The sequence below is a fragment of the Megascapheus bottae genome, unplaced genomic scaffold (assembly GCF_031878675.1).
Source record: "Megascapheus bottae isolate mThoBot1 unplaced genomic scaffold, mThoBot2.hap1 HAP1_SCAFFOLD_37, whole genome shotgun sequence".
Lineage (NCBI taxonomy): Eukaryota > Metazoa > Chordata > Mammalia > Rodentia > Geomyidae > Megascapheus > Megascapheus bottae.
Genome location: NW_028327804.1, coordinates 4164144 through 4235970, shown reverse-complemented (window position 1 = coordinate 4235970; position 71827 = coordinate 4164144). Strand labels below are relative to the sequence as shown.

General features: G+C 43.2%; 1 protein-coding gene and 3 pseudogenes across 2 annotated transcripts; 2 read left to right on the top strand and 2 right to left on the bottom strand.

The window, feature by feature from the left end:
* The first annotated feature begins 6219 nt into the window (after nucleotides 1–6219).
* On the top strand, nucleotides 6220–7591 carry LOC150039181 (deubiquitinase DESI2 pseudogene; annotated as a pseudogene). The gene is made up of 2 exons (XR_016534492.1): nucleotides 6220–7077; nucleotides 7395–7591. The product of XR_016534492.1 is annotated as a deubiquitinase DESI2 pseudogene (transcript).
* Nucleotides 7592–14273: 6682 nt separating this feature from the next.
* Nucleotides 14274–22822, bottom strand: LOC150039180 (ral guanine nucleotide dissociation stimulator-like). The gene is made up of 7 exons (XM_090327977.1): nucleotides 22589–22822; nucleotides 21034–21089; nucleotides 20808–20936; nucleotides 19868–20061; nucleotides 19130–19221; nucleotides 17303–17422; nucleotides 14274–14327 (listed from the first exon to the last, which is right to left on the bottom strand). The coding sequence occupies exons 1-7, from the start codon at nucleotides 22820–22822 to the stop codon at nucleotides 14274–14276; spliced, it is 879 nt and encodes a 292-aa protein (XP_090184103.1).
* Nucleotides 22823–24190: 1368 nt separating this feature from the next.
* On the bottom strand, nucleotides 24191–29630 carry LOC150039179 (malignant fibrous histiocytoma-amplified sequence 1 homolog pseudogene; annotated as a pseudogene).
* Nucleotides 29631–37937: 8307 nt separating this feature from the next.
* LOC150039178 (2-methoxy-6-polyprenyl-1,4-benzoquinol methylase, mitochondrial pseudogene) lies at nucleotides 37938–43604 on the top strand (annotated as a pseudogene).
* The last annotated feature ends 28223 nt before the right edge of the window (nucleotides 43605–71827 follow it).

Here is a 71827-nt window from a genome sequence, read left to right as displayed (position 1 = left end):
CAAATTTGATTCCTAGATTAATTTTGTCTTTTCCTTTATTGGCGTTGTTCTGTATGGGATTGCTAAAGCGCTACATCCCATGAATATTATATAAACTAGATTTTAGTAGTTCTGCAAGGTCAAGTTTAGCCTTCTAGCTAGGTGCCAGAATCTCAGGCTTGTCTAAGCTACTCAGGAGACAGATATCCAAAGCACAACATGTCAGGGATAACCCAAACAACAACAAAACTCCACTAGATTCCATTTCCATGATAACCAGTAGAAAGCAGGGCTACCCAGGCACTGTTGAGTCAGGGTTGTAATCTTAGCTACTCAGGAGACTGAGGTCTGAGGATTACAGTCCAAAACCTGCACAGACAGAAAATTCTATGAGACTCTTATCACCCATTAACCAACCAAATATTGGAAACTGAGGTATGAATCAAGTAGTAGAGCTTTAGCCTGAGGGGAAAAAAAGCCAATTGAGAACTTGAGTGAGGCCCTGAGTTCAAGCCTTAGTATTGGCACAACAACCATAAACCAACAAATGAAACCAGGGCTGGGAGTTGTAGCTCAAGTGGTAGAGAGCCAGCCTAGCAAGTCTAGCAGTCTCAAAGCCCTGAATTCATTCCTCCTACTAATACTGGGGTTGGAGGGTGGTGGAGGGGAAGAAAAAGAAGCCAAAGCCCAAACAAACTTTCAGTGACTTTGTTAGCATACCAGTCTGAATTACCCTAAGCAGGAAAGCAAATTCCTTCTTCCCCACTTGGCTTTTCCAAGCCCCATTAGTCTTTGGAAGCCTGCTTGGATGGTGGGGCTGTCCCCAGAGCTTTCCAGCTGTGTCATGCCACAGCTTTAATCTCACCACATCTGGCTGCTTTAATCTCAGAATACGCCCAGGCCTCCAGGCCCGTTAGGATCTGAGGCACCTGCACTGGCCTTTTCCCAGTCCTCTCCAAAGGGCACTCACCATTCAGGAGGCCTCACATCCTGGCAGGGCCTGGCTCTTACACATGCCAGGGTCTTTCCCCTCAGTTTGACCTCCCTGTGTGTCACACTCTACCATGGTCTTCCTGCTTTCATTATCACTGGAAAAAACGTCGGATTAATCAGCATTTTTCCTTGCATCTGGCTAAAGAATTCAGGCAGGATGGAAACTACGCAGTGAAAGTTCACCAGGAAAGAAATACACTTTCAGGAGATTGAAAGCAAGCCATGTCAGGGTGTGAATGAGGGTTATTTTTACCCCAATATAACTTTTACTCACCTGAAAGTGGCTAAAGTCCATCTGCAGGCCCAGCACAGTGGGCAGAGTCACTGTCCCAAGATGAGGGAGGTTTAGGGAATTGCATTTGACTTTTTGGGCTTGGTTTTGTGGCTTAAATCGTGTTAATTAAATCTGTTGTTTTAAGAATTTTTGCTTGAGTAACCATTAAGCTGGAAAGAAGCTTGCCAATTAACAATCCTTAGGTGGGTGGAGGGCTAAAAAATCCATCTCATGACAGAACTGCTGGGCTACTTTGGCTGGATAGAAATTGCAGACTATAGTTTTCTCTCTGAAAGCTTGGGGGTACCATCGCCCCCCGACCTGCCTGCATTGCGCCATCATTCATGTCTAACTGTTACTTATCATTCTTGCATTTCTCTTATTGGTCCATGCCTCTGCAACCTGCAATCACTTGGAGTGGCTTTGGTTCAGTGGGCCCGCTGAACTCTGATTCTTCTCCTAGATTGTAAGCTCAAACAAGCTAGACTCAGAACAAAATCTTAATTTCAAAATCTAAGCTAGTGCTCCTCATATAGAAAGTGCTTTGCCAATTTCTTTTAAGTGTTAATTTTTTTTGTGCCAGTCTTGGAGCATGAACTCAGGGGTTGGGTGCTGTCCTTAATCTTTTTTTTATTGCGATTAATAGAAGGGTTACATTATATTCACCAGATAGAAGGTACATAACTTCACAAACATTGATACCCTTTCTTACTTTCTTATGACATGGTCCCCATTTCCCTCTCACCCTCCCCCCGCTTATCTTGATTTCCCCCCTTCCTATCCAATTTCAAATAACCAATTAAGTATATGTAAAGTATATCAGATAACAAGGTGAAATATTGTAACAATATGAGATAACCAAGGGATGGCAAAATAGATAAGAAATAACATAGTACATTAAGGACAACAGTCACTCATTGTATGGCTTTTGTTTCCTTCTCCTGGAGATCCTTACTTTTAGTGTCATACTCTTTGGCATAATGTCTCTAGATTTTTTTCTATTTTAAATCTCTGCTAGGAGAGCCCAAAGTTTCTACTGATTATGACAAATGAGGGAGACTATTGGGCCTATGTTCCTTGGAGTCTGGCTTACTTCACTTAATATGATTTTTTCTAAGTCTTTCCATTTCCTTACAAATGAGGCGATGTCTTTCTTTCTGACAGCAACAGAGATTTCCATTGTGTATAAATACCACATCTTGTTGATCCACTCATCAACTGAGGGACATCTACCTTGGTTCCATGTCTTTGCTATGGTAAATAGTGTTGCAATGAACATCGTTGTGCTAGTCATCTCTCATGGAACAGGAGAATGGGGTTGTAAATGCTAATGAAGCTAGAGGACAACTAAGCAGTAGGCCACCTGCCTCATCTAGATGATTCATTGCATTGCAGCAAGGTAAATAAGTACCTGTAAGTAAGTACTGAAGCTCCTGGGATTTCTGCACCTGCCTCTGCCTTCTGCTGGCTTGCAGCACAGTGTCCTCTCACTGCCCTCACGTTAAGTGTTAGACTACACTGGTTCCTTGCAAGTCAATGCTTGGAGCACCTGAGATCCTGATCAGAGGCCACTGGTGACCAATACCTGTTCTGCAAGGGATGAAGTGATTCCTGGCTTCATTTTACTGTTTGTGGGTCTCCAGTAAAGTGGAACGGCTGAGAAGCAGGCCATGGGACAGCTGACCTGAGGTGTTGCCAGCACCAAGTGACAGTTTTCTAGAGAGGATAGTGGTAATGCTTCATCTGGAAAGTTCTCAGCTGAATTTTAGCTGAATAGATGCCAAAGGCCAGACAGTTGCTGGATGTCCTCTGGGGAAAGGGCAGCCAGTAAAATTATGAAGATGAGACAGGGCATGAATGAGCACAAACAAGAGTAAGCAATTTCCACGAAGTCAGGGGGATGCCAGGAGAATGGAAAAAATGGTGTTGGGGGCAGCAGTTATGGAACTGAGTCTCAGAGGCTTTCCTCACCCTTGGCTGGCTTCGAACTGCAGTCCTCATATCACAGCTTCCTGATTAGCTAGGATTACATGTGTGAGCCACTGGTGCCTGCCTTACTTTGTATTGTCTATTAAATGCTTTAAGTGGCTTTTCTCATGTCTTTATTTTTCCCAATTCATGCATGTTTGGCTCTGTTTATCTCATATCCTCTACTAAGGTGTCATTGATATGTTGGTCAAAGGGAGTAATTAAAGACAGATGATAGGATTTTTTTTGTCAGTCCTGAGGTTCAGCTAAGGGCATGAGCACTGTCCTTGGTCTTTCTCAAAGTCAAAGCTCACCACTTGAGCGACAGCACCACTGCAGACTTTTTTCTATGTATGTGGGACTGATGAATCAAACCTGGGTCTTTGTGCATGCTAGGAAAGCACTCTACCACTAGCCCAAATTCCGGTCTCAAGAAGATAGGATTTTTTTAAACCAATCTTCCAGGCACCCAAGGCTTCTCATATTTCCTTTGATATTTGATCAATTTGTATTCATATTAGTTGGAGCTCAAATATTAAGTCACAGCTAGACTTTAGAGTACGCCTTCTATTTTCTCCATTTCTAAATATCCAGTTTATGCTTTTCTCTATCTAATGACAGAAGAGCTGCATAGCTGGGCAGGGACCTTTTAGAATGGACACGAACGTAGTTTGACTGAGATACTCTTTTGTGGAGCAAGCATGGATCTTCAAAATTGTTTGCAGAGCTATGTTGTAAAATGGTAGTAGAAAGAGCTATCTTTATTGCATATCAGATTTGACCTAATACAAGACCTGGTATGTGTGTGTGTGTGTGTGTGTGTGTGTGTGTGTGTGTGTGTGTAGGTGTGTAGGTGTGTGTGTGTCCCTTGTGTGGAAATAAAATTTAAAAATCTCTAATTCTTTTTTTAAAGCATCAGTAGTTCTTCATCTAGCATTAGAACTAGTTGGGCACATAGCTTCCCAGCCCGTGCCAATATTTCAGCCTCTCCTGAAGCTAGATGTGACCAGGTGACTATGTTTCCTCCAACAGAATGTCATCGAAACGTTCACAACCTCTGTGACAAGTCCTTGGAAGGAAATTGCTTGCCTTCCCTTTCTTTTTTTTTTACATCCTTTTGGCTCCAGTGGGATATCTGTTGGCCAGCTTGTCTCAGGGTAGATGAGGAGCATATTGCAGGGAATGAAAGGGTCACGAGAGGGGTGGCCTCCCTTTGGGTTCTTAATTACTATTCCTACTGGTGATCACCCTCGTCATCACGACCATCAGATCAGGGTTACAGGCAGCCAGATAGGAAGATGGCAAAGGCCTTATCTATCTGCCTGTTCTCTCTTAAATCTTTTTACAGAATTTGTCACTGAATATTTCTACTTCATTGATCGGAGTTTAGCTATATCTAGTTATATAGTGACCCAGATAAAAGAATTGTTTTTAACTAAGGAAAAGAAAGAAGTGTTGAGGGGACTTCTAGTTAGAAAACTCCTATCTAGGTCAACAGTTGGAAAACAATGGCCTATAGACCAAATCTACCCACAACCTTGTTTTATTATTATTATTTGAAATACACTGTTATTGGAGCAAAGCCATAAGCACTCATTATACATGTCATCTCCAGCTAACTCCAGGATAGCAGAGTTGAACAAGTATTCCAGAGAGCAAAGGGACCATGGGCCTAACCTGCTTACCATGTGGAGCTTTCTGTACGTTCTCAACGGTGGTGGACAGCTTTGAATGAACATCTTCAGTCCTTGTGATGACGCTGTGGGAGGAGAATTGGGCTTGATAAGGACTCAGTGATTATTTTTCTCTAGCCCCAGGAGATTACTATATATGTTAGGCATATGTTTGGCTAAAGATAACATAACCTCAGACCAATGGTGGATTAAACAAAAAGGGTTTTCTTGTCTCCACATTCATGGTCCCGGGTGAATGGAGATGTTCACTGATGCTTTTGAAACTGGGCGCTTTCTTCCCCCACTCCCCCAGACATTCATCTCCATGCTCCCTATAAGATGGCTGAATACTCAGCCACACATTCCACAAGTCTGCATCCCACGCAGTAAGGAAGAATGGGAAGGTGAAAATGGCCATACTGCACAAGTTTGTCCCCATCCTAAAGGCTTTCCCAGAGGACTTTATTGGTTAGGACTGTCTTGGGACGTCCCCTGGCATTAAGGATTCTGGGATAGTGAGAATATGAATTGGATCACATTAAGGGTCAAATGGAATGGAGATTTTGTTGGAGAAGAAGAGGAAGGTGCAGAGGTGCTATAGAGGGCCCTTTACTGTTAATTATGTTATTCTAATATCTTATGATCTCAATTCTTTTTAAAACTTCATTTTTATTATCTTTAAGGAGTTGTGATTACTTATTTGCTCTATCTAAATTAATTCTAGTTTCCATATGTGCAATGTTTTCTCTTTTTGAGCTTGGCTTACTTCACTTAAAATGATTTTCTTTTCCAGGTTGTTCCATTTCTTTGCAAATGATGCAATTCCATTCTTTCTGAAGGATATATAAAATTCCAGTGTGTTTGTGTGTGTGTGTGCATGCGTGTGTGTGTGTGTGTGTGTGTGTGTGTGTGTGTGTGTGTGTGTGTACACAGTCTCAATTCTTCTTTCCACCCTTGACCTTTACCCCTCCCGGTCATAGTTCATAACTTATGTTTTTTTTTCTCCTCCCCTACCTTTCATACCTTTGTCTAGGTGAGAATCCTGGAAATGAGCCTGAAGGGGCAAAGCTGCAGAGTGCCAGCAAACAGATTGTGCAGAAAGCCATCCTGCAAGTGTTTCGGGCAGCTTACATTACAGTGCATTCACATGAGCCCTCGGCCAAGAAGCCCTGTTTTTAAAAAAGTGCGTTGGAGTTTTAGGTCCCCAGGTATGGAGTCCCAGAACCCCAGCTCAGGCAGGCTGAATCTTGGCTGTGAGGCGGGGCCCAGTGCCCGCCCTTGCTCAGGCTCCGCCTTTCCCCAAGCGTCTGCAGCCAAGAGGAGGCACCTGAGCCAGAGTGGGTAGCCAGCTGCCCGACCCCGGCCTTCCACAGGCTCCCATCGGCGGCCCCGGAGCGGCCCAGCTTCCCGATGCCCCACCTTGGTGGCTGCGGGTCGGGCTGGACGCTTAGTGCCCGCCCGAGGCCCCCGGAGAGGACCACCAGGTGGAAGCTGCCCCGCCGTGCGGACCCAGAGCAGTGGGAGGAGAAAGGGCCGAGGTGAGAATGGGGGTCCATCAGTTAGCTGTGCTCTACGTGTAGGAAGCATACTGGATGAACGAATGCACCACATCTATTGGACTGGAGTGTTCCATTCAGGAATTGACATGTAGGGCAGAGAATCTGCTCATGGTGGCCGTCCTTACTCTTTTTCTGGAGTATTTGAAGTTTCCCCAGGAAATGCTTCTGAACTAGGAGAAACATGTAAATTTAACTGTTGTTTTAGGGAGCACTGATTTCCTAGAAGATGATATAGAAAAAATGGTAGAGGAACTGGGAAAGGGATATAAAGGCAATGCCTGTCATTGAAGGCATAAAAACTGCAATCGTTTTTCTTCAGCTTTATCAGAGATTCTTTGTGGGAAAGAGATTCCTGGATGGATCAATCGACTTGCCTACTTCAGTTCCCGTATACCCTTTCTCCAGAGTTGCCTCCCAAAGGAGTGGCTCACTCCTGCAGCCCTGCAGTCCAGTGTCAGCCAAGAGCTCCAAGATGAGCTGGAAGAAGCGGAGGATGCTGCTGCATCTGTCACGATGGCAAATGCTGCCGCAGGCGCCAGATCCGGGTGCCACACTGAACTATAAGTGTCTCCCAAAGTCACCTTTGGAACTGTCTCCAGCAGTTGAACATCATTAGAGAAAAGAAAACAGAGTAAGCATCCTTTGGGTACTTTGTATGCAAAGATGGCTCTCCCCCAATCCCAGTTTTTCAGCTCAGGATTATATTTATAATCTTAAAAAAGGATATATATATAGATATACACACACATACACACGCATACACACACACACACACACACACACACACACACACACACTATATCTATCTATTCCTTGGCGCAGGAGGGAGAACTTTCTATGAAGCAAGATACTCTCTGGTTTTTTACCCACTTGTAAATTTGGATTTACTTCTGTTTTATACAAGCTCTGTTAAGTTATGTTTACAGTATTTTGTATCGCTGTTTACAGATCTTGCATGGACTTCTGCCACTGTAAAAGAAGAAAATATTCATCTTCAAAAATGAGGCAGGTAATATAATGAATGACTATTGTCCTTAATGTGCTCTGTTATCTCTCATATCCTCTGCTGTCCCTTGGTTATCTCATGTTGTTACAGTATCTCACTTTGTTATCTGATATATTGAATTTATTTGTATTTGGTTATTTGAAATTTGATAGGGAAGGGGGGAAAATCAAGATGGGGGTGGGGGGAGGGTAATGGGTACCAAGACATGTGAAAGGGTATCAATGTATGTGAATTAATGCACCTTCTATCTGGCAAATATCATGTAACCCTTTTATTAATTACAATAAAAATATATTTAAAAAATGAGGCAGGTGGGCCGGGAGTTTGGCCTAGTGGTTAAAGTGCTTGCCTTGCATGCATGGAGACCCGGGTTCGATTCCTTAGTACCACATATAGAAAAAAGTCAGAAGTGGTGCTTAGGCTCAACTGGTAGAGCTCTAGCCTTGAGAAAGCCCAAGGACAGTGCTCAGGCCCTGAGCTCAAGCCCAGGACTGGCAAAAAAAAAATGAGGCAGGTACTCTTCATACACTTCCTGACAATTGCCAGATCAATGGCATAAACAATAGACACAAAAAGTTCCTACACAGAGTTTCCAACACCTGCTTAAGAATTGTCCTTTAGGTTTGTATTTTAGCATTTTGGGCAATCTGATGCAGAGAACCAGACTGGCTTGATACATAGGAGCACATGGTGGGCCCCGGGCACGCAGGAGTCCAGCCAGGACCTTCTCACACCCTTCCTTTTCCGAGGAGCCTATCTCCCAGGTGCCCGTGGGGCAGTGGCTTTCATCCCAAATACCCGTCCACCTATGCTGAGTGATATTCTCCTGTCTACCTGCCTAGCTTGGATGCCTTTGATTCAAAAATTCAGATGATTTCCATTGAAGACATTCTTGTAACTGATGAGTGTTTTTGCACATGTGTTAGGAAAGGGACTCCATTTTTATTAGCTAATAATTTCTTCCCCACAAAAGATTTCCTTGATGGGGTAGGAATAGACTAAATAGTAGCCTTCTGTGCAGCAGTGTGAATTGACATCAACTGCTTTTAACTCTTCAGACTACCTTTTATATTAATCCTCAAAATCATAGCTAATGAAACACACCAGAAAGGTATTTCATACTCCTTGGTATTTCATACTTTTTAGGTTCCATACCAGAAAAAAATGTCAGGATTGTTAGTGATGGGGTAATCTCCCCTTGTAATAGAAAGCTTATTCTTACTGACTCCTTGTTGGAAAAAAATCATATTTATATGTCTTTAACTTCATCTTTTTCTATCCCCTCAAATGTATGTCTCTGAACCTAACATACTCTTTTGAGATTGAAGTGGTTACCACAGAAAAGGCCTGCTTAGCAAGAAAGCAACTGCTTTTGTCTGCTTCCAATGAGTCCTTTGTGTGTAATAGCCAAGTCATTTCATGTCTTGTTCGATGAATGAATATTCACTGAATGACTGTCCTACATAAACTATTGGAAAGAAGAAAAATGATGCAAGGCAGTGACTTCAGCATTATATATGCTTATGTTCTTGGTTTTGACTTTTTTTCATTTATTTAAATGTTTGGATTGTATTGTTTGCTGTCTATGCGAACATAATAACTTTTAGTTAACCACAGTTTTAACTTTCCCATAAGCTGATTTTTATCAACTTAAGCACAACCTGTTGATAGGGAAAATAAACCTTGGGTTCTAAGCATATGCCTGAGGAAAATGAAGCTACTTTATGCTTTCTGACTGTTTTATATCTGTATCCAGCAAGGAAAGCGTGACAGATCAATGTCAGTTCTGTTGCAGGCAGAGCACTTGTTTTAAGAGATGTGATAGCGATGGATGAACATATGACTTCAGTGAAATATTGACTTAGTTCAGCTTGTAGATGGAGTCTGGCTCTAGCAGTAAGTTGTTTACTGTGCACAGAATCCTAACACCCAAACCTGATCAGTAAGAAGTATTTAATGCTGCCAGCTTGGGCCTTTTAAATAGTCTGGATCACAGCTTCTGAAGTACACGTGTTTGAAGCCTGGGCTACTGCCTCAGAGGAGTAACCTGCCTTGGTTAGATATTCCTAAGTAGCCATGAATGTCTCATTCTGTGCCTGCTTATTTAGAATGCACATTGGTGACTTGATGGGTACTTCCCTGTAGCTGTTTTCATCTGCAGCATTTGCAGCTTAGAAATAATGAGAAGAGCCCCAGTAGGGGGGAAAAATCAGTGGCATAAGGCCAATTATCTTACTGACAGTCAGCAGATAAAACTCTAGACATGTGACTGCTTACAATCTAGTTGTAACTGAAGATAAAGACAATCTCAGTTCAGTCCTGCTCTACAGTTCAAATTGCCCCTAAAGCTTCAAAACAACTCTTGTTATTTCTACCTGGACTTGTCCTTTAGAAAAATTCATGTTAAAAATCTGATCATTAATGTACATGTAATCAGGTTCAGATGAAGTTTTTATAGTTGTAACCAAGTAAACCACATTTCTCCTGGTGGTTTGAACATAATAATAGTGTTACAAGTCAGATGATTCTAGTTTCTCCTATTTCTTTTAAAGACACTTTGTGGGGGGCGGGGGACCAACTTTGGCAAGTGTGGCTTGTGGAAGAGCAGGTGGTGGTACAATCTGAGAGCACCGCCACTTGATGCCTGAACTCCAGCCAACTGTCGCTCTGACCCCCAGCAATAGCATAGATGACCCATCACCAGCATTAGTGCAGAGCAGGGATTTCTGGCTTTGGTCAGCACCAAGGACAGCTGCGTGGCTGTCTTCCTTGACCACTTCCATCACACAGTGGTAGCAGCATTCCCTGTTTCAGGGTTCTAATCTGTCTTTTTACAGCTTCATTTCAGTAAGATGCCCTGTGATTTTAACACTATTTTTTCCTTAAATGACCTGTTTAAAAGACTCGTTTTCTTTAGCAAATTAGCCATACTGTTTTGTATCCCCCTTCTCTTTATTGTGGTTTCAGGGTGCAGCTTAATTGTTAGATTTTCATGGTCCGCTCATTCCCTACACTGATACGCGCAAGTCTTCATGTAGGAAGGTGCTCAGCTGTCAAGAATCTCCACAGATGCCACTGTCCTGTCAGAGTGTTTCTGTAAAAGTACCAAGCGTCTTCACTTTTGCTACATTGGACTATCATGTTATAACACTGAAATACATCAATTTATTAAAAAATACTTTTGTAAGAAAAAATGTGCATTTGATGATTCTCATTTTTATGCAGTGCCTCTAAAACATAGTGGGGTCAAATGTGGCAGTTTTGCAGCCGAATTTCCTTTTGAGGGTCTTTTCTTTTCCTTAACAAATGAAGGTCTTATTTATTCTGCCTTTTATGCATTTTTACCTATGATTTCAACCAAGGGTCTTTTTATGAAGCATTGAGTACATTTCTGTGTCTTTTATGAATAATAAAGGAAATATTAAAAGATACTAAGCATGAGGCATGCTGGAAAGATTTAATTCCTTTCAAATAACTGAATTAAAGGCTTCTGTGAAAAGCATTCAGGTTCAAGATCAAATTTAGCAAAGGCACGTTCTCAAACCGAGTGACTCACGATCATATTTATATTTAAAAAAAGAGAGGAGTTTATGTTTTGTAGGAACTCTGTACATCTCAGTTCTCTGAATTGTTTCACAGTTGATGTAGGCTTTCTGTGCAGAAATTAACTGGGGATTTATAAGTTTCTTTTCTCATTTCAAGGTTAAAGACGAGTGAGTCAATATGTATGATTTATGACTATTGAAATTTAGTGGCTGAATAGAGAACGGCTAGATTTGTGAACCCCTAGACAGCTGCCCCAACTGGTGGTCCTTACCCTTGGGTTTGGTTATAAAGGGCAGAGCTTTTGGAAGGAACTCTGGGGCCTTATAGAAGCTATGTCATCGTCTGGCTATGCATTTGTATTAGCATCATATGAATAGAAATGTCTTTTCTCCTTGTTCCAATTAGACTTTTTTTTGTGAGATTGTGAAAAGCATAGGGGTCAGAAATGAGGAACCAAATAGGAAAATCACTTCTTTTAACTCTTTGTAGCATGAAAATAATGTGGGAAGAATAAGGTGCCAGAGTTGTGAAGGCATCTACGGAGATATGTGCATAGGTGTGTGAGTGGGGCGATTTCCTGCTTCATCCTCTGGGTTCAGTGCACATCTTTCTGGAGTCTTAAGAGAGTTTCAATTGTTTTTGTGCTTCACAAAAGTTACTGAGTTGGAGTTCCTGGGGACAGAGGAAGAATTTGACTATCGTTAAAAACCTTCAGGCTTCGGAATATCAAATGTCTGTATTTGTTAGTTGTTTCTTTTAAAAATCAAAACATTAGCATATAAATGGGAGTAAAGTTAAGATACATGTCAAAATCCAATATGTTGCACTTTTCATAACATGTGTTTTAGGTGACAGTGGATGGATTATGAATAACTATTCTGTTAGACAATGTTTCACAATGTGTGGGTGCAATAAATTAATTCAAGGTCAATATTGTTTGTCTATACATATCTTTTATCAGAACTCATGCAAATTGAAGAATGAACTTAAGTTGATCTAAAGTCGTGTGATTGACATAATTGCACAATGTGTAGAGGAAACATGGAGGTATTCAGGGAAATTAGTCTGGTGTGCCCACCAATCAAAAACAATTCCAATGCTTATAGTTTGCAAGTTTTCTGGCACTGTGTTTGCCACCCTCTGTGAATATAACCAGCCATGGTTCTTGCTGTCATATGGCAAAAACCTATAAACATGCTATCCCTTCTTCTCTGGTATATCAGCACTAATAAACTGGAGATCACTGGAGGGACATTTTATTAACCTCTGTATCTAAGTGTTATTTGTGAATAAAATATCAGCTTTGAAATAGATTGTCATTTTAAGCAGTTTTCTATACTGTACTGTACTGTAGATCTTACTTGCATATGGAAGCATTAGGCTTTCCAATGGAGGTTCTCTTCAAATTCCTAGATATGACCACCAGAGTAAGTGTTTCTTTAATGGCCCATCACTGTGACTGTCTGAGGAAAACCATCGGACTTGGAGGAAAAAGAAAAGGACATGTGCTAAGATGATCTCAGAAAATAAGGGCAAATGTAGGAGGTTGTATCTGTTATGATGTTTCTGTCATCAATGTCTACAGCAAGGGAGACTGATGTAAAATCCTCAAACACACAAGACTCTGAAACAACTTCAGCATTCAATAAGATACCGCCATGTTGGTAGACCACTCTGAAAACTCAGTCACAGAAAAATTTGCCTTTGTCAATCCCCCTCCCCACAACGTGTCCTCCTCCATCCAAGCGTGATGTGATTAAGTTTTTCACGGGGCCTATAGAACTTGATTTGGCCTGGAATTATGATGAGTTTCCACTTAAAAATTATCATTCAACACAGAGCTTTTAGTTTTGAAATTTAGCTGGAATATTTAATTTTCTTTATCTCGCCAGGTCACTGTAAGGTCAAATGGACAAGAGCACTGGTTCTGTCTGCTCAGCTGCTCATGTTTTTCTTTGCCTGTTTCTGGGCAGAACTGAAGAGACCAATCCTTTTTAGGTGACTTTGCCATTTTGTAATCATCTAACCAGTGCAAGCAATTTTGTAAGTTTGTATAGAACAGCTTGCTGGTCTCCAGAACATCATTAATTCACTTTTGTTTTGTACTCAATAATTTTAAGCTGCTTACTCTTCCCTTTTGATTGGGTTTCAAGGTAAAAATCTGTGAACTAAATACTAAAAATCATTATTGAATTTATGCCATTTTGAATGAGTATGTGGATTTAATATTGTAATTCTGAAAATTAGGACAATTACAAGAATGTAAATTGTTATATCTTGACTGAATAGAAATAGAACTAACAAAAATCAGGATGTGGACAAGAGAAATATATAATGCTAATAACCTCCTATGTTAAAGTAAAAGAGAGACTTTATATGATATCAGGTTGAATGATCTAGTTATTAAACTCCAAGAGTGCCGACTTTTATTAGATTTTATAAATCCTTTCATTAACCTTAGAGGAATGTATTAAAAATCCTACCTTATACAATGCTTTATTTAATGCTTAGCAATCTCTTTCATTTCTGGTTGATGTTTTATTAAAGGAAAAATAACTGCAGAATCACATGTATTTGTTTTTTTTTACTGTGCCATTTATTATTTATTACTTATTTTCTCATCAGTTATGGGTCTTGAATTCAAGGCCTGGGTACCGACCCTGGGCTTCCTTTGCTCAAGGCTTCTAGTCTACCACTTGAGCCACAGTGCCATTTTTGGACTTTTCTGAGTAGTTGATTGGAGTTCAGAGTCCCCTGAACTTTCCTGCCTGGGATGGCTGTAAACGGAATCCTCAGACTGGACTAGCTGGTGTTACAGGCATGAGACACCAGCACCAGGCTCACTGTGTCTTTTTTTCTTTTTTTTGGCCAGTCCAGGGATTGAACTCATGACCAGATCACTGTCCTTGGACTTTCTCAAGACTTCCAAAGAGGTTTGGTTATCATCTGTCTAAATCTTTTGAGGACATGGGGAGACTGAGGGCTCAGCTCAGCTGGACTCACTGGTGCCTGCTTGGCCTGTCCTTTGTTTTCCACTGATCCCAACTGCCCACTATGCCCAGAGGGACTTGAGTCCCAGCTGTGCTATGTGCCCTAGCTCCCTGTACCAGCAGCTCTGGATGTCCCTTCTTAAGATGGATGCAGTGATATCTTAAGAAACTCTGCACTGTGCCAGAACTCAGCACACAGCAGGAGACTTTCTGTCCCAAACCCAGCAGCTCAGTGATGCCCAGACTACTCACATCCAGGAAGTCCCAAAAGGCCGTATCGATCATTCAGAAGTCTCCCAGGAAAGTTCTCAGGTAGGGCACGGTGCCCTTGATGTGAACCTGTGGAATTGGATGGGTTGATGTGCCATGGCCTAGGACCCCATTGCAGGCTTCCCCAGACAGCCTCCATCCGCACAGGGCCTTTCTTATCATAGTCACCTGAGGACCTTCTGGTCAATCTGTTAGAGCCCCTTCTCTGCACTTGGGATAATAAACAGTATAAGGGTGGCATTGACACCTCCCCAAGTTAGGAAGCCTCTAAAGGCCACCTGCCACACAGGCTTTGTCATGCTCTGGCTTCTACTCCTCCTTTGTCTCTGGCAGCCACTCAGGACAAGGGATTATAAGAATCAAATCCCATGTCTGTGGAGTTATTTCAGGCAGGGGAACAAGAGGTAAGATGAGCAAGCAGACCTCTCTTCTCTTCTCTTACAGGCACTCTTGGTGCGTTCAGGACACAGTCACTCACCATGTCCTCAGCCTGCCTCTGGCCTCTCTTGGCCTTCTTCTCCTTGGGGGCAAAGTCACCAGACTCCTGTCACAATGGAGAGCAGAATTCCTGAGACATGTGTCCTCTCAACCTTTGTCCCTGACCTGAGCATGGATGGTGCCAAAGCTAGTGCCACCTGCTGCTCTGTTCTGGTTAAGTCTCTGCCTCAGCAAATCTGTGGGATGCCATGCTGTGAACTGGCCTCTCTCTGCCTGCTTCCTCATCCGCAAACTCTGCAAATAAATAACTTTCCTCTCAGCTCTATGGGATCCAGTGGTTTCTCCCACTGTTGGTGCTGCCCTGAGTCTCTGTGCCAATGTCTTCCCTGGACTCCTGGAAATTTCTTTCTCCTCATTGTCTCATCAGTCATCCAGATTCCTCAGTCTTCATAGTTGACAGGAGGGGACCCAGGAATAGGAAGGGATGGTGGCCTGTCCACTTCACTGTAGGCAATCATAGAAGAGACACTCTAACTCTGTGAGCAGGGTCCAGTCAGTGAGTGCTCCCATAATTGTCATGGGCCGGAGGGTAGAATAGTCCAGGAGGGAGAGGATTATGGACTTTCTGCTAACTTCCTAACAAAAAAATTCTGGATTTCCTGACCTAGGGAGGGGCTCTGAATCATGAGAAAGCTTCTGTCCCACAAAGCTCTTCCCTATGTGTCTGTGTCCTGGCAGAAATCTTTCTCTATGCATCTGGGTGGGGAGTTCCCCAGATATACTGTAGTGGATAAGCGGGTCAAGGCATTGAGGAGTGCAATCTGTAGCCCTTCCCACTGAGGCTTCTGGAATCGTGTGTGAAGGGGCTCAGTATGTTGGAATGTAGAGGTAGATACATCTTTTCCTTTCTTGATTTGTGTGGGTGACTCTATCTGAGAGACTAGTTCACTTGGGGGGTTTCATGGTTCAGTCTCAAGGTTTGGGCTCTCAGTCATATCCAGCTGAGATTTCAGGGCTGAGTGAGCAGTGCCTGGCCTCCCTTGTCAAGAAAACCCCCAGCCACCTTCAGTTCCCCTGTCTAGTCATTCTCTGTGTTTGTATGGCGGTGAGCAGCATCTGTTTTAGGGAGAGCACAGAGAGACACAGTTCATTCAGGTAGACATCCTGGCTCTGAATGTTAAGATCCAAACCAAGTGTGTGCTATGTCTGTTTGGCTCCAAGGACAGCTGTGAAATATCCCATGGCAGAGCAACTCACTCCTGAGCAGTGCAGCTGACTTACATACCAGGTACTCAAGAGCCTGAGATCGGAGGATCCCAGTTCAAACCACAGTCACTGATTCTGTGAATTACAATCAACTCCAAACATGGAGTGGGCTTGGGACTGAAAATGAAGAGCACTGAGTATTAAAAACGGTGGACAACAGCCATGCCTTCAGTTCAAGATCCAGAATGGGGAAAAAATGGGAAAGCATTTCTTTTTGGAACTGGATCCCACTTTTGCCTTCTTAGCCCCGTTCTTTCTGACCCCTTTCTATCTACCTAAAAGAGTAGCACTTTGGTGCTGAAGTAATAGCATGAAGGAGAAACGATCTCTGAGAGTTTCTCGTATATCTGCATGCTGTCTCTGTAGGAGGGACAGAGAGAAGTGACAAATGGGAAAGTGAGAGAGAAGGGAGACAGGCTTGGTTTTGTTTCAGAGCCAGGCCTGCAAGTTGCCTGAACAGGAGGTTTTCAAATGATTGCATGAAGCTCCAAGGAGCCTGGAGCTGGAAGCAATTTCTTCTTCCTGTCCCAGTGGAGTCCAGCCCAGTTCTATTAGAAAATTGTGCTTGGATTTCAATTGGACAGAAATGTAGAATTACCAAAGAAACCCTGGACAGCTCCTCTGGGTCTCTGTCCAGCTTCAGTGAAACATTGAACTGAACACTTGCCGATGCATGAACAGGCATAATGCAGGCACTGTCCCTGTTTTCCTGGCTAGCAGCCCAGGTCATACAGGCTTGGCTCTGGGGCTGGTGGTGAAGCTGGCTAGTCCCTGTGTGTGCACAGCTTCTGTGGAGAGAGGGACCCACCTGGAGACCACTTGCCATGTGCTGTCCAGGTGCTGGATGGCGCTGCTGTGCAGAGCAGAGAGGATGGCATGGAGGGAGGAGAAGTTCCTGAGGACTCTGCATTCCTGCATGGGAAGGGGGTGTGAGCCTTGCATGCTACTGCTGCCACCTGATGCCTTCCTGGCTGTGCTAAGCCAGGGTCAGTACAAGGATTCCGGGGAGCTGCTTACAGGGCTTCAGAGGGGAAGAGAGGGCTGACCAGGCCTGGGTGCAGTTGCCCCTGAGTCCTGAGTGTGAGGAAGGAGTGAGCACCATTGCATGTGTGGTATGTGGGAGTCCAGACAAGATGGCCCTGGGCAGGAGGGCCTGGAGTCCACACAGGTCTCTGAGCACATTCGCACACCTCAGAACATGAGACCCTGAAGGGAGAGTCTCTAGGCAGCAGCTGTGTCTTACCATGGCCACCAAGATCCAGTGCTCTTAGCACCCTTGCCCTGGAGCAGGGCTGCATGCTGTGGTCCCCTAAGCAGGTGGTGAGCACGCAGGAGAACACCTGGTGGAACTGTGTGAAGGTGGCCTGGATGGTGGGGGCCAAGTTCTCCATGTCGTGTCTGTCCTTCTGGGAAATGGCAGAATGCAGGCAGTGGTGGGGCACCACCTTCAGGAACAGCTCCTGCCAAAGGAAGGATTGATTCAATTGAATCACTCCAAAACTAATCTCCAAAGTAACAACCATCGCATTAAAGTGGGCCAAAGTCTTAAAGAGAGTCTTCTCTGAAGAAGAAACAAAAATGGCCTATAGACACATGAAGAAATGCTCAACATCTCTGGTCATAAAAGAAATGCAAATCAAAACAACTCTAAGATTCCACCTCACTCCAGTTAGAATGGCCAGGATCAGGAAAACGAATAATAACAGATGCTGGAGGGGATGTAGCCAGGAGGGATGACTACTACAGTGTTGGTGGGAGTGTAAACTCGTTTAACCACTATGGAAAGCAGTGTGGCAGTGCCTCAAAAGGCTAAATATAGAACTCTGTATGACCCAGCAATTCCACTACTTGGCATTTACCCAACCATCCAGAAACAAGGGCATACTAAATCCACTAGCACAACAATGTTCATTACAGCACTATCCACCATAGCAAAGATAGGGAACCAACCCAGATGTCCCTCAGTTGATGAGTGGATCAACAAGTTGTGGTATTTGTACACAATGGAATTCTATGCTGCTGTCAGAAAGAATGACATCGCCCCATTTGTTAGGAAATGGAAAGACTTAGAAAAAATCCTATTAAGTGAAGTAAGCCAGACTCAAAGGAACTTAGGCTCAATGGTTTCCCTCATTCGTCATAATCAGTAGAAACCTTGGGCTCTACTAGCAGAGATCTGCAATAGAGCAAAATCTTGATACATAAGGCCATAGAATGTGAAGCTAATTGAAAGGACCTCCAAGGATATTGAAACAAAAGCCATATAGTGAATGATTGTTGTCCTTAATGTATTATGTTGTCTCTCACCTCCTTTGCTGTCCCTTGGCTATCTCATATTGTTATAGTATCTCACTTTGTTATCTGATATATTGAATTTATTTGTATTTGGTTATTTGAAATTTGATAGGGAAGGGGGGAAAACCAAAATGGTTGGGGGGTGTGGGGGGGAGGGAAATGGGTACCAAGACATGTGAAAGGGTATCAATGTACGTGAATTAATGCACCTTCTATCTGGCAAATATCATGTAACCCTTTTACTAATTACAATAAAAAATGCAAAAAAAACAAAGAAAGGATTGTCTCCTTGCCTGGCACACAGCACTGTGCCCAGCCCCAGATTGGGTCCCTTAGTTGGGCTAAGAACTCAGGCTGTGTAGGGGTCTTTGGAGCTTGGGTGAGGGTTTGTAGGGATGTTATGCCACTTCCCAACCCTGGAGAGCACGTGAGTGTCCCTACCTCATGTCAGGGTCTGCTGTGTAATGTGACTCTTCCTCCTTGGCCTAGGCTAAATTTCTGCCTTCCCCAAGTCATCCCGTGCCTGTCCTTTGGTTCATGTCCACAGATGCTGCTTCTGTAGCACTTTCTGTTTTCTGCACTAGGCTCTGGCACACACACCAGAATCCTCATAATTGCTTCGGCACATGTGGTCCCTGCCAAATGTGGAGGAGCTGCAATTCTGGTTGTACCTCTCTACGCATAGCTCCTTGGAGAAACAGAGGTCTCATGTACACTTTAGTGTCTGCACTTAAGAGAGTGATGCTAGGAAGCGTGAGCCAAGGTGAAGCTCAGGCTGGATGAAAGCTTGGGCTCTAGCGGAAGGAGAAGGATGAGAAGGCAGCCATGCAGAGAAGGAAGCCCGGTCCACCCTGTGCTGCCCAGGGCCTCACCGAGTCCATCCTGGTGAGCTGCTCAGCTGCCAACAGGGGAGGGAAATCCAAGACCTCATTCTTCTCCTTGTTCAGTCCCTCCCCTGTGCTTCCTGAAGAAGGACAGGAAGATCCTGTTAGGAAAGCATGCCGGGTCCTATTTCTATTCTCCATAAATTAAGGGATACCACCCAAGCTGTGGACCAGGGGCCAGGTTGTTGTTTCCCTTGGGAGTCTGCCATGAGGCCAAGTTTCGAACTGGTTCCCAATCAGCAGAGCAAAGGAGGCTGGTACTGCATGTGACATAGCCTCAGAGTCCCGTGAAGACATGGCTGCCACCCACACCTGATGCTGCTGCTCCCATCTCATGGTACAGTAGAGTCAATGCTGACTTTGGCTGTTGGTCTAACCCTGGTAATGTTCCTGCAATTAGGCTGCATGCCAGAGCTTGGAGCTCAATGTTGCCCTCTTCTTATACTTAGACAAACACTGGGCTAATGCTAGAGCTGCAGGAGAAGACAACGCCACTCCATGGCTGGTTTGTCCCGACTTTTTGAAAAGAAAATAAAGACCCTCTTCCCTTTGACTTCCCAACCTGGATCCCTCTACACATCCTCATTTTCAACTTCTCTGCACAGTCTCTATGTTCCAGCGTCTTTCTTCTTCCTGGCACAAGGCCTATATTAGAGCCTTCTCCACCCTCTGATGGCCCACATTCATCCCGCCTCTTTCCTCTGCCTTCCCACCCAGTTTCCACACCATCAGACTGTGTCTGGCTGGGCTCTTGGGCCTCCATCTGAGCCAGGAGCAGTTGTGCACGGCTCTCCACGTGTGATCCAGTCATGTGCCTCTTCAGGTGAGCCAGCAACTGCTTGAGACAGGCAAAGTGTGCAGGCTGGCAGAAGTCCTCCCCGTACTCATCCAGCCACATGTCCAGGATAGAAGAGATGGCACTAGGGGAAGATGGTGGGCAGCAGAGTCAGAAACCTGGCCAGCGGCTACCCCAGACACTCTCAGCACTCATTTGAAACATGGACATCAGTATCTCCCCAAGCCAAGCTTCTTTGTTGGTGGAGGTAGTGACAATCCTCAGGAACCAAGGAAGGATTGAAGAGAATTCCGGGGAGCGAGCCACCAATCATGGGATGAGCAACTCTCCCCTCTCCAGGGAGCTCCCCATACTCCTGCAGCTCTCCAATCCCTCCCCACTGCATGGGGTCTCCATGGGGTCTGTTGTATGCCTGGTATGAACTGGCTGCTGGTTCACATCCACTGGTGACTCTGCTGCCTCCGTTCCAAGAACCACATGTGGCTATCTCCGCACCTCACTGTTCTCTTGGTGACCCAGCCAGGCCTTCTACTCTGCCAGGCTTCCTATGGTCAGTAGAAGTCCTAAAACATGACATCAATGCTCTAATCCTGTTTGCGAGGCCATGGTGAGGACAGGCAAGGCTGGGCACCAGGGGCTGTGGAGAGGATGGGTTGACACAGGGCTCAGCTCTGAGGTGAAGTCACCACCACTGATCCCAACAGGACACCCGGTCATGGGTCAGCCTCCTCCTGCATACATATGCCACATTTCAACCCTGTGGTGAGAATGTCAAGATCTCTGGGATCCTGAGCTTGCCCACCAAGCTACACTCAAACCTGGCCCCACTGTGCACACAGATGCCCTCGTTTGTGACCAAAGTCCACTCACTTTCTGAGTTTGTCTTGTGGCATGGCATCCTGACCGGAGAAAGGCAGGATTTCATCCTGTGTAAAGGAGTCCTTGAAGGCCTCACCTCTACTGAACCTGTGGAGGAATTGCACAGTTACTGTCTGTGTCCTGAGGAAGAAGGTCACAGGTCTGAGCCTACACTACTAGGGAGCACACAAGGCATTTCCCATGGCTCTGGCATAACCTAACATGTTTATCTGCCCACCCCCACTCCACAGGATCAGAGTAGCCGTGAGAGTTGTGCAGGTCATTCCCAGGGTCCTGTGGAGAAAAAGAGTCCACTGCCCTTGCAGTTGGTACTCACGTTTGGAAGAGCAGGTTCAGGACCTGTTCGGTGCTGGTGAATTTTCGGTAAGTGGAGAGGAAGGTGGGGATGAAGAAGTGTTCCCCGGTCAGCTGGGCAGGCACCAAGTGTTCCACCAGCTGCTCCAGGGTGCCTGCCCTGCAGCCCTCCTCCTGGCTTGGAGCTTCATCCTGGAGTGGGACCAGGGGAATAGTTTAAGCTAAAACTAGGGAACCAAAGGGGACTCTGACATACAGTCCAGGGAATTACATTAAAATAAGTTCCTATTCTCTCTATGCATGTCTTGCTGTCTCTGTCTCTGTATCTCTCTCCCTGTCTCTCTCAGTCTCTGTCTTACTCTCTTGTCACTCTCTGTCAGTCCTTCTGTCTCCATGTCTTTCTGTCTGTCTGTATGCCTCTCTCTGTGTCTGTGTCTGTCTGTCTGTCTTTCTCCCCCCCCTCTCTCTCTCTCTCTCACACACACACACACACACACACACACACACACACACACACACACAAATACACAGAGGGAAAGGTGAGATGGTAATGACTGGAGACTTAGATGTGGTGAGCTTTCCAGCAACTTACTAGCCTGGGGCTCCATGTCACCTGTGGGGTCCAATGACCCAGAAGTTTTCACTGCCAGGACTGGCCTTGTGTGGACACACATGTGCCAGGCATGCTCTGTGCTCTTCCATGAGGCCTGAGCCTCTCCCATTTGAGGAAAAACTGCCAAACATCTCCTGAACGTCTGCTAGCCACACAAGTGAGTTGTGGGGGCCTTGTGTTGACTGTGGGTGCTGGGATACCAAGGTTCTAAGTTCCATTGTGAAGGCAATGAGTTCATCTGTGCAGGTCCCTTCAATTGACCCCTTCCTTCTGACACACCCTCTCCAAAGGTCCCCTTCTCTATCCTTGTGCTGGCTCTGAGCAGGACACAGATGTCCAGTGTTACCCCAGCACCTCAGTTCTATGGTAGACCTGTGTGGAGTAGACACCACCCTGGAGGAGACAGAATTGGGTTCTCAGCCTCATGGGACCCAAACTTAAACCCCTTTTCTCTCAAGTCCCACTCTGTTCTCACTTGTCTTCTAAGACACGAAAGGGAAACCTTAAGGTGATGATTTCTGAGAGATGCTATGGATTCCCCAGTGGTCAGGCTTCAAGGTCAAGTCTCACCAGTTGCCATGCTGCAAGTAGAAAATCACTGAGGCTCAGGCCAAGGTGCTCTGTCCCTGATACACAGTTGTTGTCTACACAGGGCACAACCCCTTCCTTACTGGGACCGGAGGATTGACACCGGGGTAGAGCATGGCTGAGTGTGGTCTCAAGGGAAGTGTGACTTCCTCATTTTGTGGCAGTCAGCAGTGGGTTTGGGGAACACTGTATTTCAGTATGGACCTGTGCGGCCATTTCCTGGTCTGGGAAGTGTGTTCTGTCATGTCTCTCCAGCCACAGGGACCTCTTTTCTAACCTGCTCCTGGACACACGTGTGTTTCTGCTGTTTTCCTGGTGTCTTCATCGCTCCCCCCACATTCTCCCACTTATTCCTAGAGAGTTTGGCAGGGGCCTGAGCAACTGAATGGACATCTGCACTCAGGAGTGAGGTGGAGGACTGGGCCCCTCTTTCCTGCAGGTGGCCAACTTGCAGAGGACCCCATGCAGCCCGCAGGCTCTCCCAGCTGTGGTCACATAGCTTGGATCCCATGAGTACCTGGGTATTGTCAAGGTCTCCAACTTGCCCTTCCTGTCTTTAGGAATTTGTACTCAGGACCTGGATGCTGTTCTAGAGCTCTTTTTGCTCGAAGCTAGAGTGCTACAGCTTTAAGCCCCATGTCTACTTCTGGAGTTTTCAGTGGCTATGTGGCAGGAACATTTCATGGGGACTTTTCTGCACAGGCACCATGATCCTCTGATCTCAGCCTCCCACCAGCACCAACCAGGCTGTCACTGTGGTTTTTATCCCTATGTAAAGAAGTTACATTATTTTCACAGATGTGTAGAATGGTTACAGTTACATAGGACATGGATTGAGTTCTTTTCCTTTTGTCCAATGTCATTCCTTCCGCAAACTATCAGTTTCCTGCTTCTGTTTCTACATGTAACTTGTCTAGATGTCTTTCAGTACAATGTCTATTGAACATCACTGATGAACATTTTCACAATTTTGTCCTGAGTTCTATGTTCCTACCCAAGATAGACACCAAAACAAGTGTACAGAAAGAAATAAGAAAACAGAATCAGCAAAACCCCACAAGAAAAAAATGTTTTTCTATACAGTGTCGTTCATAGAGATATGTTTCTTAGTATGTATATGTACCTATTGTTTAACACGTGTACATCAGTATCTATCTATCTATCTATCTATCTATCTATCTATCTATCTATCTATCTATGGCAAACAGATTAGTATATGGGGTAATTGTTTTGTCATATGTTTCAGCCTGGTCTTCACAGATGATTTAGTTGGGTTAACATTTACTTTGCTGAGAGTAGATTGTTAACATCTATTGTTGAATGGAGCCATCGTCTTTGGGTAGCCTCAAGACACTGTTTTAAAGTGTACATAGTTGATACATGGGTTTGTGCATCAATGTTTATTTACCTCTTCTTGGGTGTTTTCCCCTTAGATCATTCCCATAATTAATATGCAGTGTCCTGCATTATCTCTATCCACTGGTTTGGATCAGAAGTCTATTTTATGGTGTAACCTCATACAAACCCCACATTCAGCCAGATATGAGGAATGATGTGTATGTTTGGTATTTTTTAGGCTCTTTGTGTATCCTAGCAGTGGATCATTGAGGAGAATGTTCTGTGTGCAGCTTCTTGAATGTGAGTTTCATGGTCATCTGGTGACATACTCCTTTGAGGCCTATTAGCCCCATTGGCATTATTATTTTTTTTGCTTAACCATTTCTTTTATTGACATTTTAATATTTTTAAATTTCTTTCCCCATTAAGACAATGAAGTGAGAAATCGCAATTACAATTCACAGACTGCGGCATGAAGAACACATTCCATCCGGAATCACAGCAAACCTTTTCCTCTTTATTCAGACAGAAAAGTCCAATACATAAGTGTCAATAGGAGCAGAGTTGTTTTTTCTTAGAAGGGGGAAAACATTTATTCTGGCAGCACTTTTACAATTCCAGGAAGTGGTTTTGCAGGAATAGAAACCATAACAAACTTGGAGGGCATTGGTATGAGAGGCAAGGGAATCACTGGATGGAACAAATGCCTCTTGTGCTTAATGAATGGTCTGTCAGCCTTTGCTGGTGGCTGAGTCTTTCCAGGTGTTGCGAGAAAAAAAAACAGAATTTCCTATATAGATGGCAAAATTCCTGTAGAGCAGTGTTTTCTGTATCTTCAACCTTCCCCAGCCCATGCCGAAAGCAAGTTCTCAGTATTGTCTGGAGCTTCTTGTAGTCATATGACCCTCTACCATGACAACTCTTTGGCCACAACACACTAGATTTCCTCATACACCGCTTCTCTAGGGTTCAGATAACAGCACAAAACATCACTTGTCAAAAAAAGTAGTAGATATGAAGAACATGGGCATATGGGTTCATGAAAATAGTAAATCCTTCACAAGGGTTCAGCCCCAGTGACATTACTTTCACTTAGCAGAACCTCTGGGGAGTGATCCCAGAGTTGTATATTTGGAAGTCTTTTGCCAAAACCGAACAAAGCAGGTTGATTTGACAGCTGAAGAACTATCTGGTGCCAATTAAAAAATTCTAACTGACAGTGGTCCATAGAGCAATTAAATGTTATCATTCAATACACACACACACACACACACACACACACACACACACACACACGCACGAGAACTGTGACAAAAGGATTAACTAAATTCACCTTGTGAATATGTTCTAAAGGAAAATGAAACTTTACATATGAATTGTCATATGCAATTATCTTCAAAACTACACCTACAAATAGGGTACCCCACCTGACTTTATGATCAAGTTCTGAAGTCAACAGAGTTAACTGTTCCTACACAAATTGATTTACAAATTCTCCAAATGCAGTTGTGTATTCACTGTTAAATTTTAAATACGGGGAGACTTTGTACTCTATGGCATTCCAACAGTCAATACTTTGTAAAGGAAGGGAATGAGTAATACCAGCTGACTCACTTTGTCTGACACTAGTGAGAAACAGTTTTTACACATTTTCTATCCACACAGGGAGGAGGAAGATGTAAACAGAATCCTTTATATTCCTCAAAGAACGTGTTACTACTACAGCATATGCTGTTTGGCCCCAATTAGGAGACAGAGCAATTGGTTGGGTTTGCTTCTAAGTTTTACCTCATGTTGACTCTCAAACAAGGCTTTTACTACTTCTTGGCAATAGTCGTCCAACAAGAGGCTCTGTATGAATAAATACACGATGTCGGGCTGTGCTCTCCACTGAGGATATTCTCAGCCAGATGTGGAAGAGCTGGCAAAGCATTTGCTAATTGTTGAACCCCATGCTAGAAAAAGAGGTACTTAATTGGAAAACCTCACAGAGCATTCAGAACTGACTCCAGATTACCTCAAGTTATTGAAAAACTCAGATTTTTCCATGGATTATTTGTCCCCTTGGGCCCCCTACAAGAGGCTGCCATAGTACGAATGTGGAAAGAGAACAGAAATACTCTCCCCACCATGCAAGGTAACTGCCAGGCAAGGACATTTTCTGAAATGCTTGTTGTAAGATCTTGTTAATTACTGGCAAAATAGATTTCTTTAACCTCTTCATTTTAATTTGAGAATGTGGAATAAAGAATAAAGAAAGAACAAAAAATGTTCTACACTAAAATAAGAAATCAGCCTCATCCTGGCACAGTTCTCATGCAAAATATTGCACCCAGTGTCAACTAATGCTAGAAGCTTTAAACTGTTTAAATTTAAATATATTTGCATATTATAAAAATAAAGATAAACATATACATATTTTACACTAGTGACAGAACAGCAAGGAACGTCAGTCGATCAATCCATCTTTCACATTGAACAGAAATGAAATCCGAGTGTGCGAAATACTGCCACCTATACTGTCACTATGGCTTGAATGTGCACAGAAAACAAAATCCCTGAGAAGCCATTAGACTTTTGTTTGTTTTTTTTCTTTTCTTCAAGTAGCACTCAACGTGGAGGATCACAGTTCTGAGGTTCAGGTTGTGAAACATGCTCCATGTTCTTGCCCATCTTTCCCCGCCCCTCCACACCTTTCCAATGACCCTCTGAAAGCACCGGAACACAGCTTCACTCCTGGCCACGAACGTGCCTGGGAGAGGGGCGGGTTCGCAGGTACAGAAGATGATCCATGTGAGTTCCACTCTATTTTCTCCACGGAAATTCCACAGCCACAAACATCACTGGTTTCTGTGCTTTTCACCAATGCTCTTCTTGGAACAGGGGCTGATCACAGTCGGTGTAGGTGGGTAAACCAGGGCCACATTCACTCTCTCGCTGCCATTCTTGGGGCAGATGATCTCTGCCACTCCTTCCGGCCTGGGCTGACTCAGCAGCTCCCCTGGGAAAGCATGTGGATTGGGTGACCCTCTCTTAAGGCACTTAGAACAAAGAATGTGCACGGTGTAGTGCAGTCCAGGCCATTCCTGAAGTAGGACATTCCGTTCCTCCACCAAAGGGGTGATGGCTTGCCATGCGGTCCATATATTTGGTAAGGAAGCATGGCTGGCAATCGAAAGGGTGTCTGGCTGCAGGACCCCCTTGGCAGGTCTGTAACTCACTACCACAGGAACTTTCCCTCTGTATGCAAAGATCTGGAACTTTCCATCGAACCTGTGTACCACATGGCTGTTGATCTGGACACTGTAGCGTGCAAACAAGCCAGGTGGAAATGTGAAGGGAAAGCTATATTCAATCTGCAATTGCTCGGCTACAAAAGACTGCCCAGCTAGGTTGGTTCCGTTAATCCAGGCCTCTGCGTGAGGTACTTCATTCTGCACATAGCAGGGGAATTTGTACCAAGCCGTGGATCCATTCAAAGGCTTGCCCTTCTGTTTATTGAGGCAATAACAGAGTCCCATCTTCTCCAGAAGCCCCAGTAGCAGCTGCAAGTCCTGTTGGGCCTGGACATGAGGCTTAAGCAGCAACCGAATGACATGGGCTGGGAGGAGCCCATGCAACAGAAAGCCTTTCACATAGTGATGGAGTTGGGTGGCCCAGAGCAGGTCCTGGCTCACGGTGGGTAGAGTCATGACAGAAGAGCTTTCTCCATCCCCTTCGCCCTCTCCGCTTGTCCCCAGGAGCAGTTTGTGCAGCAACAAGGAAGCATCCCTCTAGAAGAAGACGTTGAGGATGTCGATGAGGCGGGTGAGGTTGTGGAAGACGTGCTCTTTGAGAGCAGGGCTGTCCTCGAAGTAGAGCAGCTTGCCGCTCTCATGCAAGTAGGACAGGGCACTCTGCAGCCGGTCCTCGGTCAGCCCTGCCTTCAGTCCCAGGCGCGCCGAGTCCCACCAGCTCAGCCAAAGGCGCTGAGCCTGCGGGGGCTGGAAATGTAGCTCCTCCAGCACCTGCCAGGAGCGAGGCAGGACTCGGTGTAAGTTGGGGAAGATTTCCCGGTGCTCAGCCACCGACAGCAGCTTGTCCCGCAGCTGCTGCAGTTGCGCGGGGTCCCTGCAGCTAACGAGCAGCACTGGAGAGAGGATCTGCAGCCGGTGGTTGAGCAAGTATTGAAAATGGGCCTTCCGCCGCCTCAGGTTCTTGTCCGAAACCCCGTAGTAGGCCACGTGCGGGCTGGCCGAGCGCAGCTCGAAGTCCCGGGCCAGGGCCTCGTCCACCACCTGGGCCAGGCGACTCAGGCCTTCGGCGTTATGCTTCTCCTGCAGGGCGATCTGCCGGTGGATATCCAAACACTTCTCCTCCAGCTCCCGCTCTCCGCACAGGTCGGCGTGCGTGCCCACGATGCACACCACGGCATGGGGCACCCTGGCCCCCATCCGATGCAAGAAGGAGCCCACGGTGGTGGGAAAGTGGCGAGGCTCATAGGTGGCCAGATTGACCACCAGCACGTTCAGAGCCTCCGGGGAAAGGAAGAAAGGCTGGATCACCACATAGCTCTCATCCCCGGCCAAGTCATACACGATGAACCGCAGGCCGCGGGACGCATCCGCCGCCCAGCTGGTCACCTCGATGCCCTTGTTCCCAGCGGGAGGAGAAGGTGCATAGGCCTTCTCCTTGTCCCCTGCTCCTGGGCTGCCCTCCGTTCTCTCCTCCGTGAGGCAGTGCCGGAGCAAGGTCTTTCCCGCAGCCTTCTGGCCCATCAGGAGCAGCTTGAGGCGAGGCTGCACGGCTGGCTGGGAATGAGCCAGCTCCTTCTGGTAGGCCGCAATGTAGGGGATCCCCTTCATGCAGACCTCGTAGGGGGGCTGGATCAGTGGGTTGTCCTTAATCTTCCACAAACCCACTTGGGAGAGCTGACCAAAGTTATCGGGCAGCACAGCGATCTGGTTTCCTTGCAACACCAGCTCCTCCAAGCCGGTCAGCTCCATGATGGAGTCCGGCAGGTAACGGATGCGGTTATTATCCAGCCACAAGGTGAGAAGCTGGCTCAACCCGGAGATAAGGGATGGCACTGAGGTGAGCTGGTTGCGGCTAAGGTAGAGCTCCTCCAGTCCGGCCAGGGGCAGCAGCGCGGCAGGGAACTCTTCAAAGAGGTTGGAGGAGAGGTTGAGCATTTTGAGTCTTTGCAGGCGGCTGAACTGGGCTGGCAGGGCCTGCAAGCCGTTGTTGTCTAACATGAGGCTCTCCAAACTGGCCAGCTCGCAGAAGCCGTTGGGCAGGGTGCCAAGCTTGGCTCCGCTCAGCCAGAGGATCTTCAGGCCACGCAGGTTACTGATATCCTCAGGTAGGCCTCGCATCCGGTTGCTGGACGCGTCCAGCTCCTCCAGGGCGGCCAGCTGCAGCAGCTGTGGGGGGAAGGCCGTGAGCTGACTGTGGTCCACGTCGAGGGAGCGCAGGCGGTGGAGGCAGGAGAAGGAATCCCGGCAGGTGCGCCAGCCGGTTGAAGCTGACATCCAGCTCCTCCAGGTGGCCGAGGGCGCCCAGCTGGGTGGGCAGGCCAGGCAGCTGGTTGTGGCTCAAGTTGAGCTTGCGCAGCTCCCGGAGGCGCCCAGGGTGGTCAGCCGGTTGTGGCTCACATCCAGCTCGGTGAGGTGGTGGCCCAGCTCTGCCACGGCCGGGGGGAGCCGGACGAAGCGGTTCCTGCGCAGGACCAGAACGCGCAAGCTACCCAGAGCCGACCCCAAGCCGTCGGGCACCTCCTCCAGGCCTTGTTCCCCAGGTTCAGCACCTCAATGTCCCGTGCTGGCCGGCAACACGAGCTGGGGAGCATCAGGCTATTCTAGCTGATCGGCTCCAGCTCCTGGGCAGCCCCAGGCCACGCTGAAAGTGAGCTGGCGCAGGTTGCTCCGCAGCTTCCTGGCTCACAGGGCCGCGTCCCGCCACAGCCTCACCATCTTCAGGTTGCCACAGTCCTTCCCAGCCATGGCGGGACCCGGGCCCGACACCCTCACGCGGGCCCGGGGCCCCGCAGCAGCATGCCGGCCTGCAGTCCGGCCTCTGCCCACATCCCGGGCCCTGTCCCTCCCGCCTCTCCCAGGCCACCACCCCTGGGAGGTGGTGGGGCCTCGGGTCCTAGCGCAGCCGACTGCCGGGAGCCCGCGGCGGGGGAGTCTGCGACGCGAGCAGCTCTGGGGGGCGCCCAGCACGCGGCGTAGAGGGGGGCTGCGGCTGGCGCGGGGTGCAGCGCGCATTCTCCTTCCTCCAGGGCCATGGGCGCGGCGCCCCGGGGCCAGCGGGGCCGCCGCCCGCCGCCCCCCGCCGCGCCCCGGAGGATGCCTGCCTCCTCCACCTGCCGCTCCTCCAGCTCCGCCCGCCTCACAGACCCTGGCTGCCCATCTCTGGCCCTGCTAGCCTAGCAGCTGCGGCCCCTCGACTCCACGAACTCCGGGAGGAGGGCGGCGCTGGGCTCCGCGGCAGGCATGCTGCAGGCGCAAGGCCAGGGCGCCTGCGTCCACGGCGCGGAGAGGGCGCAATCGGGAAGCGGCCCCATTGGCATTATTTGAATTCGGAAATATGTTTCTCCATTTTCTGCAGTGAAATCACTTTTCTAGCAATTATTGGACTGCATAGAAGTCAGCATTACAAGATATCATATGACATGGAACATCTGTACAAGAATGAAGCTTCTTTAACAGTGGAAGACCTACACACTGAGGAGAGTCATTAGATCTAGGGATGCTGGAACTCTCGACTACATAGAGCAGCTGCTTTCTATCTCCACTTTGTTACAGCATACCCTTGAGTTTCTTGAGAACACACACACACACACACACACACACACACACACACACACACTTATATATACTTATATATTTGTGTATCTCTCTCTTCTATGGATATATGCAAGTAATTGTCAGAAGCCTTGACTGAATTGCCAAATCTAATTTTGCTTTTGTTTTACCAGTCTTGATATCTTTAAATCTAGGCTTGAGAGCTGTCCTTAAACTTTATATTTTCCTATAACTACTACTATAGCATTTGAGCCACAGGGTCACTGCCTGCTTTTCTGGAGTAGTTATTTGGGAGTTGGTGTTTCCTAGAGATTCTGGCCAAGGCTCTACCTCTTGTTTCTCAGCACCTCTTGCAGGTTTTCCTGTTTCTGTAGTACTGAGTAGTTGAACCTAGGGATTTGTGCATGCCTGGCAAGCACTCTACCCCTAGGACACATTCCCGGCCCTGAGCATTTAAATGGAATACCCTGTGATGTAAGTCCAGTGTATGTTCTCTGCAGTTCCAGTGACCATTTCTGAGAGGCTGCAGTCCTGCGTGGGTGGGTGACCATGGGTCTCTTGAACCTCATGCCTATGGGATGACCACTATTCACAAGGAGGATTGGATCAAGGAACTCTTATCCCATTGAGTATCCTCCATATTCAACAATGTACTAACGAGGAGTCCACTTATTGAAAAATGAACTGTGATTAAGTTTTACAGGCTCATGGCTTGTCTATCTTACACATGAGGTCTCGAGTTCAATGCATAACTGACAAACAAACAAGCAAACAAACAATCCAAAAATCAATCGTCCTGTCATGTTTTGATTCATTCCTTTTCTAAGATGAAAGAAACAGGCTCAGTGACAGTGGCTCATGCCTGCACTCTAGCTACTCTGGAGTCTGAGATGTGAAGGAGATTCAAAGGCAGCCTATGAAGGAAATTCTGTGAGAGTTAAAGGTCCAAGTATCCACCAAGTATCATAATAACGTGTGTCATATGCAGTATGTTACTAACCTGAGAAAGGAAAGCCTGGCAATGTCTGTGTTCCCTTAGGATGACTTTCACCTGGCCTTCCCTTTTGAGACCAAGCATTCTCCTTATGCTTCATCCTGAGTAGTGTGTCATCACATGTTTACAGGAGTGTGGATTAGCCAGAGAGTCAACGAATATGAGTACACATCTCTAATTTTTGTTTGTCATTCATTTAGTACGCATGCACGTGACTATTGACAAAGCATACTTAACAGCTCTGTGCTAAAAGAAAAAGGCACGTGGAATATGCAAACATAGGGTCAGGTGAATTACTTAAAAATTATTAACCACACAAACACCTAAGCACACACACATGCACACACAGACACAGACACTAACACACAGGGAGAGGAGAGCCGTTAATGACCAGGGGATTTAGATATGTTCAGCTCCCCAGACTCTCACTGCCCTGAACCTCCCCATTGGACCTGTGGGGTCCAATGACAGCATCTCCAGAAGTGTCCACGGCCAGGCCTGGCCTTGTTTGGACACAGGTGGGCCAGGCACCCTCTGCGCTCTTCCATAAGGCCCGAGCCTCTCCCATTTGAGAAAAATCGGGCAAACATCTCCTGAACGTCTGCTAGCCACACAAGTGAGCAGTTGGGGGCTTGTGTTGACTGTGAGTGCTGGGATACCAAGGTTCTAAGTTCCATTGTGAAGGAAGTGAGGTCGTCTGTGGAGGTCCCTTCAGTTGAGCCCTTCCTTCTGACACACCCTCCCCAGATGACCCCTTTTCTCACCACTTGCTAGTCCTGAGCATGACCTCATCCATTCAGTGTTTCAGCAACTGTTCAATACTACTCTCCCCAGGTAGACCTGGGTGCAGCAGCCACACCACCTTAGAGGAAATACAGGTGGGCTCTGTGCCTCCTGGTGCCCAATCCTGTATCCCTCTTACCACAATTTGCAGTGTACTAAGGTGGTGACTTCAAAGAGAAAGAATAGGGCAATGGGAATTTGAGGAACCATAAGGATTCTATGGGATGCCCGGTGGACAGGCCTCAGGGCTAAACTCCACCATGTCCCAAGCTGCAAACAGAAAAGCACTGAGGCTCAGCCCAATATGTTCTGGCCACTGACACAGAGTCTCTCAGTGTACAATCACAAGCCCGTCCTCACAGGGACCTGAGTATTGAGGCCTGGCTGAATCCTGTCTGTCTGATGGAGTTAGGAAAATTTGATTTCCTTCAAGTGTGTGACTATCACCAGTGGGTTAGGGGACACTGTATTTCAGCTTGGAAAGGTGATGTCATTTGCAGGCCCTATGATATTCCTTGGACACCTGTCCCTTCATGCCCCCTCATCCACACTTACCTCTGGACTGGGATGTTCCTATTTATGCCTCCAGTGGAGCTTGGAAGACAGATATGAAGTGGTTAATGTTTGTGTTCTTTCCTGGTGCCAGGTGTGAGGCTTACATTCTGGTTCTGGGCACTGTCCTTAAGCTTCTTGGCTCCAGGCTCGTACTCTGTCACTTCAGCCACTCTTCCACTTTTGACCTTTGAGTGTCAGGAACTTTTCTTTGGGAGACGACTTGGAACCTCAGTCTCCACATCTCAGCCCCTGAGAAGCTATTAGTACAGTGGTTCCTCATTGGCACCTGGTTTCTTTTTTTTTAATTTTTTTATTGTAATTAGTAAAAGGGTTACATGATATTTGCCAGATAGAAGGTGCATTAATTCACATACATTGATACCCTTTCACATGTCTTGGTACCCATTTCGCTCCACCCCCCAGCCCCCCACCCATTTTGGTTTTCCCCCCTTCCCTATCAAATTTCAAATATCCAAATACAAATAAATTCAATATATCAGATAACAAAGTGAGATACTATAACAATATGATATAACCAAGGGACAGCAAAGGAGATGAGTGACAACATAGTACATTAAGGACAAAAATCATTCATTATATGGCTTTTGTTTCAATATCCTGGAGGTTCTTTCAATTAGCTTCACATTATATGGACTTATGTATCAAGATTTTGCTCTATTGCAGATCTCTGCTAGTAGAGCCCAAGGTTTCTAGTGATTATGACAAATGAGGGAAACCATTGAGCCTAAGTTCCTTTGAGTCTGGCTTACTTCACTTAATATGATTTTTTTCTAAGCCTTTCCATTTCCTAAAAAATGGGGCGATGTCATTCTTTCTGACAGCAGCATAGAATTCCCCATTGTGTACAAATACCACAACTTGTTGATCCACTCATCAACTGAGGGACATTTAGGTTGGTTCCATATCTTTGCTATGGTGAATAGTGCTGCAATGAACATTGTTGTGCTAGTGTGTTTAGTGTGTCCTTGTTTCTGGATGGTTTGGTAAATGCCAAGTAGTGGAATTGCTGGGTCATAGGGGAGTTCTATGTTTAGCCTTTTGAGGCACTTCCACACTGCTTTCCATAGTGATTGAAGGAGTTTGCTCTCCCACCAACAGTGTAGTAGTGATCCCTCCTGGCCACATCCCCTCCAGAATCTGTTGTTATTCGTTCTCCTGATCCTGGCCATTCTAACTGGAGTGAGGTGGAATCTTAGAGTTGTTTTGATTTGCATTTTTTTATGACCAGAGATGTTGAGCATTTCTTCATGTGTCTATAGGCCATTTTTGTTTCTTCTTCACAGAAGATTCTCTTTAAGTCTTTGGCCTATTTTTTAATGGGATGGTTGTTACTTTGGAGGTTAGTTTTGGAGTGATTCAATTTTTTGAGTTGTTGATATATTTTAGATATGAGGCCTTTGTCCGTTGTTTGGTTGGTGAAGATCTTATCCCACTCTGTTGGCTTCCTGATTAGTTTACTAGCTCTGTCCTTTGCCATACAAAAGCTCTGCAGTTTAATGCAGTCCCACTAATCCAGCCTTTCTCTGATTTGTTGTGATTCTTGGTCCTTATAAGAAAGTTTCGACCTGTGCCAAGGAGGCCTAGTGTATCTCCTATTCCTTCCTGTAAAGTTTTCAGTGTGTCAGCTTTTACCTCCAGGTCTTTGATCCATTTGGTGTTAATTCTAGTGCAAGGTGACAAAGAAGGATCCAGCTTTAGTTTTCTGCAGGTGCTTAACCTGTTCTGCCAGCACAACTTGTTGAAGAGGCTGTCTTTCTTCCATTCTATTTTTTTGGCTCCCTTGTCAAAGATTAGGTGGCCATAGGTCTGTAGTTTAATATCTGGGTCCTCAGTTCTATTCCATTGGTCTTCAGGCCTGTTCCTGTGCCAGTTCCAAGCTGTTTTGATAATTATAGCTCTGTAATAGAGTCTAAAGTTTGGAACTGAAATTGCTCCAGCGCTGTTCTTTCTGCTAAGAAGTGTTTTTGCTATACGGGGTCTTTTATTATTCCATATGAAATTTTGGATTATCTCTTCCACTTCTTTAAAGAATGAATTTGGGATATTGTTGGGTATTGCATTGAATTTGTAGATAGCTCTTGGCAAGATTGTCATTTTCACAATGTTGATTCTTCCAATCCAGGAGCATGGGAGGTTTTTTCCATTTCCTTAGTTCTGCTTTAATTTCCTTTTTCTGGGTTTTAAAGTTTTCGTCAAAAAGTCCTTTACATTCTTAGTTAAGATAATTCCTAGGTACTTTATTTTCTTTGAGGCTATTGTGAAAGGAGTTTCTTTCCTGATTATTGCCTCGTTCCTCTCACTGTTGGCATAAAGGAAGGCAGTTGATTTTTAAGGGTTGATTTTATAGTCTGCTACTCTTCCAAAGTTTTGAATCAGCTCAAGGAGCTTGGGAGTAGGGTTTATAGGATTCTTTAAATACAGAATGATGTCATCTGCAAAGAGGGATAGTTTTATTTCCTCTTTCCCTACTTGGATCCCCTTTATGCTTGCTTCTTGCCTTATTGCACTGGCTAGGAATTCTAGTACTATGTTAAAGAGGAGTGGAGAGAGTGGGCATCCTTGTCTCATTCCTGATTTTAGAGGGAATGGCTTTAGCTTTTCACCATTAAGTGTAATACTAGCAGTGGGTTTCTCATACACAGCCTTTATTACTTTGAGGAATGTTCCATGGATTCCTAATTTCTCCAGAGCTTTTAACATAAAGGGGTGTTGGATCTTGTCAAATGCCTTTTCTGCGTCTATTGAGACAATCATGTGATTTTTGTCCTTGCTCCTGTTGATGTGTTGAATTATATTAATTGATTTGCGTATGTTGAACCAGCTTTGCCTCCCCGTGATGAATACAGTTTGATCTTGGTGTATAATTTTTTTGATGAGTTGTTGTAGACGGTTGGCCAGTATTTTGTTGAGAAGTAGTTCATCGATGTTCATTAAAGATATAGGTCTATAGTTCTCTTTCTTTGATGAATCTCTGTCTGGTTTGGGGATGAGGGTTATACTTGCTTCATAGAATGAGTTTGGTAAGGAACCTTCATTTTTAATTTCATAGAAGAGCTTGAGGAGTATTGGTGTGAGCTCTGCTTTAAAGACCTTATAGAATTCAGCTGTGAATCCATCTGGCCCTGGGCTTTTCTTAGGTGGAAGTTCTCTAATTGCCATTTCTATTTCAGAGCTTGAAATAGGCCTGTTGAGTTGGCTTAGTTCTTCTTGGTTCAGTGTGGGTATGTTAATATTGGCTAGCAATTCATCGATTTCATCTCGATTCTCAAATTTGTTGGCGGAAGACCAATGGAATAGAACTGAGGACCCAGATATTAAACCACAGACCTATGGCCACCTAATCTTTGACAAGGGAGCCAAAAAAATAGAATGGAAGAAAGACAGCCTCTTCAACAAGTTGTGATGGCAGAACTGGTTAAGCACATGCAGAAAACTAAAGTTGGATCCTTCTTTGTCACCTTGCACTAGAATTAATTCCAAATGGATCAAAGACCTGGAGGTAAAAGCTGACACACTGAAAACTTTACAGGAAGGAATAGGAGATACACTAGGCCTCCTTGGCACAGGTCGAAACTTTCTTAATAAGGACCAAGAATCACAACAAATCAGAGAAAGGCTGGAAAAGTGGGACTACATTAAACTGCAGAGCTTTTGTATGGCAAAGGACAGAGCTAGTAAATTAATTAGGAAGCCAACAGAGTGGGATAAGATCTTCACCAACCAAACAACGGACAAAGGCCTCATATCTAAAATATATCAACAACTCAAAAAATTGAATCACTCCCAAACTAATCTCCAAAGTAACAACCATCCCATTAAAAAATAGGCCAAAGACTTAAAGAGAATCTTCTCTGAAGAAGAAACAAAAATGGCCTAGAAATGCTCAACATCTCTGGTCCTAAAAGAAATGCAAATCAAAATAACTCTAAGATTCCACCTCACTCCAGTCAGAATGGCCAGGATCAGGAAAACGAATGACAACAGATGCTGGAGGGGATGTGGCCAGGAGGGATCACTACTACACTGTTGGTGGGAGTGCAAACTCGTTCAACCACTATAGAAAGCAGTGTGGCAGTGCCTCAAAAGGCTAAACATAGAACTCCCCTATGACCCAGCAATTCCACTACTTGGCATTTACCCAACCACCCAGAAACAAGGGCATACTAAATACACTAGCACAACAATGTTCATTGCAGCACTCTTCACCATAGCAAAGATATGGAACCAACCTAGATGTCCCTCAGTTGATGAGTGGATCAACAAGTTGTGGTATTTGTACACAATGGAATTCTATGCTGCTGTCAGAAAGAATGACATCGCCCCATTTTTTAGGAAATGGAAAGACTTAGAAAAAATCATATTAAGTGAAGTAAGCCAGACTCAAAGGAACTTAGGCTCAATGGTTTCCCTCATTTGTCATAATCAGTAGAAACCTTGGGCTCTACTAGCGGAGATCTGCAATAGAGCAAAATCTTGATACATAAGGATATATAATGTGAAGCTAATTGAAAGGACCTCCAGGATATCGAAACAAAAGCCATATAATGAATGATTGTTTTCCTTAATGTACTATGTTGTGTCTCATCTCCTTTGCTGTCCCTTGGTTATATCATATTGTTATAGTATCTGTCTTTGTTATCTGATATATTGAATTTATTTGTATTTGGTTATTTGAAATTTGGTAGGAAAGGGGGGAAAACCAAGACGGCTGGGGGTTGTGGGGGAGGAGGGAAATGGGTACCAAGACATGTGAAAGGGTAGCAATGTATGTGAATTAATGCACCTTCTATCTGGCAAATATCATGTAACCCTTTTACTAATTACAATTAAAAAACGCAAAAAAAGTAAGGATTTAAGCTAGGAAATGCGTATGTAAAGTTCCAGGAGAGACCTTGCCTCCATATCCTGAAGGGTTCAAGAATGAACACAAGTACAAAACAATAACAACTCCCTGTGGCTTGTGTTCTTTCATCACTTTAGTTCATGTTTTGTGACAGCCTTTGTTGCTGACACCGTGTATGCGCAGGGTAGGTAATTCGTAATTCAAGGCTATTTCCAGACACTTTTCTTCTGAAAACCCTTCTGAATCCTACACCTGGCTCTCCCACATTGCTAGTTTTTAAAGTCATGGAGAGATAAAAGAAACCATGGTGGATCATTGTAGCAGTGCCTCTGACCTCTTCTCTGTGCGAACAAGTAGTGCTGCTAAATAAGCAGCACAGGCATTGGAGTGCTTTTATAACTATGCTGGGAAACATAAGCTAGATCTGAACCTGAAAATGGAGTCATTTTCAAGATCCCTGAAAATGAAAGAGCAACTCTAATTGAAGTAGCCTGATTGCAAGCAAGTTTTGGCTACTATGCTCAACCTTCTTTCCAACAAGCTAAGCACACCATAAATTATTCATATGTGTCAATGAGATAAGGCTGGTTGTCATGATGAGATTCTGGCCATGGGGCCATATCTAATTCATCCTCAATTTATTCTAACAATAGAGTACTCTTGCCCTGAACAGGGCCTCATGTCCTTGGAAAGAATTTTCCCAGATATGGATAAAAAGCTGCCCTTCCCCCTGCCTGAGCCTCCTGATAGCACTATCACTTAGAACACAAGGTTGCATATAAAAACCTTTCTGGCACTTTATGGAGAAATTGCTGATTCCATCCCTTTGCAAGCCAGAAAGAATGGATGTTAGCCAAAGATCCAGTCCAGAGACCCCCAAGAAGGCAAGTGACTTAGCCCAAACCACACTATTTTGAAGGACCAGACTTTGCAGGATCAGTCAGGTGTCAGTGCCTCATACCTGCACTCCTAGATACATGAAGTGAGGGGAGACACAGCTGAGTTCAAAGCCAACCTGAGCAAAAACATCCTTGGGACTCTTTTATAATTAACTAACAAATAGCCTGTATGGTTCAAGACGTAGAGTCCCAGCCATGGGCAGAAAAGCCTAGCAATTGATACTGCAAGGCCCTTGTATCAACACACACACACACACACACACACACACACACACACACACACACACACACCTAGACAAATGACAGTGGAGTTACTCTGATTGTAAGAATTGTCCCTGAGGGAGCCAAAAAAATAGAATGGAAGAAAGACAGCCTCTTCAACAAGTTGTGCTGGCAGAACTGGTTAAGCACCTGCAGAAAACTAAAGCTGGATCCTTCTTTGTCACCTTGCACTAGAATTAACTCCAAATGGATCAAAGACCTGGAGGTAAAAGCTGACACACTGAAAACTTTACAGGAAAGAATAGGAGATACACTAGGCCTCCTTGGCACAGGTCAAAACTTTCTTAATAAAGACCAAGAATCACAACAAATCAGAGAAAGGCTGGATTAGTGGGACTGCATTAAACTGCAGAGCTTTTGTATGGCAAAGGACAGAGCTAGTAAACTAATCAGGAAGCCTACAGAGTGGGAGAAGATCTTCACCAACCAAACAACGGACAAAGGCCTCATATCTAAAATATATCAACAACTCAAAAAATTGAATCACTCCAAAACTAACCTCCAAAGTAACAACCATCCCATTAAAAAATGGGCCAAAGACTTAAAGAGAGTCTTCTGTGAAGAAGAAACAAAAATGGCCTATAGACACATGAAGAAATGCTCAACATCTCTGGTCATAAAAGAAATGCAAATCAAAACAACTCTAAGATTCCACCTCACTCCAGCTAGAATGGCCAAGATCAGGAAAACGAATGACAACAGATGCTGGAGGGGATGTGGCCAGGAGGGATCACTACTACACTGTTGGTGGGAGTGCAAACTCGTTCAACCACTATGGAAAGCAGTGTGGCAGTGCCTCAAAAGGCTAAACATAGAACTCCCCTATGACCCAGCAATTCCACTACTTGGCATTTACCCAACCACCCAGAAACAAGGACATATTAAACACACTAGCACAACAATGTTCATTGCAGCACTATTCACCATAGCAAAAATATGGAACCAACCTAGATGTCCCTCAGTTGATGAGTGGATCAACAAGTTGTGGTATTTGTACACAATGGGGAATTCTATGCTGCTGTCAGAAAGAATGACATCGCCCCATTTTTTAGGAAATGGAAAGACTTAGAAAAAAATCATATTAAGTGAAGTAAGCCAGACTCAAAGGAACTTAGGCTCAATGGTTTCCCTCATTTGTCATAATCAGTAGAAACCTTGGGCTCTACTAGCAGAGATTTGCAATAGAGCAAAATCTTGATACATAAGGACATATAATGTGAAGCTAATTGAAAGGACCTCCAGGATAGTGAAACAAAAGCCATATAATGAAGGATTGTTGTCCTTAATGTACTATGTTGTCTCTCATCTCCTTTGCTGTCTCTTGGTTATCTCATATTGGTATAGTATCTCACTTTGTTATCTGATATATTGAACTTATTTGTATTTGGATATTTGAAATTTGATAGGGAAGGGGGGAAAACCAAGACGGGTGGGGGGTGTGGGGGGGAGGGAAACGGGTACCAAGACATGTGAAAGGGTATCAATGTATGTGAATTAATGCACCTTCTATCTGGCAAATATCATGAAACCCTTTTACTAATTACAATAAAAAAAAAGAAAAAAAAAAGAATTGTCCCTGACGAACCACTGGAGAAGCACATGATTCCCAGGTAGTGGGGGGTGTGGGATAAACTGAACTAAGGGTCCCAGAACAATGCATCTGGTTTCTCTCTGCCTGGCCATAACTCATAGCTGCTAAGCCTGCCCTTGTCACTTCACACATAGCTTCGTTGATGCTGGGGTTCTTCCTGACTCCTATTTTACCAGTTCCACCCTGGACTACAGTCCACAAACTTAGTCCCAGTCCTGGGAACACTTGAACTTGGCTGGCCATATGGTTTTCTGCCCTACTTCCTCTCTGTCTAATAGCTTGCCTTAGCTTCTCCTGCTGCCATAAAAATCTAACTGCATCTAACTGGTTTTCAATGTTAGCCCTTGGCCATGCATGGCTCAGCACTCCTTTGCAGGCAAGTAAATTTCTTATCTATTCACCACAGAGGTAATCTAGCCATCCCGCCCATCTTAGTTTTCCTTGTAGCCTGCCTTTTATTGTTCTAAAAAAATGGAGCTCAAGGTCACCTTCACTGCAGTCCAACAAGAGTAGGAAAAGAAAACAATCCCAATTTTGCAGATGAAAATCTGAGGCCTCAAAGATCAGTGCTGAGAAATGACAGAGCTGGAATGCTGGCCCCGAAGCCTGTGTTCTTAGTTAAAATCCATATGACCACTGGTGACTGTTCCTGGAGCTTCCGTTAGAAAGCAAAACTGGGGGGCCAGTAGGTTAGCCTAGTGGTAGAGTGCTTGCCTAGCATGCACAAAGACCCAGGTTTGATTCCCCAGTATCACATACACAGACAAAAATCCAGAAGTAGGGGCCAGGAGTTTGGCCTAGTGGTAGAGTCCTTGCCTAGCATGCATGAAGACCCAGGTTCGATTCCTCGGTACCACATGCATAGAAAAAAGCCAGAAATGGTGCTGAGGCTCAAGTGGTAGAGCTCAAGCCCACAACTAGCAAAAAAAAAGGAAAAGAAAATTGACTCATTTTGGGGCCAGGAGTTTGGCCTAGCGGTTGAGTGCTTGCCTAATATGCACGAAGACCCAGGTTCGATTCCTCAGTCCCACATACATAGAAAAAAAAAGCCATAAGTGGTGCTAAGGCTCAAGTGGAAGAGCTCTAGCCTTGAGAAAGTCCAAGGACAATGCTCAGGCCCTGAGTTCAAGCCCAGGACTGGCAAAAAATATATATATATATAATCTAAGGATACAATGAGTACATGGTGAACAACTTTCTGTCCCCCTCATCAAGATGTGTTTCAGACTTATACAAAGCACTTAATCTATGCATTATCACTTGACTATTTTTTAAAAAATATGACATTGTCAAAGACAAGCCATTATGAATAGATACCATGGAATATTATTCAATCTTCAAAAGGAAGGGAATTCTGGTATGTGCTGCATGAATAGGTGTGTTTTTTTATTAAAGATTTATTAACGTTGATTTTTATATCATATTTCAAATAACAAACAAGTATTCAACAAGGGAATCTCTATATACAATCACTGGCACTTAGATTTTAGAACCTAATTAAAATTAGGCTGAGGGTTTGTATGTCATATATACATATTAATCTATGTAATAAAACATTATGTCTATAGAGTCATAAGTTTTTATGTCTATGTAGTTGTGTTTATATTTCCAGTACCATGCATGAAAAAGTTTTGATATTGTTAAATGAAATAAATAAGCCAGCAAAGGCTAAATACTGGGGAAAAACCCTATCGCCAGGCACCAGTGGTTCATGCCTGTAATCCTAGCTACTCAGGAGGCTGAGATCTGAGGACTGAGGTTCAAAGCCAGCTGGGGCACTAAAATCCATGAGACTCTTATCTCCAATTAAATGCCAGAAAACCAGAAGTAGCACTGTGGCTCAAGTGGTAGAGCACTAACCTCGAGCTGAAGGGCTCAGGAACAGCACCCAGGCTGAGTTCAAGCCCAACGACTGACCAAAAAAAATTCTATTTATTTGAAGCAGGTAACCTAATCACATTTACAAAGACAGAAAATAGAATGGAGATTGCTAGGGGCTGGAAGAGAAACAAAACTTATTACAGAATGGCTATGGGGTGGGGATGGAGCTGGAGCCCATCCCCTGGCTCATGCCAACAAGTACTCTACCACAGACCCACACCTCCAGCCAAAGAGTTAGAGCTCAGAAAAAAATAATAATTTTGGAGATGGATAATGGTGATGACTGCACAGTAATATGCATATTCTTAATGCCACTTAAAGTGGATGAATGCTCAATGTGTATCAATATATAAAAACTAGCATAAGCGCTCCTTGCGCTGTGCTCTGAGGCTCTCCAGCAGCTGGGGCGAGGCGGGAGGTGGGGGGGGGCGCGGTGCTTCGGAACTCTTGGCCCGGGGGTCTGCTAGGTGTTTGGCCCTTGTCTCAAGAGAAGCCAGCAATGGAAATGCACTTTGGGTTTGAGACAGTGTTGGAGGAGGAGAAGGAGGGCAAAGTCTATCAGGTGTTTGAACGTGTGACCAAGAAGTATGATGTGATGAATGAAATGATGAGCATTGGTATCCATCACATTTGGAAGGATTTCCTGCTCTAGAGGATGCACGCACTACCAGGAACCCAAATGCTTTATGTGGCTGGAGGCACAGGTCCGGCTCCTTATCAGAGAAAGCCGAAGAGACAATTAAGGGCCTAGCAAAATTTATCCTGGGAAGAAATTGCCAAAAAGTACGAAAATGAAGAGGATTCCGGGGGTGGTTCCCATGTCATGGTTAAACATCAACAGGAGGATGCTGAAGGTTGAGAAGAGGAAAGCCTTGGACCCACAAAACTGGACTTGCATGGATCCTAGGAGATGCTAGAGAGCTACCCTCTGATGATGACAAATTTGCCATTTACACCTTCGCCAGAATGTCACACACATAGATTGGACACTCCAGGAAGCTGATCAGGTCCTGAAGCCAGGGGTTTTCTTTGTTTGGAGTTTAGCCAAGTGAACAATCCCCTGGTATCCAGGCTTTATGATCTCTACAGTTTCCAGGTCATCCCTGTCCTGGGAGAGGTCATTGAAGGAGGCTGGAAGTCCTATCAGTACCCTGTGAAGAGCATCCAGAAGTTTCCATCTCAGGAAGAGTTCAAGGAGGTGACTGAAGATTCAGGTTTTCAGAAGGTCACTTATGAAAGTCTAACTTCAGGCATTGTAGCCATTCATTCTGGCTTCAAACTTCAACTCCTTTCCCATCAGATGCTAAATCAATACTAGAATTATAGGCTGGTGTGTATAGCTTGCTGGTAGAACAAATGCCTAGCACATTTAAGGTGCTACGTTCAAAACTTATCACCAAAGCCAGGCACAGTGGCTCATGCCTGTAATCCTATTCAGGAGGCTGAGATTAAGGATCACAGTTTAAAGCCAGCCTGGGTACTAAAGGACATGAGACTATTATTTTCAATTAATCACTAGAAAACGGGAAGTGGGGCTGCAACTCGAGAGGTAGGGCATTAGCCTTGAGCTGAAGAGCTCAGGAACAGCATACAGGCCCAGAGTTCAAGCCCCATAATCGACAAGAAAAAAAACTAGCAGGGGTAGGGGACCAGGAGAGTGGTCTAGTGGTAGAGTGCTTGCCTAGATGTATGAAGCCCTGGGTTCGATTCCTTGGTACCACATACACAGAAAAAGCCAGAAGTGGTGCTATGGCTCAAGTGGTAAAGTGCTAGACTTGAGAAAGCCCAAGGACAGTGTTCAGGCCCTGCGTTCAAGCCCTAGGACTGGAAAAAAATGTGTACTGACTGAGTAAATGAGTCTATATTTGGGGTAATATTTGTCTTTTTTTTCTTGACCTGGGTGAGAAAATTAAATGTTTTCATCATTCTTTCAGACTTTTACCAACAAAACAAAACAAAACAGAAACTACCATAAACTGAGGGCTGGTGGCTCATGCCTCCCTATAATCCTAGTTACTCAAGAGGCTGAGATCTGAGGATCACAATTCAAAACTAGCATAAGCAGTAAGGTCTATGGGGCTTGAACTCTGGGCCTGGGCTATCCCTGAGTTTAAGGCTAGCGCTCTACCACTTGAGCAACAGTGTCATTTCCAGTTTTCTGGTGATTAATTGGTGATAGGAGTCTCACAGACTTTTGTGCTCAGGTTGGCTCTGAACCATGATCCTCAGATCTCAGCCTCCTGAGTAGCAGGATTACAGGCCTGAGCCACCTAGTACCTGGCTTATGAGACATTTTGTCTCCAATTAGCCACTAAAGAACTAGAAGTAGAAATGAGGCTCAAGTGAGAGAGCACGGTCCTTGAGCTTTTTTTGTTCCTAGGGCACTGAGTTTCAAGCCCCAGGACTGGGGTACACACACACACACCACACACACACACACACACACACACACACACACACACACTACCATAATCTACATGTGGTGGCACAGGACTATAGTCCTAATTGGATGAATCATTTGAGCCCAAAAGTTCAAGACCAGCCTAAACATTACAGGACCCTTTCACCAATAGAGAGAAAGAGAAAAAGGTCAACTTCAGGCTATGGCATGTTAAGAACCATCTCTTCTTATACTTCATTGTGGCCTTGGTAGGATAGAAATGCTTAGGTATCAGAGAATACTGGAAGCCTGGAAAGGCTACTTATGGAGTAAGCCTCACTGAATTTTTTCTGTGAAAAAGAAACATTGACTTCAGCCAATTTACTAGTTTATTTTTGCAGTACTGGGTCTTGAATTCAGGATGTCATGTTTACTAGGCAAGTATTCTACCACTTAAACTAGGCTCCCAGCCTAAAGTTTTCCTAAGCCCCTGAGTTCTGGAAGTTCAGTTTGTTACAAGAACATAACCACACTTATACTGACCAATACAATGAGTGACAAATGATAATGAGGGAATCATTATCAGCTTCCTAACTTACTTCAAGAATTCAGTTCTAAGTATAACATTACTTAAAACTCAAACGTGGCCAGGAGTTTGACTTAGTGGTAGAGTGCTTGCCTAGCATGCACGAAGACCCGGGTCCAATTCCTGGGTACCATATACACAGAAAAAAGCTGTAAATGGTGCTATGGCTCAAGTGGTAGAGCTCTAGCCTTGAGAAAGCACAAGGACAGCACTCAGGCCAAGTTCAAGCCCCAGGACTGGCAAAAATAAATAAATAAAAACTCAAATATAGCTTTCATTCAATACTGAGAAACACTAGAGGGCACAATTGAGTTGCAGGAAACAAGACAACAGGAAAATATGTATGGAAAATAATTCGCTTGGAAAACAATTGCTTTCTAAGTGACTTGAATACCTTTTCCAACAATTAAAACAGATGTATCATCTTAATATGACAGCAATATTCTAAATGTAAAACATGTATTTACAAACATTAATACTGACAAGGAAAAATGGTTGGAAGGTGTTCTCCATATAAGAAAATGTTTTGCTTTCTAAAATCTTAGCTTTGTTTTCTCCTTGGCTGTTCTTATTTGCCAGCAAAGATTGCTCAGAAGTGAAATCTCCAGGCTGTCTAGCCAGGTTACTTGGAAGAGCTGAGGTTTCTAAGGTTTCCTTATTCTAAGAGGTGACCAGATGTTCCCAGCATCAAGCTGTTACAGGAAGCTCCCCACCCACTCCAAATGGCCTGCTGCTGTTCTCTGCAGACTTCCTTTTCCCGTTTCCGTTTTCCCCTCTTTCTAAGTTTTTTTCTTCAAAGTCTATTCAGAGGCTGCAGCCAAAACTATCTTCCCCTATTGTGGTCCTCATGACATCACCCCCACCTCCCTCCCCCACTGGCCTTTGGGTTCCTGGTCAAAGTTTGCCTTTATTCCCAGGGAATGCTCCCCTGCCTGCTTCTGCTCGTTTTCCTATCACTTATTATTGCTTCTTCTCCCCCAACTGTCTTCTGTTTCCTGGTATTCATTTGGGGATTTGGGGGATTTTTTGTTATTATTGATGTTGTTGTTTTCCTTAGAATTTCAGAGACAAAAACTTCCCCTTTACCTATACCTGACTATATTACCATACTTGTAAAAAACCATTTATATGTATTTCTGCCAGAAAAGGTTTTTTTCTTTTCTTTTCTTTTGAGATGGGACTAGGGCTTAAACTCCAGGCCTAAGTGCTCTCCTTTTGCTCCTTCACTCAAGGCTGGTGCTCTATTTCTTGAGCCAAAACTCCACTTCTGCCTTTTTGCTGCATAAAAATAAACATTTCTTTCCCCAATTAGCTTTGAATTGGGATCCTCAGACAAATCTCAGCTTCCTGAATAGTTAAGAACACAGGCATAAGCAGCAGCACCCAGCTATTACATTGTGTGTGTGGTATGTGTGTGCATGTGTGTGTGTATGCATACACATATACCAATGTTGGGGCTGGTACCAATATTCAGGACCTGTGCCCTCTCCCTTAGCTATTGGCTTAAGGTTAGCATTCTACCACTTGAGCCACAGCTCCAGTTCCAGCTTTTTGGTGATCAACTGGACATATGGGTCTCCTGAACTTTCCTGCCTGGGTTAGCTATGAATCACAATCTTCAGATCTCAGCCTTCCAAGTAGGTTGGATTAGATGTGAGCTACCAGAATTGGGCTTGGTTACATTCTTTCTTTTCTTTTCTTTTCTTTTTGCCAGTCCTGAAGCTTGAACTCAGGGCCTGAGCACTGTCCTTGGGCTTTCTCAAGGCTAGCACATTACCACTTGAGCTGCAGTACCACTTCCAGCTTTTTCTATGTATGTGGTACCAACAAATCAAACCTGGGTCTTTGTGCATGCTAGGCAAGCACTCTACCACTAGGCCAAACTCCCAGCCCTTGGTTAGTTCTTAATCTTCATTTTCCTCACCTTGAAACTTTATGTTAGAATTTCAGACTTTTTCTAGCTGGCATAAATTTTAAAAGATATTGCCACAAATCTTTCTTTCCCTCCCCCACTTTTTTTTCTGGTTTCATGGCTGGAACTTATTGTTCTTAGCTCAGTGTGTGTGTGTGTGTGTGTGTGTGTGTTTGTGTGTGTGTGTGTATGTGTGTGTTTGCATGTGTGTGTGCATGTGTGTGTGCATGCGTGCACACGTGCTTGAACTCAGGGCTATCACTTAGTTTTCTCACTTAAGGCAGGAGCTCTACCACTTGAACCACAGCTCCACTTCTAGTTCACCTTGTACATGGCCTTCCCAATTGACTTTTGTCTCCAATCTGGCTCATCATCATCATCCTCCTCCTCATTATTATTATTATTGCAGAGAGAGTTTCGTGGATTTTCCTGCCTGGATTGGCTTCAAATTGTAACCCTCCAGGACTAAGCCCCCCAAGTGGCTAGGATGATAGGCATGAGCCCCTGGGGCCTGGCTCAAACAAGGCATTTCTGGCTTACAGAATTCTCATTTCATTAATACCTAAATTCCTTGGTGTTAGAAATTAATGGTACTAGCAATTTGCCTGGCACTTGTAAACTATAAAAAATCAGTGCCTTATTGGCTGAGTCACTAAACTTTTCCTACTGTTAGGTGTTAATTCCTAGTTGGCTGTAATTTCTGTGGAATGCGTTCTTATACCTGGGAGAAACCTGTGAATTGGTATCCCCACTTCATTTTCATTTCATGTTCTAAGAAGTGCTTTTCTTCTGTATTGCGAATGTTCTTTGGCGATGGGGAGGTAGGATCATTATCCTTATGATAATGGAAGAATGGAAAGAATGAAAGAATTATGGAAAAAAAGACAAAGAAAAGGAGAAAAACTTCAGCCAGGGGTCTCCATTCCCCTCTGAATTCCAGGATGAACTTGCAAATTCCAGTTGAATTGCTACATTGTTTCTGATCCATTCAGCATTAGCAGCTGGACTTACATATCAGAAAGAAAATAATATAAGGATAGAAATGTATCTCCAAGGTACAGCATGTACTCACTTATGAAAGGTCCTAGGTTCAATCTCTAGCACATCTCCAGCACAGAAGGTTTTTGTTTTCTTTATTTTTTTAATTTGAAAAAGGCAATGATGTAAAACATTATATTTGGCTTCTAAATATAAGTTAAATAGTCAAGATTTGGGCCGAATCAAAAGTTAAAACAAAATACCTAATGTCTGCAGTTAGACCCAATCTTCTAGATGTTTTATAAAGATAAGGAAAATGTCTAGATAAATACCCTACATGGCGTACAGACACATGAAGAAATGCTCAACATCTCTGGCCATAAAAGAAATGCAAATCAAAACAACTCTAAGATTCTACCTCACTCCAGTTAGAATAGCCAGGATCAAAAAATCTAATAACAACAGATGCTGGAGGGGATGTGGCCAGAAGGGATCACTACTACACTGTTGATGGGAGTGCAGACTCCTTCAACCACTATGGAAAGCAGTATGGCATTCTTCAAAAGACTAAACGTAGAGCTCCCCTATGAACCAGAAATTCCACTACTCAGCATTTACCCACTTGTCTAGAAACAAGGACATACTAAATTCACTAGCACAACAATATTCATTGCAGCACTATTTACCATAGCAAAGATATGGAACCAGCCCAGATGCCCCTCAGTTGATGAGTGGATCAACAAGATGTGGTATTTATACACAACGGTATCCTATGCTGCTGTCAGAAAGAACGACATTGCCCCATTTGTAAAGAAATGGAAAGACTTTGAAAAAATCATATTAAGTGAAGTAAGCCAGACCCAAAGGAACACCGGCTCAATGGTTTGTTTCATTTGTCATTATCATTAGAAACCTTGGGCTCACTTAACGGAGATTTACAATAGAGTAAAACCTAGATACATAAGGCCATATAAGATGATGCTAAATGAAAGAACCTCCAGGATATAGAAACAAAAGCCATATAATGAGTGATTGTTGTCCTTAATGTACTATGTTATCTCTCATCTCTTTTTCTGTCTCTTGGTTAACTCATATTGTTACAGTATTTCACCTGATTGTCTGATATATTGTATATATGCATATTTGGTTATTTGAAATAGGATAGGGAAGGGGGTAAAACAAGATGAGGGTTGGGGGTGGGGGGAGGGAACTGGGGACCAAGACATGAGAAAGGGTATCAATGTTTGTGAAGTAATGCACCTTCTATCTGGTGAATATAATGTAACCCTTCTATTAATTACAATAAAAATATATTAAAATAAATATATCCATTCACAGAATAAATAAATAAATAAATAAATAAATAAATAAATACCCTACATGCATTGAAATAACTGAGGCAATGTAAAGCTTATAAAATGCATATAGGCAGGTCCTGATGGCTCACATCCGTAACTCTAATCAAGAGGTTGAGATCTGAGGAACATGATTTGAAGGTAGCCTAGGTAAGAAGGTCTGTGAGACTTTTATCTTCAATTAACAACCAACCCAAAAAACTGGAAGTGGAGGCCATGACTCAAATGGTTAGAGCACTATCCTGGAGCACAAAAGCTCAGAGACAGAATGCAGGCTCTCAGTTGAAGCCCCCAAACTGGCATCAAAAAAGAAGAAAAATCATACAATGTGTTGGTTATGTGTATGAGTGGTGATGATAAGGAGCTAGGTAATAGGACGCCCACCAGGCTTGCCTCAGAGAGACCGTAATAATTGAAACTGGATCTTGGTAGATAAAATTAAATTACACTGAGTTGTAGAGTACTTACAAAACAAGGAAGAGGAAGATACGCAAGATAAGGAAGATGACAAAGAGATGAAGGAGACAGGGATAACCTCAGAGGCTATAGTACAAACTAATTTAAATTCTTCAATGTATAAAAGCAGTCAAAGGCTGGAGTGTAGCTTAGTGGTAGAGTGCTTGCCTAGCATGCATGAAGCCCTGGGTTTCATTCCTCAGTACCACACAGAAAAAGCCAGATGTGGTGCTTGTGGCTCAAGTGGTAGAGCACTGGCCTTGAGAATACCCAAGGACAATGCTCAAGCCCTGAATTCAAGCCCCAGGACTGCCAAGAAAAGGGCAGTCAAGTCTGAATAAAGAATACGGATTCAATTTTCATGTTTTTGAATTCATTTTTGTGGTACTAGGGTATTAAACATGCTTGCTAAGGAGGCACTCTATCATTTAAGTTACACCTCTAACCCTTTTCTGCTTTTAGTTATTTTTCAGGTAGGGTCTTGAGTTTTTGCTCAGGATGGGCCTTAGACATTGATCTGTCTACTATTGGCCTCCTGCGTAGCTGGGATTCTACATGCACAAGACACCACACCTGTCTTATTAGTTGAGATAAGGATTTCACTTTTTGCCCAGGCTGGCCTCAAACTCCCGATTTCTGCCTCCCACACAACAGGGATTATTGTTGTGAGCCACCAATCCAAGCCTCACATTTTTATGGCCAAGAGAATGGAAGCTGCTTAAAGGAGTAAATCTTACATCAACATTTTTTGTTTGTTGAATCATTAGAAGAGAGTATAAGGGACAGAGCAATGAATTCATGCATCATCAAAAAGAATACAGGCTTCAGAGTGTATTCAACGATAGAGTAAGGTATAGAACAACATAAGACATTTGCGTTGCCTTCTACCATTCATGTAAATTCAGCATTTCATTTCTCAGGCATGTGGTGGTCCCTTGACTTCTTTGGAAATAACTTAGAACAACTCTGGTTTGAGAACAAACAGTGGATATTATTATTATTATTATTTAAGTCAGGCTCTCACTATGTAGCCAAAGCTGGCCTCAGTCATTCCGTCTTTCTGCCTCAGTTTCATTAGTGCTAAAGTTACAGGCATGGGCCACCACAGCAGCTCTTTATCTGCTGCTGGGGATTGGATCTGGAGTATTTTCTTCCTCCATACCCCTAGTCCAAGGAGATGTTCATGTTGCTGAAGGAAAGTTTTATTTTTCCTTAAGGGAGGATTGCTTAATACAGAGAGATGTCTTGTTCTATCTTTCTATCTATCTATCTATTTTGCAAGTCCTAATGCTTGAACTCAGGGCCTGAACACTGACCCTGAGCCTCTGTGCTCACAGCTAGAGCTCTACTTGTACTACAGCACCACTTTTGACTTTTTCTGCATAGTTTATTGGACAAAAGAATCTTATAGATTTTTCTGCTTGGGTTGGCTTCGAACCACAATCCTCAGATCTCAGCCTCCTGAGTAACTAGGATTACACGTGTGAGCCACCAACACCCATCTTATTTATTTATTTAGCCAGTCCTGGGGCTTGAACTCAGGGCCTGGACACTGTCCCTGAACTTTCTCAAGGCTAGGACTCTACCATTTGAACCACAGCCCCACTTCAGGTTTTTTCTGCATATGTAGTACTGAGGAATCCTACCCAAGGCTTCATGCAGGCTAGGCAAGCACTCTACCACTAGGCCATACTTCGAGCCCATATATTTATTTTTAAATGAAAATTTTCTGATACTCAGTTGAAAGTTGACTTCAACGAAGAATAGCTGTAAGAGAGCTGATGGGCTAAACTGGATATCTACTTCCCCTTCAATATTCTACCTAATATGATTTATTTTCTACCAAAGCAACATTTGGTAAGAATGCAAGAAGCAAGAATACATATTTTATAAGTGCAGAGCTAAAACATTGCAGGCCAATTTTAAACTTCAAAAATTTATTCCAAGAACTCTAGGTAAGGTAAGTGCTGGCTCTAAATTAAATTATTTGGGCTCAATCACTCCCAGCTAGGATTTTTGTTTGTTAACTTCTCTTTTTCTCATTTTCCTTACAGGATAGGACCATCATAATTTTCTGCCTCATGTTTGTGATGAAGATTGAGTTAACATGTAGGAAACTCAGAATAGCATCTGGCATCTCTGTTCAAATGTTACCTGCATCTTTACAAAGTCCAGATCAGAATCTGCTACTTACAAATTGAACACATAACTGACTATATTTCACTAACAAGGGGAAATTTACACATCAGCTAGTATACTGGATTTCTAACTTTCTGACAGTCACCTAGGGTGGAAATTTTAATTTTATTTTATGTTATTACTCAGTGTGCATACATATACAAAGGAAACAACTTTGAACATGCTACTTATTATAAGCATTGTAGTTTGATCTTCCTTAAAAAAAATTGGTTACCACTTACCACTCAGTTGATTTTCTTTCATTCACTACGGAGGTGCAATCCAAAGTTCCAAAACTATTGATTTAACACAGTCTCTTCACTTCTGAGTTGAGAAAACTGAAACCCTAAGAACTAGGAATTAACAAGTTTAAGTTAGATTACAGAACTGGAGGTGTCACATAGCTACAAAACAGCATACAATTCTGGGACCAGAATGTTTTTGAATTGTCATTTATATTCAGTAAAAGTCACCTGTTAAGTATATGGTTGAGTGGGTTAATTTTGGTTTTGTATATTCACAAAGCTATCATAATTTCTGAATATTTTTATCACTCCAAAGGAAATCCTATAGTTATTAATAGTGGAGCCAAACTTTGTATTTTATTCAGAGTCCAAAGATCTTAGCATTGTCATAGCTTATGACAATGAATATACTCCTTATGAGTATATTCAAACTTGTCATCTTAATGTAAATAAGGCTTCGTGTTTACCTATCAAAACATTGAAATTGATCAATGACTTGCTGTGACTTGCAGAGTTCTGTTATTAACCACTTCATAACTAAATATAAAATTTCTATTTAGTATTTGCTTTTAACCTTTAGTGTTTGATTTTCTGCCTGCCCACAACCCCCAGATATCTCCCAGATTCTTGAGCACTCACAACAAACACTTAGAAACCGGTCCTATGTACTGTCCACAGACTCAGGAAATGCTTTGTTCTTTGGATGAACAGCACATCATCTTAAAGGAAATGACACTGGGCATTTTTACACAGAACTTATAAAGCTTCAGAGAAAAGCTTAAAGAAGTTGTTTCTTCTGGATCTTTTCCTAAAAGGTTTTTTGTTTTATTCTCCCCACCTCCAATTTTAAGGTTTTCACATAAAATCCACAACTAGACAACAAAGATCACTAAGGGGCTTAAGGAGAACCTACCTAAATGTTTTCTTGAACAAAAGTGGAACTATCTTTTATTTTAACTCATCATATCATAAACAGAAATGTCCAGGCTATGGCTTTTAAAACATCCGTCCCGTAGTGTCTTGCTTTGCTTCTATTTTAATGTGTCGGAATTAATCTTAGATAAAATGAGCACGTTTGGGTCATTTAAATAGCATTCTCTAAGTTGTGAAAACTAGCACATGTATTTGAATCTTCAATTCATGGTAGTTAATTCTTTAGTAAACATAGTTTTGAAAATGTTTAAGGACATTTACCTAAGCAAATTCATCATCACAACTCAGGACCCCATCTGAAATGGCTTGGATTATACATAAGTTCACTATAAAGTAATGAAAAGTAATAATGATGGTAATAAAACTAGATGAGGTTTAAAAAAATAATGGGTATTTCAATTAGAACAAACACACATGGCTGTAATCCTAGCTACCCAAGAGGTTGAGATTAGAGGACCATGGTTCGAAGCCAGGGGGCAGAAAAATCTGTGAGATGCTTATCTTCAATTAACCACTCAAAAAATGAAAGTGGAGCTGTGACTCAAAGTGATAGAGCACTGGCATTGAGCAAAAAAGTCAGGAACAGCACCCAGGTCTTGAGTTCAAGCCCCATGACTGACAAAAACAAAAACTCTTTCCAAGGGGAAAAAGTGGGAGAAAAACATGGGAAGGGGTAACAATTTTCAAGAATGCACCTTGGGTTGGGAGTTTGGCTTACTGGTAGAGTGCTTGCCTAGCATGCACAAAGACCCGGGTTCAATCCCTCAGTACCACAGAAACATAGAAAAAAACATAAATGGGGCTGAGGCTCAAGTGGTAGAGCTTTAGCCTTGAGAAAGTCCAAGGACAGTGCTCAGGCCCTGAGCTCAAGGCCCAGGACTGGCAAAGAAAAAAAAAAAACAACAAAAAAAAACTACCTGATGAATGTAACTGTAACCCCTCTATACATTACCTCAACTATATTAAGAAAAATCATTTCCACAGGTCAAGTATTTACCATAACATTTTTATAGTATTAATTCATTTCCCTTTAGAAATAAAGAACATACAAGGTCTTTGAAATTCTACTAATATTTACACTCCTTGGATTTCAGTTCTATTAATATTTATTTATTATTTATTTATTTATTTATTTTTGCTAGTCCTGGGCTTGAGCTCAGGGTCTGAGCACTATCCTTGGACTTTCTCAGAGCTAGAGCTCTACCACTTGAGCCTCAGCACCACTTCCAGATTTTTTGCCACAGGAGTCCCTGTGAGCAGGCACCTGGCACAAATAGCCTCAGCCTCCTCCCCGCCCCCGCCCCGCCCCGCCCCCGCGGAAGGCACAAGGGGCGTGGCCGGGGAAGGGGCGTGGTTTAGGAGTCGAGGGTGGCGGAGCCCGGGGCCGGCTCAGCAGTCCTGGCTGCAGCCTGCCGCCCGGGCCCCAGCCCTCCGCCCCCACGCCTAGGAGGTGGTCCGGGTGGAGGAGGGAGAGCAGGAGGGCCTCGGCGGGCGTCTGCTCCGCTCGCTGCCCCTTCTCCGTCGGGCCAGAGCCGAGACCCCTGCGAGCGTGGCCAGAGGGCAGGTAAGGACCCCAGCGCGGCCCCGGGGGCGGGGACTGCCGACCCGGCTCCGGCGGCGGCGCTGGGCCCGTGCGCCCTGCTCCAGGAAGGCGATTCCGCGATCGCCGCTCTCCACTGGCCCGGAGTCGGGAAGTTGGGGAGAAACTTCTCCCCTCCCCTGGCCCGGCGGGCGTGTGTCTTCTGCCCACGCTATCTGCTCGCCGCGGCCGCGGTCCCCGCCCCACCCCGGGTTTCCCCGTCCCTGCCCGCGTCCTCCGGGGCGTCGTGTGCCCACCCCGCCCCCGACGAGGCGAGCGTGTTGGTGGGGGAGGGAGGTTGGGTGGGAAATGTGTGTGTGTGAGTGGGGGGGGGGGCGTTGAACCTTCATTCGGATCTCCGAGCCCGATTAGGGGTCGCGGGGAGCGGCTCCTTTCTGCCCTGGAGAGTGGACGGAGGTCCGCGGGCCGCCGGGCTCAGGGGGCCGCTGAGCCGGGCTGGGAGGACCTGGGCGCAGGGACGAGCGGGGGTGGGGGGAGCTCCGGGCGGCTCCGGGTTTGATAGAAAACCTCAACCTGTGTAAAGTTTTCCTTTGTTTTGCCTGGGGGGTGGGGAGATCCACCCTTCCGCGGCCACTCTTGCGGCACCTGGCCGCTCCGCCGCCTCCCCTTGCCTTCGGTTTCGGTCCACATGGGCTCAAGGAAAGTTTGTTTTAAAAGTGTGTATGTGTGTGTGTGTGTGTGTGTGTGTGTGTGTGTGTGTGTGTGTGTTTGTTTTCTTCTAGGTAATTGCTTCCAGCTTTTGCTTTATTGGGCAGAGTTGTTTTAAGGAACTCCTGGAAAATCTTGTCTGGTTTGGAGGGATTGCTTTAGTTTTTGTTTTGTGAGTGGAGTGGGACGCGGCGTAGTTCAGCCTGGGTTATTTTCTGCAAAATTCATGGAACCAGTCGTGGAATGACGTGCAGTCTGGTCACCTTGTAAGTTGCTCAGTGAAAAGTCTTCTAGTAGCACTGAAGCTAGCACATTCATGCCATTTAGTTTGTCTGCTGATGGGGGGAGGTTGTCATAGGTAATTTCAAGAATGTATGTCGTGGTCGTATATACGTGCATGGTTGTGCTCAAAGTGTTTATACCATTCACTTCCTAAGAGTTAAATTACACACTTAGGAAAATACTGCTAAATGTGTGCATGTGACTGCATTTGCGAGAAAATACGTATTAAATCTAGGATATCAACCAACACAGTGCCTTGGCACACAGCAGACAGGAAACATTTTGAATGGAATAGGTAATAAAGGAATGTCTTGAACTAGAAGCCAGGGTTCTTCTGTTCTTCACATATATTCCTACATTATACTTTGAGACAAAGTTACATTTCACCAAGGCCAATTTTTTTTAAAAAAATTATGTGCAAACCCTGCCATATCAACGTTTAGTTTTAGCAGAATTTTTAGACACTAGCTGAACCTCAGTGAAAAATTGATATGTTTGTTGAGGACACAGAGGGTCCTAAATTTAGAAAAAAAAATAAAACCCCAACCAATTGCTTTTGGTCGCAATCTTAAACACAAGACTGTTCATATACATGTTTCAAGGATAAAAGATGAAAGGGCTCCTAAAATATGTACTTAGTTATAACTACCGTAATGTTATAATAGCTTTAATTTTCCAGTTAGTTTTGCTGCCTTCATAAACCACAAAATTGACTCTTTTCTGTTTGACTAAAAGTGAAATTACAGCTTTTATCTGTCTTCCTGGGATAGGTGGAATTTGTCTTATGGTTAGAGTATATATAATATTAATACATTGTTGGGGGAAAATGTCTAGTTCAGGAATCCTGAAACTGAAAAAAAAATCAGTGTTTATATAAATGAATTTTTATCTTATTATATGTAGTAGTAAAAGAATAAATATACTAAAAGAAAAGCAGTGACTGAGTAAGATACTTATTACCAATCCAACTTGTTTATTCATGGTTCATTTTCGTGGATCTTAAGTTATACATACTTTTTATATGAGTAATTTTTTTCCTTAAAAATATAATTAGCTCTTACGTTGGGCACTGGTGGTGTAAGCCTTTGGTCCTATCTAGTCAGAAGGATGAGACCTGAGGATCAGAGTTCAAAGCCAGCCAAGGCAGGAAATTCTGAGCAGACTCTTATCTCCAGTTAACCAGTAAAAGCAAGAAGTGGAGGCATGGTTCAAAAGGTAGAACACTACTCTTGAGTGAAAAAGCCAAGTGAGACCTTGCCCTGAATTCAAGCCCTAGCAAAAAAAAAAAAAACCCACACAAATATATTTAGGTCTTAATCTAGTCAATCAGTTCCGTGGACATCCCTTATTAGTCCAATTAAGAAAGAAGCCTAGTAAAACATTTTGAAAAGCATTGTTAAGATTTGCTGTCTAGGAATATACATCTGTCTGTTAAGAGATACAATTTCAATGAAATTATGCCTTTATAAGTTAAATATTTGCTGTCTTGGAATGCAAACTTGGGTGGCAAGACTACATTAAGAAAAAAAAGTCTGCAGGAAACTTATTTCATTAAAAGATAGGTTAGGAAGGAGAAGGCTGTGATTGCTATCTTGTTTCTGAAGTGGCAGGGTGTTTTTGTTTTTCCACCGTTTGTTTTTTAACCTAGTTGTGGTGCAGTGGAGTTGGCCTTTGTGTAATGCATTAAGCCGAATACCTCTTATGTGTGCTTTTCTGTATCTGGGCTTTATTTTAGGTGGAAGTTTTCTTTAAAGAATGTGTGTAATGTATATAAGATACTTGGATTAAGAACTAAGTGTTTGGTGATTGGATTTAGAACTTTGGTGGGGCTTTACTTTGCCTTAGGGGTAGACTTTAAAAAAAATGGTTGGGGTGGGGTAATGTATTGAGGGGTTACAGTTACGCCCAGCAGGTAGTGGGTATATTACTTTTTGAATTTTGATACCCCTTCTCATGCTTTTCTCCCTCTTTTGCTCCCCAACCCCCTTCAAGTCATCTTGTTTTTCCCCCTTTCTTCCCTATTTCAAATAAATGCATACAGTAACAACAGGTAGGGTTAGGTTTATTTAATCTTAATTTTTATATACCATTTAGTGTGTATAATTGCCTTGAAAATGCTATGTACTCACTTCCAAATGTATAATAACTACAGAATTTCAGAAAAGATATTTGCAATAAAGTTCTGGGTTCTTTTAGGATGATAATTCTTTGACTATTTTGAGAGTAGACACTAGGTTTACTTACTTTAAATGTAAGTGAAAAATAAAATAAATACTGTTGTGTTGTCAAATACCCTGTTTTTCAGAAAACTGGTCAATATATCAACATGGCATTTTGGCATACCGGGAGTAATTTTTTTTTAAATTTTGTCCATTTTTAGTTTTCTAGAGCAGAATGCTTTTAGACCAATAAATCCAGCCTTACATTTGACATTTGACATTGATTGTTAGGAAATTCTGTGAAAAATAAGTTGTCATTACTTAAATTTTATGAAAGTGTATATCAGCACAAGGAAGATATACATCTTCCTTCAAGGGATATGTTTCAGAAGGAAGCAAATGACTGTATGGTGTTAGAGTTTCAGAAATGCAGATGGAAAGACTTAGAAAAAATCATATTAAGTGAAGTAAGCTAGACTCAAAGGAACTTAGGCTCAATGGTTTCCCTTATTCGTCATGATCAGTAGAAACCTTGGGCTCTACTAGCAATAGAGCAAAATCTTGATACAAAAGGCCATATAATGTGAAGCTAATTGAAAGGACCTCCAGGATATTGAAACAAAAGCCATATAATGAATGATTGTTGTCTTTTTCTTTCTTTTTTCATATTTTTATTACAATTAATAGAAGGGTTACATTATATTCACCAGATAGAAGGTGCATTACTTCACAGACATGGATACCCTTTCTCATGTCTTGGTCCCCATTTAACTCCACCCACCCCCATTCCTTCTTTTTTTAATGGTTGTTACTTTTGTGTTGCTTAAGAAGTTTGGGCCTACTGTCAGGCCACAAAGATGGTTTGAGTTTATTCAAAGAGCTTGATTATCTTACTACTTCATTCTGGTACAAGGGCTTAAACTCAGGGCTAGAGCTTTCATTTGGCTTTTAAACATTTTTTTTATTGTTATTATTAAGGTCATGTACAGAGGGATATCTATCACGTGTGTGTGTGTGTGTGTGTGTGTGTGTGTGTGTGTGTGTGTGTGTGTGTGTGTGTGTGCACATGCATGTGTACGCTGGTAGTGGAGCTTGAACTCAGGGTCTTGGCATGTCCACTAGCAATTTTGCTTAAGGCTGTGTAGGGAGCACAGTAATGATACAGATAAGCTGAGATGCATAAAGGTGTTTATTTCTCCAGTGCTGGTGGTGGGTGGAAGACTAGCGTGGGAGGAGCAGGAAATTGGAGACCCTGGGGAGGAGATTGTAGCATTTTCAGTTGCAAAGCTGTGCAGCCAGGATAGCTTTGTGAGCTCTGTGGGTGAACTCTATTATCTGGTTCTTCCTGGAAAATCCCTGTAGTTACAGAGATGGCAGAGCAGCTGTTCCACCATTATTAAGAGGCCAGAATTAAATCTGTGTGTATGTGTGTGTGTTCCTCACATTAGTCACTGGTGAATGCTAATGGTCTTTCCAGTCTCAGGCCTTCAGAGAGGGGGTACAAATGTGTTTCTTGGTGACCCTTAGCAGTGTGGTAAACTAAGTGGTGGTGGGTCCTTTCTTGTCTCATGAGAATGTCCATCACTGGATGACTTGCAGTTGTTGGAAGCATCATTTTAATGATGATATATAAGGAATTATTACTATTTTGGGGTGTGTGTATGTGGCAATCTTGGGGCTTACTCAGGGTCAGAACAGTTTTCCTTAGTTTTTTTTTTTTTTCACCCAAAGGCTAGTGTCCTAACAACTAAGGCAGTCCTCTTCTCCTGTTTTTTTTTCCATATATTTTTATTGTAATTAATAGAAGGGTTACATTATATTCACCAGATAGAAGGTACATTACTTCACAAATATTGATACCCTTTCTCATGTCATGGTTCTCCTGGGTTTTCCATTGGAGCTAAGATTCTCATGAACTTTTCTGTCCAGACTGACTTTGAATCCTGCTTCTCAGATCTCAGACTCCTGAGGAGGTAGAATTCCAGGCATGAGCCACCAGTGTGCCTGGATTAAGACTTGTTGTTAACCACATTAGAAATGAGCTCCTCAGCCCTCTTCTCCAGGTGAGAATGAGTTATGGAACAGGAAGCTTTCAGAGGCTGCAGGGAATTATACCCTGGTTTGAGGTTGAGAGGTCACCAGAAAACAGGGCTATCAGAGGTAAAGGAAGGTGGATCACATTTCTCAGCAGACATACAAATTTAGTTACACCACATTCTTGACTTCAGTGTATTTATATATACTGGACATTTAGAGTTTCAGTTAATAACATTGATTTGACATCTCTCATGGAACAGGAGAATGGGGTTGTAAAGGCTAATGAAGCTAGAGGACAACTGAGCAGTAGGCCACTTACTTCATCTAGAGGATTCATTGCATTGCAGTAAGGTAAGTAAGTACCTGTAAGTAAGTACTGAAGCTCCGGGGATTTCTGCACCTGGCTCTGCCTTCTGCTGGTTTGCAGCACAGTGTCCTCTCACTGCCCTCACGTTAAGGGTTAGACTACACTGGGTCCTTGCAATTCAATGCTTGGAGCATCTGAGATCCTGATCAGAGGCCACTGGTGACCAATACCTGTTCTGCAAGGGATGAAGTGATTCCTGGCTTCATTTTACTGTTTGTGGTTCTCCAGTAAAGTGGAACGGCTGAGAAGCAGGCCACGGGACAGCTGACCTGAGGTGTTGCCAGCACCAAATGACAGGTTTCTAGAGAGGATAGTGGTAATGCTGCATCTGGAAAGTTCTCAGCTGAATTTCAGCTGAACAGATGCCAAAGGCCAGCCAGTTTCTGGATGCCCTCTGGGGAAAGGGCAGCCAGTAAAATTATAAAGACGAGACAGGGCATGAATGAGCACAAACAAGAGTAAGCCATTTCCACGAAGTCAGGGGGATGCCAAGAGAATAGAAAAAATGGTGTTGGGGGCAGAAGGCATGGAACTGAGTCTCATAGGCTTTCCTTATCCTTGGCTGGCTTGGAATTGCAGTGCTCTTATCACAGCTTCCTGCTTAGCAAGGATTACAGGTGTGAGCCACTGGTGCCTGCCTTACTTTGTATTGTCTATTAAATGCTCTAAGTGGCTTTTCTCATGTCTTCATTTTTCCCAGTTCATGCATGTTTGGCTCTGTTTATCCTATATCCTCTACTAAGGTGTCATTGATATGTTGGTCAAAGGGAGTAATAAAGACAAATGAGAGGATTTTTTTAAACCAAACTTTCAGGCACCCAAGGGTTCTCACATTTCCTTTGACATTTGATCAATTTATATTCATATTACTTGGAGCTCAAATATTAGGTCACAGCTACACTTAAGAGTAGGTTTTCTATTTTCTCCATTTCTAAACATCCAGTTTATTACTATCCATAGACTTTGTTTTTGTCTATCTAATGACAGAAGAGCTGCATAGCAGGGGCAGGGACCTTTTAGAATGGACACGTATGTATTTTGACTAAGATACTCTTCGTGGAGCAAGCATGGATCTTTAAAATTGTTTGCACAGCTATGTTGTGAAATGGTAGTAGACAGAGCTGTTTTCATTGCATATCAGATTTGACCTGATGTGTGTGTGTGTGTGTGTGTGTGTGTGTGTGTGTGTGTGTGTGGTGGAAGATACCTCATGAAAGAAGAAATATATATTTATAGCAATGGGAACTGAACTGTTCTCTTCAGATGCCCAGAGGTAATACATTACATGAGCAAGGTGTGAGTATAAAATTTTCTACTTTTGAAGCTTTATCAATTATCAAGGCCCTTCTGTGTTACTATAGGTCTACAAACACCTTTCGAAATTCTGTTTATGACTGTGCAAATTTGTTAGCAGTTGACTTTTCCTGCTTTCCCAGGCGTCAATAACCTTTAATTATATAGGAGGGCTTCATTTAGTTGTTGCGAATATTCTAGTAGGTGATTTCTAAGCTCTAAATTAAAGTCCCTAGATTTTTCCAGAGTTGTTGATCAGTGAAAGTATGGTTTTAGATGTATCAACACAAATCTTATCTTCTGGAATTTCATTGTTGGACAACTGATGTACAAGCCAGCATACTAGCCTAGCTCTTAATAGTCTTGTGGTCTTATTATCCATTCTAGGGTATTCTACAAGATGTCAGCACTTAAAATCCTCTAGGAATATTTAAATAATGTAATATTTGGACAAAGGCCAATAGTTCATTCCTTTTCCATAGAATAATAATCCTTGGCCAATGGGTCCAGAATTTAGACAGGATCAATTTTTAAAAGGATCCCACGTAAGAAGTAATCCTAGGTATTTTTACTTGTTCTCATTCTTCCCAATTTGTTTCTGTAGATCCCAGGTAGACTAACCAACTTCTGGTCTATATTTGTTACCCTGTGGATGCTTGTTAGTGGCAATCTATTTTCCAATGTGGGCCCTTCTCTCACATGCTCCACTGGGATTAATAACCTTGGCATGCCTAATAAACCACTTCCTTAGGAAAGTCTTCTGACGCTTTGGAGTGTAGTAGACCTTGTTGTACTCTTCCACATGGTTATCTGTTTCTACTTTACTGTAATGTCTGGAATTGCAGGTCTTTATAAAACTATATACACATTTTTTTCTTGCTAGAAGGTAATCCTCTTAATAGCAAAAAATACACGTTATGGTGGCACTTCAATGCCTAGCAATTATTGTTCAAAAATAAACAAATCCATAGGCCTTTGATGATGGAGCCTAGAGGAGTTACCCATGGAAAAATCTGGTGCCATCTGCAGGTGCTGTGAGAAAGTGAGAGGGGGCATGATGTCCTCTCTCAGAGGCTCCTGAGAGGAAAATCCTTTGAAACTAGCCAAGGATTTAATATTGGTAGAGCATTTGTATTCACAGCACAGACTCCTCTCACAGATTGTTTTTTTACTGTTATTATAAAGGTGATGTAAATTGAGATTATAGTTACATAAATCAGATAGTGAGTACATTTCTTTTGGACTATCTCACCCTTTTCTTCACTCTCTCTCAGTTTTTTCCTCCCACCCCCACCCACAAGTTGTCTAGTTCATTTTCAACGTAGTGTTTAGTGATTACCACTGCTGCACTGGTTCACTTCCTTACCCTCCCAATGACATATAAATGAACATATGACAAAAAGAAGAGAAAACTTAAAACAGCGACAAAGAAAAGAATCTCTAGTTTCCATTTCTTGGAGCTCACTTAGATAAAAACTTGATGTGCTCAGAGATACATAGGCCATGGTACCTTTGTGTTCTGTTCTTAAGTCTATCTGCCTTTGTCTCACTGTGTGGGAATGACTTGAATCTTGTCCCAGTGTACTTTAGACCTAGCTTCCCCATGTGAGATACAAGTTGTGTCATTTGGGTCTCTGAATTTGCCTAACCTCCATTAACATGATTTGTTCTAGGTCTATTTATTTCTCCACATCTATTGCTGATTCTAAGTAGGCTGTCTAACTTTGAGCTAAGCCACTTAGTGGTTTTGACTCTGGCCACTGTAATCTTTTTACCATCTTACCTTGCATCCCTACCCTAGTATCTTATTTTAGTGATCAGGGGTCAAGAAAAGCAAAGTGAAAAGAGGGCACAGGAAGTAGAATGGAGACAGCAGATAAGGTCCTGCTCATCACTACAGATTTTCTTTCTCCTTGGCATTTCTTCATACCTTTTTTCCAGCTTTACAGAGCTGTGGCTGGCTATAGGAAAATAAGGCTTTCCTCTAGATAACATTTTCTAGTCTTATTTTGATATTTTTATGAACATCGTATTAAATTATCTAGGGACATGCAAGCCTATTCTTCCTATAAGGGCTTGTGAAACCTGTACTATGAATCATTATATCTAATTTTCTTTCAAATCTACAGGCTTTTTATCAAATTTTATCAATTTTATTAATATAACTTGTAATGTACAAGAGTCATGGCAAACCTAAGAACTTTTTAACCATATCATGATTATCTTAAGATTCTCCTTGTTGGGTGCTGGTGGCTCATTCATACCTGTAATCCTAGCTACTTAGGAGCCTAAGATCTGAGGATGGCTGTTCAAAGCCAGCCCAGGCACTAAAGTCCATGAGACCCTTATCTCCAATTATTCACAAGAAAACCAGAAGTGGGCTGTGGCTCAAGTGGTAGAGCACTAGCCTTGAGCTGAAGAGCTCAGGGACAGTGCCCAGGCCCAGAGTTCAAACCCTAATAGTAAAAAGGAAAAAAAATAGTCTCCTATTTTTTTAATTTTTTGTATCAATGCTGGTCTTGGGCTTTGAACTCAGGGCATGTGCTCAGTCCTTGAGCTTTTTTGCTCAAGACTAGCACAGTACCACGTGAGCCACAGCTTCAGTTCATTTTTTTTAGAGAATGGAAAATACGAGTCTCATGAGAATTTTCTGTCCTGTCTGGTTTCAAACCATGATCCTCAGATCTCACTTCCTGACCAACTACAGGCAACAGTGCCTGGCTAGGTCTTCTGTTTTTATATAAATCAGAGCGTAATAGATTACTTTTTTACCACACCTGAAATTCTTATGCAAAACTAAGTGCTCAGCAATCTATTTTCTGAAATAAGATGCACATTAATGATAGACAATTCTAACCTAGTTGGCTAGGGATTATGAGCTATATACCTGATTATAGAGATTTAAATGTAATCAATTTTAATAGCCTCAAGAAAATCTGTAATATTTTCTAGAAGCTAACGTCCCAGTGATGTGATACTTTATCTCTAGGCAAAGGATGAAGAGGGAAGCATTTGTCAACTAGATAGGATATTCTCTTCTATAGGATACCCAGAGTTCATTGCCCCTGGCTTCTTTCTAGATCGATCCCATTGTTCGAAATGAATCATGCTGTCACAGCTGTGAAGAATGACTAGGAGTTTTGTAGTCAGGACTGGATATAATGGAAGTGCCCTAGCAGCTTCCTGGGCTCCATCAGGGCAGCAAGATTAAATTTGAGCTCGAGTTTTGAAATGATAAAAAAGCTGTTTGACTGCATTTTCAATATGTTTATCAGGAGAAAGCTGTAAATACGAGATAACTCCTGCAAGAAATTTAGAAGTTGAAATGAGCATCTAACAGTCTGAAAGGAATCTGCTGCCGTTGAACATTACTCATGTTTCTATTGCCAAGCACCAACACTGCACTTTTCCTCCCAGAATTATTTTTAACTAGCTTGGAAGTCATCCAGGTTTAACTCCTCTCCAAAGCAATTCTGTAAATGTGAGAGGGGCTAGCTAGGTTCTGATTCAAAAGACAGGTATACCTGGATGTCTTTTGTATAGCTGTGAATATCGACAGGATGGTTCTCACTTATCATTCTGCAGTGGAACAGCTTAAGTATGAAATGCAGTTCCTTCCAAAGGTGATGAAACCAGCAAGGCAGCTCAAAGGTAAAGCCATGCTAATGCACACATGCTTATTTTACTTTTTTCTCTCCTCAGAAAATATTCAGGTAATAAAATGAAAGCTTTAAGATGGGACACATTAGAGACAGCAGTACATATTCAGTAGGAATGACAGTTCAAATTTAACATGGAAAACATGTTCAATACACCAGTGCAAAATAAATACAAGATAAGCCACATATAACTTCATTTGAAACGTGCCATGAAATAAATTGGCTATTACCAACTCATGGTTTATCAAGAAAGAAAAAAAATGACTATACATTAACGAATAAAGAAAAATAGGTGGAATCTGATCTAACAATTATTTCTGATGGTCCTTTGCTTCTTATTTAAAGAAAAAAAGCTAAATTCCATTATGTCTTTTTCATCTGCTATCACATTGATATTTTAAATATTCAAACATTATAGCATTCTCACTTATAGGAATATTACAGACTTCATAGGAAACTTAGACATTTGACTAAGTATGTTTAAATAATGGGACACCAAAATAGATTAAATATTTAGTATATTGAATATATGCTACAGTGAATATATATATATGTGTGTGTGTGTGTTTATTGTTTGTGAAAATTGCTTTTAAAATAAATGTTCATCTTGAGTAATGTTTTCAAAAGAGTTTGTTTACCAAGTGGGAAATCTCCAATTTATTCAATTTTTAGGACAGTTTCAAGAATATACTGTTAATTAAGACCATGCCTAATACTAAAAACATGTGCACTGTGGTGTTTTGAAGTTTAAGAACAGTTTTAATAATAATATCAGAAAAATGCTAAGAATTTTAAAACATTTAATAAATGTTCACTTAAAATGGCATCAGGTTAAAAAATAATAATTAATAAAATCACGAGTGGAAAAATTAAATCCTACATTAGATCTTCAGCTTTGTTTTAGAACTTGAATTTTGCATAGAGGGAAAAACTGACAATGCTATTTTTCCTTCTCCATTTGATTTTAGAATAATATCTAATTTACTGTATTTGGGGGGAAATTTCAGAGTTTCAAAATACACATTCTCACAGGAAAACTAAACAAATGGAAAATATAGGCAACAAGAATCTACAATCAGAGCTTGGTCAATGCTCTGATTTAAAATATTAGGATATGAGGGCGGGGGAGGGAAATGGGGACCAAGACATGTGAAAGGGTATCAATGTATGTGAATTAAATGCACCTTCTATCTGGCAAATATCATGTAACCCTTCTATTAATTACAATAAAAATATATGAGAAAAATAAAATATTAGGATAAAACTAACTGCTTTCCATTTCATTTACTGTGAAATCTTTCTTGAGAGAAACATTAGGGCATAAAATTTACTGTAGGTCTCAAGTGGATAAAAACTTCTCCCTTTCAATTTAGAAAGACACATAACACTGATTCATAGAAAGTATACTAGATTTTTTTTCCAGTCCTGGGCTTGAGCTCAGGGCCTGAGCACTGTCCTTGGACTTTCTCAAGGCTAGAGGTCTACCACTTGAGCCTCAGCACCGCTTCTGGCATTCTTTTTTTTTTTCTGTATGTAGGTGGTACTGAGGAATCGAACTTCATGCATGGTAGGCAAGCACTCTACCACTAGGCCAAACTCCCAGCCAGGAAATACACTAGATTTTCAAGGATGAAAAGTAAGCAGAAGGGACCAGGAGTTTGGCCTAGTGGTTAAAGTGCTTGCCTAGCATGCATGAAGACCCCGGTTCGATTCCTCGGTACCACATATATAGAAAAAAGCCAGAAGTGGTAGAGTGCTAGCCTTGAAAAAGTCCAAGGACAGTGCTCAGGCCCTGAGCTCAAGCCCAGGACTGGCAAAAAAAAAGAAAAAAAGAAAAGTAAGCAGAAGATTATTAGCATTTTTTTACTGTTGTGTTCAACTTAAATTTCAGAATTATTTTGTAAAAATCCACTTTGCGAGTCCATGAAACAATCCATAGTTGGGGATAGGGGACTTCCAGGGGCAGTCTCTACTGTGCTGGCTTATTCAGGTCTCACAGGGTAGAAACTAGCAAGGGGTGGCTCTAGAAACTGAAGAGGAACCAAAGGCAGCCATCTGTTCTATTATTTATGAAACTTGAAACCAAGCCTAATTCTTCATTTCTAGTGTTTAGCTTTGGGTACCAGACAATCACCTTCCTTTTTTTATTCCCAAATTATTTTCAGATATGACTTTGCAATGTTTTCTTTGCTAATGATTTAGAGGCATGCAGGATTTCAACCAAACAAAATTCATTTGCTTATCAACTGTTTATACCTTTAATAAGAGTCGAATATTGGGTAAAAATTAACCAAAAGACATTCATGCTGCTGTAAAATGAATTTACCATTCTTGTCAAAAGGACCTTAGAAAGGTGGGGATGTCTTTTGGTAAGAGTGATCCACAGGGAAAAAAATAAATAAGAAAAATTTCAACTCTGTAGACTATCCCTTCGGGAAAAGGAGCAAAGCTGTGATGAGGGAATCACTCTGAAGCCTACATCCATGTCAAGAGTGACTCGAAGCAGCATGATGAGCCAAAAGAGCAGTGGTGATGTCCCATCTTGTAGTGACAAAGCAATGCACATTCTTAAAGTAAGAAACTGCTATCGTAACCTGCGAGGCAACCAACATTTTCAAATCTTCTAAAAACACATGTATACATGAGGTATATGCATGTATTTTATACACAAAGATACATGAGTATATATTCATATACATATGCATGTATACAAGATAGAGATGTTTTAGTAATTTCTCTAATGAGCTGCATTCCTGAAGCTAAGTATGTCTACAACTGAGACCCTTGCCACAACATCATTCTACTTCAGGAAAGCTTTTCCTGAGGGGTAACTCGCGAACTGAAAGACATTGTGGGTCTATGGCAGATGGTGGGTGAGCACCAGCACCCACACGAATCCTAGAGAATGGCTGTTCATCAAGACTCTGGCCTGCTTTCACTTTCCAAGTTGGTTCATTTCCAAGGTCACTCCACAAAGTTCCTGCTGATATTTACAGGTGAAACAGCTTTTTTACCATGAGGGAGCGCTTGCCATGAAACCTGTTAGTCTGGTCCCTTCCCGTGGCAAATTTGTTCTTCTCCTCTCTTCTCTCTCTCTCTTTCATGGATTTACTAACTGTTGGAGAACTTGCCAGCTTTCTGGGATGGTTCGTACGGCACTCTGAGGATGCTGGGTGTCTCCTCCATCACCCGGACCAGAAGGTTGTCGATGTAGTCCTCCAGCTCCGGGATGTGGGTGTCCTTCCTCCGAAGCAGCTCTTTGTGTTTCACCAGCTCCTGCAGCACCTCTTCGTAGGTCAGGCTCCGGAACCCTGCCACGGCATCGAAAGGATTACTGTCCGGGATTTTCCTGAGATCTTCACTGCTTGTCGGATTCATATGAAAACGTGAAGATGGCATTATATTTGAAGCCCTGAATTTTGTTGTAAACGGATTAGTTGACTCATAATCAAAATAGTCCTGCCAATTTTCAGTAAATGCACTGGGCGATTTTAAGTCACAAGGACTATCAGATCCAACATTGTTAAGTCTGTCAGCTCTTCTGCTACCTTTTTTCCCCATCACTCTTTCAACTAAGCTCACTTTCTCCCTTTTCTCTCTTTTATTTTCTTTTCTTACTTCAACTGATTTTGAAAATAAACTCATGCTGCTGTCCCTCCGGGCAGGGGCGGGTCACCGAGCGGGATCCGATCTGCCCGAGGCCATCCGAGCGGGCGCCTGCGGGACACGGGGAGGGCCTCGCGCCGCAGAGCTCCGTGGGGCTCAGGACTCCGAGGTTTGTTTTTCAGAAATGAAAGAGGCAGTGCCATTGGAGGATCCATAAGTGAATATAGTCAAGGCATTGAGGAGGGGATGAAGAAAATTTAGCTTAGGGAAGGTAAAGGGATGTTGCCTATCAAAATAAAGAAGTTTATCTGCAGGGTAATGATTGTCAATTGTGCCAGAAAAGGATAAGCATGCCAAGGGCCATTCATCTGTAAACTGGAGTAGCCAATTTATCTATTCTTTTGTATAGGTCAATATGATTTTGTGCGGGTCCCGGCCGAAATATTGGTGGCTTTGTTCTCTTCCTAGAAGAATGAACCTAAGAATTAGGAAGGGATAGGTCATCAGGACCTTAGAGGGGGAAGGGGGAAGAGGGAGGTGAACCCAGAGGAGTGCTCCATCCTGCCAGAAGACCCCTTTGGGTTGCACAGATAATAAAGAGAAAGGGCTTGTCATAGGAAATGAAAGTGACGCCCTGTTCTTGGATCCCCCTTTCAACTAAATGTAAGACATCAAGGGCTTGTATTATAAGAAAACGGGGGGAAATGGGGTCAGGGTTTCCTTTAAGTATATCAAAGACAGGCTTAAGTTAACCTGTGGTGAGTTTAAGATAAGGTCAGATCCAATTTATATTTCCAAGCAATCTTTGAAAGTCATTTAATGTTGTTAAGTTATCTATCTTTAAATGGAATTTTTGGGTGGTTATTTTATGAGGAAAAAGCTCAAAGCCTAAATAAAAATATGGATCTTGTAGTTGGATATTTTCAGGAGCTATTTGTAACCCCAAATCAGTTAGTCTTTGAGTCAGGTCTTTGCAGCAATGTAGTAATTGTAAGCTATCAAGACCTGTCTAAAGGATGTCATCCATACAATGTCTGATGTAAATGAATGGCCAATAATCCTGGAGGGGATCAATGGCCTGTGCTACAAACTTTTGACACAAGGTGGGGCTGTTGGCCATGCCTTGAGGGAGAATCCGCCATTGATAATGCAGCATGGGTCCTTTGAAGTTAATGGTGGGCAAACTAAAGGCAAATTGCTGTCTGTCCTGAGGATGTAGGTGAATAGTAAAAAAGTAGTCTTTAAGATCAATGATGATTTTGTGATATCCTCGTAGTATGGCTATGGGAGTGGGCAAACCAGGCTGGAGAGCTCCCATAGTAATCATAGTTACATTGATGGCCCTCAGGTCTTGTAAAAGCCTACATTTGCCCAATTTTTTTCTTAATAACAAAGATAGGGGTATTCCAAGGGGAGGTAGTGGGTACAATGTGGCCATCGGTGAGCTGCTGCTGCACCAGCCCTGTAGCTGCTACCAGCTTCTCTGAGGGGAGGGGCCATTGATCAACCCATACAGGATCATTAGACCTCCAGGAAATCCGATCCACATGGGGTGCAGGAATGTTAATAGCCTCTATCAAAAATGTGTTGCTCCTAATCCTTGTCGATCGGTTTTGATAACAGAAGAAGTGGGGGCTCTTATGCCTTGGGAATTTTTCCTAAACCCTGACCGTGGAGGAAACCCTGTTTTAGCATTTAATGGGTGATAGTCTCATTGGGGCGACACCTACTGAGATTTAATTGAGATAAGATGTCTCGTTCCCAAAGATTTACTGGAATGTTAGGGACAATATAGGGCTGGACCGTGCCACAATTGCCCTCCTCATCGACCCAGGTTAGTATTTTTGCACTTTGTTGTGGGTTAGAGGTTTGTCCAATGCCTTTTAGGTGTGTATAGGAGGTAATAAGGGGCCATGAGGAGGGCCAATATTGGCTAGAAATAACGGTTGCATCCGCCCCAGTGTCTATAAGGCTCTGGAAGCTCTTTCCATCTAATTTTAGTTTTAAAAGGGCTCAATCAAATGTGATTTGCTGTACCCAATAGGCATCTGATGAGCCAAGACAGTTGGTTCCTCTCATTTTTGAGTGAAATGAGTGGGGAGAGGAAACCAGGGAAAGGAAAAGTAATTGGGCTATTCTTTGACTGGCTCATATATTAAGGGGTCTAGAAGTGGAGAAAGCCAACATTTTATTTCTCCTTGGTAATCATTATCAATGACCCCGGGAATTATATGAAGTCCTTTTAGAACAGTACTAGCACGGCCTACTAGGAGTCCAAAGGTATCGGGTGGTAAGGGACTATGCACTCCGGTGGACAGAATCTGCGTTCCCATAGTAGTAGTTAATATTCTATCAGAGGGGGAACAGAGGTCCAGTACTGTGCTTCCTGGGATGGCTCATTGGAAAGAGGATACATCTGAGTAATAGAGGGTTTTTTTTGTGAAACAAACCTGACAGCCCCAGGGGTTTGTCTCAAGGAAAGTGCCCAGGGCTGGCCCCACTGGAAGTTTCCCTGCTTTGGGAAGAGGGGCTTGCCATCAATGTCTGTTTTTGAATGACGTTCAGAAGACCAGTGCTTGCCTCTTTTGCATCAGGGGCAGATAGTTGTTGGAGGAGGGTGTTCTACCCAAGGAACTGTACCGTCCCTAGAAAAATAGCCAGATTGTTTACAATTAAAGCGGTTTTTTGAGGGACAGACATTAGCAAAGTCTTTTAAGGCTGCTCCGATGGCTAAACCCATGGCATGCGAGCTGATGCAGGCGCATAGACGGATATAGTCAGATATATCACTGCCTGCGCGATGTAGGCGAATGGCTGCTTGGCAGGCCGGGTTAGCATTTTCGAAAGCAAGATGTTTAATGAAAGCG

Bases quoted from the DNA above. Each gene is read 5' to 3' on its own strand.
- LOC150039180 (XM_090327977.1), bottom strand. From the start codon at position 22,822: ATGGGATCCAAGCTATGTGACCACAGCTGGGAGAGCCTGCGGGCTGCA. The intron at 21,090-22,588 runs GTTAGAAAAGAG...TTTTCTCCACAG, and splicing joins ACACGTGTGTCCAGGAGCAG to GACCCTGGGAATGACCTGCA. The intron at 17,423-19,129 runs GTGAGGCCCTGG...TTCCTTTGGCAG, and splicing joins AGCTCACCAGGATGGACTCG to GAGCTGTTCCTGAAGGTGGT.